This window comes from Lemur catta, chromosome 7 (assembly GCF_020740605.2).
Source record: "Lemur catta isolate mLemCat1 chromosome 7, mLemCat1.pri, whole genome shotgun sequence".
Lineage (NCBI taxonomy): Eukaryota > Metazoa > Chordata > Mammalia > Primates > Lemuridae > Lemur > Lemur catta.
Genome location: NC_059134.1, coordinates 61,873,452 through 61,935,035, shown reverse-complemented (window position 1 = coordinate 61,935,035; position 61,584 = coordinate 61,873,452). Strand labels below are relative to the sequence as shown.

At 40.7% G+C, this 61,584-nt stretch overlaps 6 protein-coding genes and 1 pseudogene across 7 annotated transcripts; 5 read left to right on the top strand and 2 right to left on the bottom strand.

Annotated features, from left to right (window-relative positions):
- Positions 1–6,217: 6,217 nt before the first annotated feature.
- On the bottom strand, positions 6,218–7,168 carry LOC123642046 (olfactory receptor 52B2-like). Its single transcript, XM_045556974.1, has one exon. The coding sequence runs from the start codon at positions 7,166–7,168 to the stop codon at positions 6,218–6,220; it is 951 nt and encodes a 316-aa protein (XP_045412930.1).
- An 8,642-nt stretch (positions 7,169–15,810) lies between these two features.
- LOC123641916 lies at positions 15,811–16,733 on the top strand (annotated as a pseudogene).
- A 4,617-nt stretch (positions 16,734–21,350) lies between these two features.
- LOC123641606 (olfactory receptor 52H1) lies at positions 21,351–22,415 on the top strand. The gene has a single exon (XM_045556489.1). The coding sequence runs from the start codon at positions 21,389–21,391 to the stop codon at positions 22,334–22,336; it is 948 nt and encodes a 315-aa protein (XP_045412445.1). The 5' UTR covers positions 21,351–21,388; the 3' UTR covers positions 22,337–22,415.
- A 4,597-nt stretch (positions 22,416–27,012) lies between these two features.
- On the top strand, positions 27,013–27,972 carry LOC123642045 (olfactory receptor 52H1-like). The gene has a single exon (XM_045556973.1). It carries the CDS (start codon positions 27,025–27,027, stop codon positions 27,970–27,972), a length of 948 nt encoding a protein of 315 aa, XP_045412929.1. The 5' UTR covers positions 27,013–27,024.
- A 10,346-nt stretch (positions 27,973–38,318) lies between these two features.
- On the top strand, positions 38,319–40,196 carry UBQLNL (ubiquilin like). The gene is given in 1 exon segment (XM_045556488.1): positions 38,319–40,196. A coding segment is annotated over 1 exon segment (1,848 nt). The 3' UTR covers positions 40,167–40,196.
- Positions 40,197–45,532: 5,336 nt separating this feature from the next.
- Positions 45,533–48,184, top strand: UBQLN3 (ubiquilin 3). 2 transcript variants are annotated; one of them, XM_045556486.1, is made up of 2 exons: positions 45,533–45,616; positions 45,897–48,184. In XM_045556486.1, exon 2 carries the CDS (start codon positions 45,933–45,935, stop codon positions 47,895–47,897), a length of 1,965 nt encoding a protein of 654 aa, XP_045412442.1. In that variant the 5' UTR covers positions 45,533–45,616; positions 45,897–45,932; the 3' UTR covers positions 47,898–48,184. The 2 variants fall into 2 exon arrangements, with proteins under 2 accessions (XP_045412442.1, XP_045412443.1); XM_045556487.1 differs by having other exon boundaries at positions 45,864–48,184.
- A 4,974-nt stretch (positions 48,185–53,158) lies between these two features.
- Positions 53,159–54,229, bottom strand: LOC123641603 (olfactory receptor 52D1). The gene has a single exon (XM_045556485.1). The coding sequence runs from the start codon at positions 54,205–54,207 to the stop codon at positions 53,251–53,253; it is 957 nt and encodes a 318-aa protein (XP_045412441.1). The 5' UTR covers positions 54,208–54,229; the 3' UTR covers positions 53,159–53,250.
- Between the last annotated feature and the right edge of the window lie 7,355 nt (positions 54,230–61,584).

Below are 61,584 nucleotides of genomic sequence, written 5' to 3'. Positions count from 1 at the left end.
CCACATGTACTCACCATCAAATTGGTATTAATTGATCAACACTTAAGTACACATATAGTAGTAACATTCATCGGCTGTCAGGCAGTTGGGAGGGAGGAGGAGAGGATGGGTATATTCACACCTAATGGGTGTGGTGTGCACTGTCTGGGGGATGGACAAGCTTGAAGCTCTGACTTGGGTGGAGCAAAGGCAATATGTGTAACATAAACATTTGTACCCCCATAATATGCTGAAATAAAAAAAGAATAACTTTTAAGTTTCTACCATAAACAGCTGTGTGTTTGACAGTACATCTCCAACCACAAAGTAAGCATTCAATAAATACACATGACCTGAGAGAGTGGTTTATGTAAAAGTTTAACTTCGTTTGCTCAGGAGCCATTGCATTTCTTGAATCCAAGGAGTATCTCAATGCATTCACAAGTAGAGACCACAAAAAAGCCTCATTCAGTGAAATAGAGGGTGATATTATCATCCAGAAATACCCTCACCTGATGGGGGAGTTGGAGTTGAGGGACTCATGCATAAGAATTTGGAGGGCATTGAAAACCTGACAGTCATATCTGTCCCATAACAATTTCATTTGGAACCCACCAGCATTCTTTACCAATCAACTATCTTTTCTCCAGATATTTATGTAAACATCTTATGGAATACAGAATTTAAAGGGTCACCATCATGCCATTCTTTTAAGTCAGAATCTGGAGCTTGACTACTTTAATTCATTTAGTTTTTCAAAAAATTTTTTTGAGTGTGTAAAGGAGACTGGTCTACACAGGCCACACTCTGAAGGATTCCAGCACTTTCTGGTCTCTCCCCTCTGCCCAGAAACCTGAATCGTATCCTATGTGGATTTAATGTAGTTTCTAGACCATGAAAATATTAACGTAAACATGTACATACTCATAGTATTAGCTGGGAAACTGGAGTGTCTGGAGTCTCCCTGGGTTTTAGAGCCCTGACCTTTTGGATCATCCCATCCTCTGAGAAAAGCAGTAAGAAGGAGAAAAAGGGGTTATACAGACCCCATGTCTGTCCTTTCTGGTTGAATTTTTTTTTCTACCCATGCTTTACCCACCTATTCAGCTGGGTACTCTTCCCTTCTTTCTTTTTATCAGTAGTTGCCAATTGTGTTGTGCTCCCTCTTGGATCATTCTGTTCTCGTCCTTGGAGCTACCTTCTTCAACCCCTCCACTGGCTTTCTAACCCAGCACCTATGTAAAGATCAGGTACCTGTGAATATTGTCTGACCATGATAATGACAGTGATGGTGAAAGGAGTCTTGAGGATGCAGAGTGAGGAAGATGCAGGCAGGGTAAAATGTCCTTGTAGTAGGCAGAATCATAATGACCCATCAAAGGTATCTGCATCCTAATCCCTGGAACTTGGGCATATGCTATTTATTTATATGTCATAGGAGAGTTATGGTTGCTAATGAACTGCTTTTAAAATAGGGAGATTATAGTGGATTGTCTAGGTGATCCCATTTAATCACCACCAACTTTAAAAGACAAAGAGAGAGGTGGAAGAGTTTAGAGACAGAGAGTGAGATTTAAGTACAGTGGGATGCTAGAAGAAGTCAACCCACCATTACTACTTTTGAAGATGGAGAAAAGGGTTATATGCCAAGAAATGCTATATATATACACACACACATACACACACACACATATATATATGGGTAGAAAATCAAATAATCATGTCACTTTAATAGAATTTCTTATGTAAGTCAGTAGCAAAAGTTCTACAATCTCCAATTTCAAGATCTCAACTTTGTTATAGAAAATCCTTATTTTCTACCATCAAAAACACAAGCACCCAAATATTTTACTCTTCCTTTAGTCTTTTTATCCTATATCAGTCTCCTTTTTTAAAAATAAAAGAAAAACAGTACTTAATTCATAGGTTTGTTGTGAGGTTCAATGTGTTTAGGACATGGCAAGCTAATAAACTCAGTAACCATCTTTATGCTGCAAATTCCCAAGTCTAAAGCTCTGTACCAAATTCCTTCTCTGTCCCATATAATCAACTCTCTATTTAATGCCTACTGTCAGATTTCTTGCTGAAACTTCAAAATTAACATGTTCAAATAAAAATTACCATCTTCTCCCTTTTATTTCCTCATGATCAACACATGAATTCTCTATGTTATTAAACGGGATACAAAATTTAACCAGTTTTCCACATTAAAGCCTGTTCTCTTTATCCCATGTATTTTCTTTAATTATTTAAAAATTCATACAGTTTTGATTTGGTATTCTAAATATCCTTTGAATTCATTCTCACATTTCACACTAAAACATGATTACAGGCTAGGCATGATGGCTCACACCTGTAATCCCAGCAGTCTGGGAGGCTGAGGCAGGAAGATCACTTGAGACCAGGAGTTAAAGACCAGCCTGGCAACAGAGCAAGACTTTGTCTCTACAAAAAAAAAATTAGCTGGGTGAGATGGAGCGTTTCTGTAGTCTCAGCTACTCAGAAGGCTGAGGTGGGAGGACTGTTTGAGTTCCAGAGTTTGAGGCGGCAGTGAGCTATGATCACTCCATCCCATCTCTAAAACAACAACCACAATGACAAAAAAAAAAAAAAAAAAAAAAAAAAAACACCAAAAACTCCCATGATGATTAGCACTGTCTGTTCTGAAGTTTTTCAATGGCTTCATTTATGAATTTTCTTCCTCTAATCTTTTTCCTCTCCCATCCATTTTCTACTCAAAAGCCATAATGGTCTTACTATATTTAGATCAATTTACTCCTCTACTTAAAATCGTCCAACAGTTACCCATTTTGCTTTGGATAAAGCCCCAAATCTCTAACATGTATATCTTCCAAGCCTTTCATGGCATGATGGTGCTAAGCAGTTATTGCTTAGTGTCCCCTGGCTCCAACCCTCTCCTTTCTTCTCCCTCTCCTTCCCATGCCCTTTACACTACAAGCATCCTGTATTCCTTTTAGTTATTCAAACAAAGTATGTTCTCTTTCCCTCTGGACCTTTGCACTTGCCATTCCCTCTGGAATCTGAAGCTTAGCTCGAACTTAGAAAAAAGGAGAGTGAGGGGAAATGATTTTTCCATCCGTTTAAATAAAATACTTTGTTTTATTTTATACCAACTAGGATGGCTATAATTTTTTAAAGTGTAGAAAATAGACAGTGCTGGAGAGAATGTGGTGAAATTAGAACCCTGGCATATTGCTGGTGGAAACGTGAAATGATGCAACAACTGTGGAAAACAGTTTGGCTGCTCCTCAAAAAGTAAAACAGAATTGCCACATGATCCAGCAATCCCACTGCTAGGTGTGTATCCAAGAGAATTGAAACAAGTATTCAAGCAAAAAATTGTAAATGGATGTTTGTAGCACCATTATTTATAATAGCAAAAAAAAAACAAGCCAAATATGTATTAACCAATGAATGTGGCATATCCATACAATATCATTCAGCTGTAAAATGAATGAAGTTCTAATACATGCCAAAACATGAATGAATCTTGAAAACATGCTAAGTGAAAGAAATCAGAAACAAATGGCTGACATCTTGTATGATTTCATTTATATTAAATGTCCAAAGTAGAGACAGAAAATAGACTAATGGGAGAAGGTGGAGAAATGAGGAGTGGTTGCTTAGTGGTTTCTTTTTGGGGTGACCAAATATTCCGGAATTAGAAAGTGGTGGTGGTTACATATTATAAATTTTTAAAAGCCACTAAATTGTACACTTAAAAATGGAGAGTTTTATGTCACATGAATCTTACCTCAGTAAAAAATTTAAATAATATGTTCAGTATCATAAAAGTAACATATGATGACATATAGCTAATAAGCCTATCTGATTACAAAATCTTTGTTCTTACCCAGTCACTATGCTACCTTGGAATGAGGCAGGATTTCTCTAGCCCAGAGATTTCATTCTCTCACATCCTTTGTGAGTTAAATCATTCTACTTCCTGTGTCAGGCATAACAAGAGCTACAACAATCACCTGCCAGAGGCTATTCCCATTGGATCACTAGGGGCAAGTGTTAAATATTCAGGAATTTTGCAAGCAGGTCGATATCATAGTGGTAGCCTGAAATCAGCCATAGTGGGAATAACTACATTTTGGGAATCAGTAACTATACAGGCAATCCCCCAAAGCTAGTTATTAAACATTCATCAATTGTTATACACCCCTGGCTATAGTCCTCTTGAAGCTCAATTCACAGGCCTGAGTATGGCTCAAATCGTGACATTAGGCCTTAGAGAGCTGCACTCAAGTTCTAACTACTCTGTTGGGCTCTATTCTTCTGAACTCAGATTTTTATGTTCCCTGGGTCATTTGTTTTCCAATGACCCTTCATATTCCACAGTTTGGCAGTATAGTTGGGGGTGGTGTGATAACATATTATTTTATTGGAATTTGTATGATTATAGGGAATACAGAAGAAAAAAAGTGGGAAGGAAAGATAGGGATAGGCACAGGGATAGCAGCCACCAAACTTACCGGGTTGAATTTCACGGAAGTAGAAAACCATTTACACTAGAAATTTGGATTGAGCTGTGTTGGGTTTAAAATATTTACTTGAACAATATTTATTTTCTCAGTTTTATCCTGAATGCACAAAGTGTCATGGACCAGAGGCTTAAAAATTATTATTCACTTAAAATCAAATAATAACTATGTAGTCCCCCTACAGCTGATTCTGATCCTAGAACAAGGCAATGAAGGCCAGGAAAAATGCCCTAGGCAAACAAGATGTGCATCATAGGCAAGAAACAAAGAAAAATATATTTTCTCTGCTTATAAAAGCCAAAGAGACTATTTCCCACCCCCCAACCCCACACATACTTCCATCCTTCTGAGAGTGTTTCCCTACAGACTAATGGGAAATGAATCTCTCCAGGAAAAAGAAAAGGCCATTGTCACTAGCTTTACAAACCTGGAATGTCTCAATACTTCTGGAGTTAGGCAAATCTCTCTGGAGTTCTCTCAATATCTATGTAGTTCTAAATTAATTTCTCAAGGCTTATCATTAGCCAGCATCAAAAAATTAAAAAAAAATTGTCCAGAAATCTTCAACTCAGGAAAAACACAAAATATTTTCTCTATACCCCATAGTATTTCAGGAATTTGAGCAGACAGTTGAGAAGAAGGAGGTTCCATGGTTGTGGAGTAAGGTAAAATTTTCTTAAAATTCTCATAGGGTTTTCTGAAGATGGGAAGTGCAAGAGGCATCAGCAGCTCACACCACCTGGTACAGGGACAGAACAGAGAGCACATAATGTCTATTTTCATCCTCCATCCAAAGTGGGCAGCACATATCTGATAGGTAAAAGCTGCAAGAGGACACTTCACTGTAGCTAAATAATTCCTGGTGGGAAAAGAAAGAAGAAGGGAGATGGAAAGACTTTGCTGTATATAAAGATGAAGGTATTACATTGTTTTGTTTTTAATCTTTGACCATAAGGAGGGTAAAAAACCTCATACCAGGAAATGTAATGACACTGATAACAATGACAGAATTCTTTTGTACAGAGTTTTATAATTCCTAAAGTGCTTTAACACCCACTTTCTCCTTGGATTTTCACATGAACAACCCTGTGAGATAAGTATTAAGCAGTCTGAAAAGAAGGGCTGCTCAATGGCAAATTAGGAGAACACACAGCATTCAGGGCAGGTCATATCTCAAAACCACTTCACCTAATTATCTTTCCTTTTCTTTTTTCCCAGATCATGTTTATTATATCATATGTATGGATAGTGCTATCTAGTATTACGAGGTGTTCCCATTTGTTGGTGAATAAAGTCGGAGGGGGACCTTCCACCTTTCCCTAATTTGTATCCAATTTGGAGGATTATTTTTTCTAATATATATTAATAATAGATGTTGGAGAGGATACACAGAGAGCTAAAATTTAAATAACACAGGAGAAGTATTTTAGATGTTAATTTTATTTTTGTTTGGTAGAAATAGAGTTATCATATTGTCATTAAACATTGAAGAACTCTATGGATATTTAAGCTCTACTGTTTATATCTGTGAACACACAGACTTTCAAGAATGTATTTACCTTTAAAATGAAAGACTTACACTATTTGAGCCATCCCAGTTTCATGAAAAATGACTTGTTTCCATAGCAAGAAGAGTGTCTCCTAAATGGTGACTTATTTGTCACCTTATCTTCTAATAGGACCCCTCCTCCTTTCCTTTGAGAATACACAGTGAGGTCAGGTCATCCTCAGCAACATTTTACTTTTGGAGAAAACACAAGGGTCACTTGTTCACAAATCCGTTTGGTTTTTACTCCATAGATAATTGGGTTCATCATGGGGGGAACAAGAACATAGAGATTGGCCAGCAGGATGTGGACATGCTTGGGGATTTTTGGGCTAAAGCGCTGAGCAATGACAGTGAAAATCCCTGGAAGGTAGAACATGAGGATGACACAGACGTGGGCACCACAGGTGCTGAGCACTTTCATCTGAGCATTGTGGGATGACAGCCTGAAGACTGCTCGAAGAATGAGCCCATAGGAGATGACTATGGTCACCATATCTAACATAACACTGAGTAGTGGCACAGAGATTCCATACCAAATATTGATGGTGATATCAGCACAAGCCAGCTTTGCCAGCCCCATGTGTTCACAGAAGGTGTGGGCAATGATGTTTGTCTGGCAGAAGGGCAGACACTTCACAAGGAAGACAATGGGGAAGATGGTTGCAAAACTCCTGAACACCACAACACCCCCTATTTTGCCAGTGACACCGTGGCTAAGAATGGTGGTGTACCTCAGTGGGTAGCAGATGGCCATATAGCGGTGAAAAGCCATGGCCAAGAGAATGCCAGGCTCCATGACAAAGGCAAAATGCATAAAGAAGAGCTGAATGACACAGCCTCCAAATGAGATGTCTACATTATCCAACCAGAAGATACTCAGGGCTTTGGGTACCATGGATGTGGATAGAACCAGATCCCAAAAAGCCAGCATGGAGAGGAAGACGTACATGGGTTCATGGAGACTGCACTCTACTGCCACCACACAGATGAGGAGATCATTTCCTAATACAGCCACCAGGTACATCAGGCAGAAGGGGATGGAGATCCACACATGCAGCTCCTTCAGGCCAGGAATGCCAATGATAACAAACACATCATAACTGACAGTGGAGTGGTTGGGAGCTGACATGCCAGAATTATGGTGTGCAACTTTCATTGCTTTTCTATTGAAGTGGAAAGAAAGTAGAGAACCAGTCAGTCAGAACCAATAAGCACATATTTGTTACTTCCAATCAGCTCAAGCATCTGGTGTGTGAAATCTTGGTTAATGAGTCCCACCTACTTTGTGGTGTTAATTGTGGACCTAAATATGTGCAGTATTCTGCTTTGAAGAGAAGGATTCCAAAAATTCAAAGTGGGATGGAAGAATTTTTAAAAGATGCTTCAAAGGAAAACCCTGAAGCCAGTACTATTTTCTTATATAATTGGCATAAATTTAAAATGATGGCCATCCAAAGTTGTAACATCTTTAATAATAAATTGTATTCTCTGACTAAACATTTTAAGACAGAAATGAAAATTATGAATTTTTATAAGGAATATAAAAATTAGTAGAAACCAAACATTTTTCTTATTGAATTAAACAATTGTGTTACTGGGCACACACATTTACCTAGTCAACTATTGAATTGATTACTTAAGCATCTATTGAACACCTACTATTTGTACATAGAAATAAACATGTGCATAAAAGGGAAAAATTAATTCAAAAGCTTAAAAACAGAAATCCTGCACATAGGGTTATAATGTATATGAACCATGGTGTCAATATAGGTGTTTTTCCACTTATCTGTAAAATAAACTCTTATCCATCTTTTACAGACAACTTTTGTTTTTAATTTGAATAGTGAAATATTTTATTAAATTGTTAAGAACTCCCACTACAGTTAGGGATCCTGCTACTTGAGAATTGGTGGATCTACAGTGAAAGCACAAGATGAGTACTTTTTCTGGAATGCAGGATAAGACTCTAAAGTCTACCCAGCTTATTAAAAATATTGTGCTTCTATCACAGTTTTCCTTATTAAAATATCAAAGCTTCATTACTTCAAAGAAACATTATCAAAAATAAGTAACAAGCAATTATCAAAAATATAAATCACTGATATAATTAGATACATATACCAACCACGTCTTATTTAAACTCTTCTTACTTAAAATAAATTTAATGATTTCTTTCTTTGTCAATTTACAATTCATTAATGTTTGTGTGTGTGTGTGTCAGAACTTAATTTGAATGAAATCAATAAACAAATTTTTTTTCTTTTAGGAAACACAATGTAGTGACTTTCCTTTAATCTCGCCTTCCAGTGATTTTTGCAACAGATACACCCATGCTAAATGGATTTCATCACCAAAAGGAGAATATACAAGGGAATATACTATATTCTCTAAGGAAGACCAAAATAAAGTGCCTGACCTGCCACCATTTTAAATAGGCTACAAATTAATGATCTTTATTGAAAAGAAAATTAATTTTTTCATTAGCACAGGAAAACTTTGTTATTCTGTACCAAGAAAGGATGATTTATACAAAAAGGTAGTATTATTTTCAGTTCAAAATTAATATCATCTAATATTTACTATTTATTGTTAAATTTAAAAAAGAAGTGAAAAAGCCACTTATGCACAGTGTCACTGTTGAACAATAGAAATAATGTATATGACTACATATACATTGATAAGATCTTTAGTAGATATAACATTACAGTGGTAATTATTATTATTTCTGAGCAAGGAACTAATGGGTGATTTTATTTTATTTCTGTCCTATCAATAGCTTCTATTTTTCTATTATGTGGAAAAATTATAGTATTATTTTGATATTGTCAAACATATAATAATTTCATGAAGTACATTTTGTTATTAAATGGAATGCTGAAAATTTTAGACTTTCATTAAAAGCAGTTTAATTCATATCCCCCAAACTTGTCAGAGCTTACCCAGTATGTTCTCCTAGGTAACTAGTTTTCTGTTGGACTATCTCCAGACTCATGAAGCCTCTGGAGTTGTCCATTGCTTTTTAAAAATATGTTGGGAAGTCTGGTATTTATTACTATCACTTGAAATATTAGTTGGTGACATTAGTTGGCATAGAAAAGAATAGGGAGTTACATTTACCAAAAAATAGGGATGTATGTGGAATAGTATATATTCCTTTTTCACTTCATACTAAAACATTTCCCTAACAGTTCTTAAAATTAAGTACCAAGGCATTTTCCCTACTTACAAATATCAACTTACTGGGCAAAATAACATCTCTGATATGGCATCTCAAGTTCTGAAAATGGAAGAAACTATGTGTGTGAGCCCAGACTTCATAGACAGGCAACCAAGAAGTCAAGGTCAAGATCTAGCCATCCACAGAAAGGGAGACTTGAGAAGCATCCACAGAACCTCTGTCTTCCCTAACCTATCACGAGCTCTGCTTACCCAGACCACCTACCTGGGAACATCTCAGAGCTGGAGTCCCACCTTGGATTGAAAGATTAGAGCACTCTCTTAAAATAGACCCTCTTAAATGCCTGCATCATTCAGGAATTCCTGTGCTGGTGTTCATGTATGCTCTTGTGAGGAGAATACTAAAATTAAATAATCACAGCTGCAAAATGTCACTGGGGAAGGCTCAGAGAGCAAGTTAAAGAGGTGGACATTATTCCTGGGAAAGTACACATGAAGGCTGAAGGTAGAGAGAAATTGTTGAAGGAAACCAGCAGGGAAATGCAGATTCAGAGAACTGAAATCTTAGAAAAGGGTAGTCCAAAAAGTACACTCTGAAATAAAGTTACTTACTTTACCTCTTGTACACTTGGCCAGCCCACAGACACAGGAATTGTTTTTTGCAATCTAGGTGGTTACAGTAACTCTTACGTGTTTGTGTTTAAGTACACCAGAAGTGTTCTACCTGCTACCTGTGCGGCCCAGCTCACACACTTCCATCCATCTCTTCAACCACAGATAGGATATTCCCTACCGCACAGAAGGCAGGATGAACCTGGGAGCACTTATTGCTCCTGGAAGGCCCCAAGGGAGTGACCTCTGGGACCTGGTGCCTCCCCCTGCCTCCAGCTAAACTGCAGAAAGGAACAAATGAGCAAAGAAAACAATAAACTCTCTCTCTGCTTAACCGGCAGTAATATCTTGATTGTGTACTGAGCAGTGAGTTCTGTAGAGGCACCTAGGGCAAAACATTAAAGGAAGCACTTGTGACCCAGAAAGTGAGTGTCTCCTTCCTTAAATACTGAACCCTAGGCACCACACTGGCCTCCCCCTGGTTCCAGCCCTAGAAGGAGCATTAGTAAATTCATTCCAGTATCTTTTGGTGGTGCTTCATCATGTCTGCCTGGACCATGGTGGAAGTTCTCAAACTAATTTTGCTGTCCCTGAAGCCTAATTCCCAATATCTCGTATTTCATTCCTGTAACAAGTCTACATGATAGCGAGAATGAACGTTTCAACATGTCAATTTAGTTCTGTCACACTCCCAAGTAAAACTTTCTGTTAGTCAAAGCACAAGGGGCATTCTCTGTTTCTGGTTGCACAGAAAACCAATTACTAAGACAAAAAGGATTGTCAAGGAAGAAAGCATATTTATTGTGGAGGATGGATCAAGCAGGGGTGGAGGGATAGGAAGAATGCACTGTCTCAAATCCGCCTCCCCATTAACAGGGTCATGGGTTTATCTGGAGGTGAAATGAATATTGCATGAGGCTAGTGAGCATCATTACATATTTGGGGCAGAGTGCATGTCATGCAAATGCAGTAAGCAATCATGATACTACATACATCCCATGATCCAAAACTGGTGGCAATTTTAGTAGTACAATGACCTAGGGGTTAATATTGGTAATTTTTTCAGCCTTATACGCAGGTGGGATATGGAGAGCAGGCTGTTCAGTGGGTTTTTGGGCACAATTTGTGGCAGGGTGTTGCTTATCTTGTCTTCCCTGGACAAACAGGTGGTGTAAGGCCTCATAGTTACCTCATGGCTGCAGGAAGGTTCTGCCATTTCCAGGAAAAAACTCAATAGGTAATGCATCAGTGCAACAGAAACTTATAAAGTTCTGGTCAGCAGATCACACTGGCCTGGGAACTTTATGCATAAGAGAACTAAAAAAAAAAAAAATACTGCTAAAAACAACCTCCTGAAGCTCAGTTAGGAAGAAATAGAACTCCTGGACAGAACAATATCAAACACTGAAATTGAAGCATCAGTAAAAAATTTTCCAACAAAAAAAGTCCCAGACCATATATTTTCAAAGCTGAATTTTACAAGACCTACAGAGAAGAACAGGTACCTATACTTCAGAAATTATTCCATAATATTGAGAAGGAAGGAATCTTCCCCAACTCATTTGAAGAAGCCAATATCACCTTGATACCAAAGCCAGGAAAGGACACAACGTAAAAAAACTACAGACCAATATCCCTTATGAATATAGATGCAAAAACTCTCTATAAAATCTTAGCAAACCAAATTTAGCTGCCTGTGAAAAAAAAAATTCACCATGACCAAGTGGGCTTCATGCCAGAGGTTCATGGATTGTTCAACATACACAAATATATCAATGTAATTCACCACATAAATAGAAGCAAAAACAATGATCATATGATCTTCTCAGTAGGTGATGGAAAAGCAATTGACAGAATTCAGCACACTTTTATGATAAGAACTCTTAACACAATAGGCATAGGTGGGACATACCCCAAAATTATTAAACCATAAATGACAAACCCACAGCCAATATCATAATGAAAAATTGAAAGTGTTCCAACTTAAAAGAGGTACCAAAGTTGCCCACTATCACCACTTCTGTTCAACATAGTTCTGGAAGTCGTAGTCTGAGCAATCAGACAAGAGAAGGAAATCAAGCATATCCAAATGGGGAATGAAGAGGTCAACCTATTGCTCTTTGCTGACAGTATGATCTTATATCTAGAAAACCCTAAAGATTCAACCAAGAGACTCCCAGCATTGATAAATAAATTCAGTGAAGTCTCAGTTTTCAAAATCAATGTACACAAATAAGTAGCTTTTGTATACACCAACAACAGTTAAGCTGAGAATCAAACCAAAGATACAATACCTTTCACAATAGCAACAAAGAAAATAAAATACCTAGGAATAGACTTAACCAAGGAGGTGAAAGACCTCTAGAGGGAGAACTGTGAAACACTGAGGAAAGAAATTGCAGAGGATGTAAACAGATGGAAAAACATATCATGTTCATGGATCTGCAGAATCAACATTGTTAAAATGTCTGTACTACCCAAAGTGATCTACAGATTTCATGCAATCCCCATTAAAATACCAAATTCATTTTTCACAGACCTAGAAAAAATAGTTCTATGCTTCATATAGAACCAGAAAAGATACCAAATAGCCAATGTAAACTTACATAATAAGAACAAATAGGGAGGCATCACTTTAACAGACTTCAAGCTATAAGGCTCTACTAACCAAAACAGCATGATAACTGGCACAAAAACAGAGACTTAGATCTATGGATCGGAACAGAGAACCCAGATATGAAACCATCCTCATATTGCCATCTGATCTTTGACAAAGCATATAAAAACATACACTGGGGAAAAGAATTCCTAGTCAATAAATGGTGCTGGGAAAAGTAGATAGCCACATGTAGAAGACTGAAACAGGATTTGCACCTCTCACCACTCAGAAAAATGAACTCATGATGGATAACAGACTTAAACTTAAGGCATGGAACCATAAGAATTCTAGAAGATAATGTTGGAAAAGCTCTTATAGACATCGGCCTAGGCAAAGAATTTATGAAGAAGACCCCAAAAGCAATCACAGCAACAACAGAAATAAATAAATGGAACCTGATCAAATCTAAAGCTTCTGCATAGCCAAGGATATAATCAATTGAGCAAATAGACAACCTAGAGAATGGGAGAATATAGTTGCATGCTGTACATCCAATAAAGTGTTTATACCCAGAATGTACAAAGAACTCAAGCAAATCAGCAAGAAAAAAAATCAAACAACCCCATTAATAAGTGTGGAGAAGACACGAACAGAAATTTTTCCAATGAAGATATTCTAATGGCCAAACACATGAAAATATGCTCAACATCTCTAATTATTATGGAAATGCAAATAAAAGCCACAATGGTATATCACCTAACTCCAGTGAGAATGGACTTCTTATCAAAAAGACCCAAAATAACAGATACTGGTGTGGATGCAGAGAGAAAGGAACACTCATACAATGTTGGTGGGACTGCAAACTAGTACAATCTCTATGGAAAGTAGTATGGAGATACTTCAAAGAACTAAAAGTAGACCTGCCATTTGATCCAGCAAACACTACATGTACTCAATACTAAATTGACACTAATCAATTAACACTTATGTGCCCAAATGGAAGTAAAATTCAACAGAAATCAAGTAGGTGGGGGGAGGGGAGGGGATGGGTAAATTTACACCTAACGGGCACAATGCATACTATCTGAGTGAAGGGCAGATAGTGCCCTTATAACTTTGACTGAAACTGTATAAATCAAATTATGTAACCAAAACGTTTGTACCCCTGTAATATTCTGAAATAAATTTAAAAAAGAACAACACATTATCAGACAGAGCATGTCTAACCTGATGGACATGACTCTTGGCAAAGAGTCTCTACTGGTGATGGAGCAAATTTTAGGATCCCAGGACCACAGAGTACACACATGACTGAATAAAAGATTCTATTGTGCAAAAAAAAAAAAAAAAAGAAAAAAAAAAGAAAAGAAAAGAGAAAAGTTTTCTTGCTTATGAAGCCGATTATACTTCCACCAGCCCCTCCCTCTCTTAGTCTGTAGGACAGGACTCAAGTTGTGAATCACAAGGCTCAGGTCCTTGTTTACTTCTCCAAACTCTTCTCCTGATCTACCCCTTCCTTGCTCTCAGCCTCAGCACATCTACAGTGCCGCCCATAGGAACAGAAAAAGAAACACCACATACAGCCTCTAATAATTGGGAGCTAACTGATGGGCACACATGGGCAAAAACAGATGTAAGGGACATTGGAAATCAAGAAGCGAGCAGGAGGAAAGAAAGGAAGAGGTAGAAACCTACCTATCGGGTACAACAATCACTATTTGGGTGATGGGCACACTAAAAGCCCCTATGTAACTATGATAAAAGGTATCTATGTAACAAAAACATTTGTACTTGATTAATATTTTGAAATAAAAAATATATCAAATAAAAAACTTCATGGATATCTGTACTTTTAAATAGGGGAACTTCAATAATCTACATTTATAATCCTAAGGGATATGATTAATTTTATGTTAATGTATTCTATACTTTATGTTTTTTTATGTTTTCTTTATATAACTTCATTTTGTGTCATCTGTTACACAAATATCACATATGTATACTATTTGCCACACAGTATATTGGCTGTATAGAGAATTTCCGCTATATACCTGGGCTTCTAGGAAAAGACTTCTTGGCTCTGACTCCCAGCTCTGCCATTTCCTCACTGAGTGGCTTTTGAAAAGTTACTTCTCTTTGCTTCAGTTTCTGCATATTTAAAATGTGGGTAACAGTATCACCTATCTCATAGGAATTTTAAGGAAATTACAAATTCATTTCATGTAAATATGTTTATATTTATGTAGTACATTAAATACGTCCCTAAAATATTAACTCTTGTTATAAAGTTTGCTTACTTGCTTTTATCATGAAGCAGGATTTAGAACATAAATTCTATCTTTCTTCCACTAGAAGGCGCCTCTGTATTTATAACAAGCACAATTGAACCGATTTTTAGGATATAAATTCTATTTTTCTTCCACTAGAGGGCGCCTCTGTATTTATAACAAGCACATTTGAACCAATTTTCTCAAATTCATAACGAAGATTTCCACGTTAATTCCTAAGGGTGGACTGGAGACGGAGCCTCATATTCTTTCTCACATCATTCTCCACGGTGAGGTATCAAACATCACAGTTTCAAAGAACTTCTGGTCTGCAAGTCCTAAGGGTCTCTATACGGTGTCTGGGATGTTAGAACGGTTGGGGTAAGGTTGGTGTGTGCTGGACAAATTGCAGTCCCAGCGATCTGCTTCTTTACATCCTTCTCTACACCTCCAGGCCTCTTCCAAATTCTTGGCCTCTAACAGTGTGGAGGCAGCACCTGGTGTGGGACGACAGCGTGAAAGAGCGGGGGCTGCTGAATCTAATGATTTGGCTCTGCCGACTACTAAAGGTGAGATCTTAGGTAACATTACTTCCCAGAGTTTCCATTTCTTTAAAAAAAAGAAAGAAAGAAAGAGGGGTAGAAAAAAACATATCTCAAAAGGTTATTCTAAATAACATAATACTATGTAACAACCTGGTGCATAGTAGGAGTCTGTAATTGTTAGTAATTTCGTTTTCCCAATTGTGACCCAGTTTTTAAAGTTTCTTTCTATTCCCGCATGTAGTTAGACTATGTTTCTCTATACTCACATATATACAGCAAAAAATTATACCGTCCCAGGGTCATTAAAATGGGAATAGCCTTTTATGAAGTTTAAAGAAGATTCCTGAATAATTGGGTGTTTAGTACCAGAAGTATTGGGTCTGGACAATCTTTCTCAAAGTGATGAGCATTGCTCTTAACAGTAATGACAGGTTATTTTTTTTCTAGATCACAGGAAAGAGGAGGGCCAGCCCTGAGGAAGGGATAGAGGAAGAATTACTATACAATCTTCCCATATTCATTATACACAACTTGTTTCTAGGACACAGAAGCTGTCCATCAGTTCTCAATGGCCACGTACAACCTGAGTAGCTAAAACACAGTCCCTTTCACCCCTTCGGGCATCCTGGACTTGAAAAGTACTACGTTGGGATCAGCATCCCTTTCTGTTTTATCTATCTTGTGGCCATTGTGGGCAATAATATCCTTCTCCGCCTCATTGTGGTGGAACATAGTCTTCATGCACCCATGTTCTTTTTCCTTTCCATGCTGGCCATCACTGACCTCATATTGTCTACCACATGTGTCCCCCAAACACTTAGCATCTGGTTTGGTCCCCAAAACTCAGTTTTCCTGGCTGTCCCACCCAGTTATTCTTTCTGCACTACAGAATTGCTCTGGACTCAGCTATACTGCTAGCTATGGCATTTGACCGCTATGTGGCCAACTGCTCACCCTTGAGATACAGCAGTGTTCTAACCCACAAACCACTGTCAGAATTGCCGTAGGAATCTGTTTGAGAAGCTTCTGTGTTTTCATTCCATGTGTTTTCCTTGTGAATTACCTACCCTTCTACAGGACACATGTCATTCTTCGGTGTTGCCCGGCTTGTCCATGCTGATATCTCTATTGATATCTGGTATGGCTTTTGTGTTCCCATCAGGATAATGATTACAGATGTGATCCTCATTACCGTCTCCTACACCCTCATCTCCTGTGCAGTGTTTCACCTCCTCTCCTGAGATGCCTGCCAGCAGGCCCTTGGCACCTGTGGTTCCCATGTCTGCCTCGTCCTCATGTTCTACATTCTATATACCATCATTCTTCATCCTTCCCCATCACTTTGGGCACAATATCCCTTGTACCTTTCACATTATGTCTTCCAACCTCTATGTAATCATCCCACCTGCTCTCAACCCTACTGTGTATGGAATAAAGAGCAAGGATAATCAGGACAAAGTCCTTCTTCTGCTCCTTCATAAAGGGTCCTAATTATAGGTGGCTGAGGTCTGGGATGTGGGAATAGTTCCCGGTGTCCCACATGTTCGTCAACACTGATAGTTTTAGCCAACTTTCCTGCTTTCCAGCTTTTCTGCTTACATTCATGTGTATACCGGTCCTCCAGTGAAAAATAGAGGCATACACATTCACTGCAGAGCTTATAAACACAGATTCTGGGCCTCCCCGCTCTTCACTGTAACAGGTGCCCTACATCTTTCATCTACACTATGTGTTTGCCACTATGTTCAGCATTTTCGCCAGGGGCCAGTCTGTGGCCCCTAGGAATACAGTTCTGGGATTTTCACTCACTCCCTCTCTCTCTCCTCATCTGAGCTCAGTCAAGCCCCTTCCAACAACCAACACTCACTGAATCTTGGGGATAAGGCAAAAGGGAAAAAAGAAAAACTGTGCTGACAGACACAGCATTTCACAAGCAGTTTCCCCTTCTTAATTTGTTAATGCATATGCAATCGTAAGAGCTAGGTACTACTGTAAGCACCTTTTTATGGAGATTAAGTAACTTGTCTAAAGTCCTTTAACCTACTTAAGTGGGGCATGAATTTGAAACCTGGATCATATTATAGGCAGGTATATATCAGCTCACATGAAAATGCAAAATAAAATCAAATAAAGCATCCCGAGGTAATGTTACCCAAAAGCATGGACGGGGTTAATAGAAACTTCTCCATGTTTTTCCTATGAGGGTGAGAAGACAGCCATCAGAGTCCCTAAGGCTCTAACTACAGAGGTTTTCCCCACAGTGAGCAGTGATCAGAGAAAATAAATGGGCAGGGAATCAAGCTCTCTACTAGTTCTTCCTTTCTGCTCTGCTCTGATCTTTGGGTCATGTGTCTGCCCCCTGGCCGATTTTCTGTGTGTCTGTCAGCACACTCTTCTTTCCCTTTGGCCTGATCCCCAGGATTTGGTGAGTGCTGATTGTTTGAAGGGGTTTGATAGGGACAAGGCTTAGAGGAAGACAGGGAGTGCGTGAAAAGCCCAGGGCTGTATTTTCTAAGGCCACGGACTGGGCACTATAATCTTTTTCCCTGAGCAACTCTCATTCATGAACTGAGGTCATGGTCCCCAGTACTTGTGTGTATGCTGCACTGAATGGGCTTAATATCTTATCCTAACTTTATTGTCCCTGTGAACCCAAGGATCAAAAAGTTCGAGTAGCTTGCCCAAATTAACAAAAGTAGTAACGTGTGGAACCAGGATTAAATTAAATTCTGGAATTTAGCTATCTGAGTTCCAGAAAGCATACTCTGTGTCACTATGTTTTCAAGATAGTGTGAACATCTTTGCATATCTGTTTGTATGTGTGTGTGTGCGTGAATGTGTGTATCTATCATAATGCCATAATCATACCTAATAAAATTAACACAAATTCCTTTATATCATCTAATACCTAGTTCATATTTAAATACCCTAATTATTCATGAATTGAGTTCTACAGCTGGGTTTTTTAAAAAAAACAAATCCAGTCAAGAACCACATTGATTTGATTGTTCATTTTCTTAAATTTATTTTGATGTAGAAATGTGTATTCCTCATTTAATACCCATCCCCTATCCTTTTTTTAAATTCATCTGCATGTTTATTTAACATTACATAAATTTACAGTATACAACATGATGTTTTGATATATGTAGATATTGAGGAATGACTAAACTAGTTAATTTATATATGCATGACTTCACATACTTATTTTTGTGGTGAGAACATTTAAAATCTACTCTTTTAGTGATTTTCAAGAATACAATGCATTGTTGTTAACTATAGTCACCGAAACATACAATAGAACTCTTGAATTTTTTCCTCCTTCTAACTAAAATTTTGTATTCTTTGACCAATATCTCCTCAATCCCCACTGACCCCGCAACCCTTGGAAACCACCGTTCTATTCTCCACTTCCATGAGTTTGACTTTTTCAGATTCCACAAATGCACTATTTTTCTTTCTGCCCCTGGATTATTTCACTTAACACAATGTCCTCCAGGTTCATCCTTGTTGTTGAAAATCCTCTGCATAATTCTGAGTTATTGTTACCCTCATTCCCCAATTCAAACACTGCCCATAGAAATGCACTGAAATGAATTCCTGAACTATTTGATGTTACAGACAGTACAAGGATATCATCTACAACAATCTTGGAATCTACGGTTGCGTTGTCCCAGATGGCACTTGGAATTGCTTGGTGGCCTGAGATAACCAGGAGAGTAGCAGAGCAAGTTCAAGTGCCAAATAATCCCATCCCCAGTGCCACCTCTCAAGTTGCACCTGCCCAAGAGCAAGACCAAGAATGCTACCCACGAGTCATGTCCTGGCTTCCTGCCCTCCTTCATTCCTTTGACTCTAAGAGCCACCTAAAGAGATTCATCACTGAGGTGTGATTTTATCATGTTGGTTCCTCCCTTTCCCCCTTCCCCTTGTCCTCCTCTTCCTCCACCTTCTTCATCACCATCATATTAACAGCTAAATTAATTGAGTGCTTACCTTGTCAGGCATTTACAATATTATCTCATTTAATGTTCACAACAACTAGGTTAGGTCAAGGGAGGCATACAGGGAGTAAATGGAGAAACTGAGCCCCTATCCCTTTTAATGGCATTGGCTTCTTCAAAGAAAAGGAAAAAAAAAAACAGATTGTGTTGTAGATTGTCCCACAGTGTGGATATATCTGATTGTAGATGAGAAGCCTGAGAGTTCACTTTCTGTGTGTGTGTCCATGTGTGTTTGTGAATGCTGTTGGATGACTGCATGCACACCTTTGTATTTGAGTGCATAGAAATATATAAACTAGAGAAGACCTTTCCCCACATATGTTTGAACAAAGGATGACTTCAAACAGGCTGGGAGAGCTATGATTCAAAGTATAGGGTTTCAGGATGCTGAAGCCATATGATGTTTGAGTATGTGAGTAGCCTAGAAGAGCGATTTTCAACATGAAGGGTCCAATAAGCTAATCAGGTCTCTAATGTTAGCAATAGATGAATTCTATGAACCAGTGACAAGGCAACCAAGTTGAAAGTGACTAAGCAAGAAAACATGAATGCTCAGCAGATGGGGGCTGGGCGGTGACCCTCTGTCTGAGGTCTGGTCTGTGTTCTCAGAACCTGGAACACCTGAATGTGGAGACACTGTAAAGGAGGGTTTGTCTGCTATAAGAAAGGTGTATTTACTTACAGATAAGGAAGCATCAGACAGAAAAAAAAAGCATACTCTGTCTCTTTTGGCAAAAGTAGAAGAACTGAGAAACTAAGTCCTGGTCTTGGGGATGGAATGTACTGTGAGCTGGGCGGAAGAATAAAAAGCAGGGGTGGGGATAAGGTTGAGTATAGTTTTTGGCCTTACCAGGCTGGGAATTTGAGGCATACGGCCATGAGAAGCCTCATCTTAGTGCTGATGCTGGAAGTCCCTGGCCTTGCTGCATGGCTGGTTACATGTAGAGTATAAACAGCTTTCTGTGTAAATACAATGAGGTGGGGGAGGGTAATACTAGGGAAGAGAGGCCTTATAAGACCTAGTAATTCCCAGAGAAAAGGATTTAGGAGTTTAAAAGTTATGTGGGAGTGACAAAATCCATTCATGAAATATTTTGTTAATATTCTCCTTGGTATGTGTGTGTAAGAGTGTGAGTGTTTGTGTGTGTGTGTTTGTGGCAGACAGAGAGACAGAGAGAGAGAAAGAGAGAGAGTGAAGTTTGTGTTGTAATTGTGCAAGAGTATGTGTGAATAAATAAATGGTGGCAAAATATATGAGAGAATTTAAGTATAGATCATGGTGTGCCTTATACAATTAGAAAGTGAGAGAGTTTGGATCTTGAGTCAATGTGTCTATCTAAAAGAATATGCATTCACAAAGAAACAATCCTTTTGGGCAGAAATCTTGACTGATTGTGGTAATACATCTAAAGTATTAGGATATTACACACTTGTGTAGAATTACAGGGTGCTGGAAGACTATTTTTTCGGAGAAGAAAGGGCCCATGAGCCTCAGCTACGGGGGACTTTTCTAATTCAAATTTGAATTACACATGTTATCCAGCATAGTGTGGGAACTCAACTAGTGTTTGCTTAACTGAATTAGGATTTTGGATGGCAATGAAGGAGGCTGACCTCACGAACTTAAGAGACAGGGTCATCAGGTAGCCATGAGAAAAGGCAGTAGTTGTCTTGGGGCAGAAATTGGCATTCCACAATGGCAGATCAAGTAGAGAAATGATATTCACAAAGTCGTATAAACTATAATCCACTAACCTGTGAAAAATATATCCTATACTTTGTTAACTTGTATCAGAAGACAGTGTACAATGAAGAGTGTGGCCAGTCTAGAAGGCTTCCTGGAGAAGTTGTGTGAACTACTGCGGGTGGCCAAGAGAAAGCAGTTTTCTTTAAGTAGACTAACTGTACATCCAGATGTGTCTGTGATAATCTTGGTTTTTGCAAGTTGCTGCCATTATTATTAATTTCAACCTTCAATTGGGGCTTCCAACGAGTCCCACTGAATGGTAAATTATATGGCCACTCTGTCTTTCGGAGTTAATAATGATGACTGGCTGGAAATGACAGTGACTCTAGTTTCTTTAACTATTCTTTACCACCTTCTGTCTCCAGGACCTGAGACTGGTGCCATCTTGGTCTGCCATGATCATTTTCAACTTGAGCAATTACAACCCAGGACCCTTCATTCTGATGGGGATCCCAGGGCTGGAGCAATTCCATGTGTGGATTGGGATTCCCTTCTGCATCATCTACATCGTAGCTGTCATGGGAAACTGCATCCTTCTCTACCTCATTGCAGTGGAGCGTAGCCTTCATGAACCCATGTTCTTCTTTCTCTCCATGCTGGCCATGACTGACCTCATCTTGTCCACAACTACTATGCCTAAAACACTCAGTATCTTTTGGCTGGGGGCTCGAGAAATCACATTTCCAGGGTGTCTTACACAAATGTTCTTCCTTCACTTTAGCACTGCCCTGGATTCAGCCATTCTGATGGCCATGGCATTTGATCGCTACGTGGCCATCTGTTCTCCCTTGAGGTACACCACCATCTTGACCCCCAAAACCATCATCAAGATTGTCATGGGCATTGCCTTTCGAAGCTTCTGCATCATTCTGCCAGCGGTATTTTTGCTGACACGCCTGCCTTTTTGCAGGATACGCATCATACCACACACATACTGTGAACACATAGGTGTTGCCCGGCTCGCCTGTGCTGATATCTCCATCAACATCTGGTTTGGCTTTTGTGTTCCCGTCATGACAGCCACCTCAGATGTGATCCTCATTGCTGTGTCCTACACCCTCATCCTCTGTGCTGTCTTTCACCTCCCCTCCCGAGAAGCCCGCCAGAAGGCCCTTGGCACCTGTGGTTCTCATGTCTGTGTCATCCTCATGTTCTATACACCTGCCTTTTTCTCCATCCTTGCCCATCGCTTTGGACACAATATCTCCCGCACTTTCCACATCATGTTTGCCAACCTGTACATTGTTATCCCCCCTGCACTCAACCCCATTGTTTATGGAGTGAAGACCAAGCAGATCAGAGATAAGGTCATACATTTGTTTTCTACTAAGGGTACGGAATGATGTTCCACTGGGCAGTGGGAAAGGCAGGATAGGTTTGTAGTGTACAGAAATGTAGCAGGAATGAACAATCAAATGCTATTTAAAGAGACAACTGCTTACAGATGATTTTGTGCACCAGGTAAGTGTCATGATCTATATGACAGAGATGTTTCTATGTATAAAAATATCCTTGATGACCTCTTTGCTTCTGGAACATGGGGATGTATAAGATATGATCATGTGATCAGGAAGGAGGTGAAACAGGCAGCTGAGTTACTCAAAACAGAAGGGGAATAAAATTTGGAAATTGTGATTTTCAGCTAAAATGAGTGATATGGTGTTATGTGCTGTAGTTCTCTATTAAAATTTTAAATAATTTATTTTTAGTTATTTTTATAATGTTTAAGTGACACATAATTTCATATATTTATGTGGAACATTGTGATGTTATTAAATGTGCATACATCATGGAATGATTAAATCAGGCTAATTAACATATGCATCTCCTCACACAAATATCATTTCTTTGTGGTGAGAAGATTTAAAATCTACTCTTAGCAATTCTGAAGCATATGGTACATTATTTTTAACTATAGTAGCCACACTGTACAATAATAGATCACTAGAACTTATTGATCTTTTCTACCTGAAATTTTGACCCCTTAGAGTAACGTCTCCTCTTTCCCCATCCACTTCCTGCCCTCTCAGTCTGATAACCACAATTCCACTGTCTACTTCTATGTGAACTCTAGTTATATAAAATTAAGACAATCCAGGAATAGGGGGATTCTGCTTTCTGTGCTACCTTGCTAAAAACACTCACAGATACCAGGAGATTTTCTGGTATTGTCTGATTCTCATCTGGTTATTTCCATTTTGCTGAGAACATGGATTGGCCCAGTCCTGATATTTTTAAAAATTTGCTGAAGAAATAATAAATAAGTAATTCTGAGCTAATTTAAAAGTACATACTCCTTAATCCTGGTAAGAATTCAAATGCAGTTTCCCTTTCTTAATTTGTCAATCCATACACAATTGTGAAAGGTAAGTACTTCTATAAGCACCTTTTTATGGAGATTAAGTAACTTATCCAAAGTCCTTTTTCCTATGTGGGGCATGACTTTGAAACCTGGATCATATGATAGGCAGGCTTACATCAGCTCACATGTAAATGCAAAATAAAATAAAATAAAGCATCCTGAGGCAGTGTTAACCCAAAAGCATAGACGGAGTTAATAGAAACTTCCCCACCTTTTCCCTATGAGGGTGAGAAGAGAGGCATCAGAGTCCCTATGGCCCTGACTACAGAGGTTTTCCCACATTGAGCAATGGTCAGAGAAAATAAATGGGCAGGGAATCAAGCTCTCTACTAGTTCTTCCTTTCTGCTCTGCTCTGATCTTTGGGTCATGTGTCTGTCCCCTGGCCGATTTTCTGTGTGTCTGTCAGCACACTCTTCTTTCCCTGAGGCCTGATCCCCAGGATTCGGTGAGTGCTGGTTGTTTGAGGGAGTTTGATAGGGACAAGGCTTAGAGAAAGACCCGGAGTGAGTGAAAAGCCCAGGGCTGTATTTCCTAGGGGATGTGGACTGGGCACTATAACCTTCTTCCCTGAGCAACTCCCATTTATGAACCAACGTCATGGTCTCCAGTACTTGTGTGTATGCTGCACTGAATGGGCTCCAAAAGATTAGAATGATGCACAACTACACGACTGGGTAAAATATGGCCACAGTTAGTATTGTTCAGGCTATTCTGTTTCAGACATATGACAAGAACTCATAACCCTGACCTAAGGGTAGAATTAAGTGTGCTAGTATATGTGTGTGCCCAGGGGTGCTCTTGTTAGCATTTATGCATCTGCCTTTTTCCGTTCTCTCCTTCATGTGTATTCTGACTGCTAATGATAATACTAACATTATAAAATATACCATAATCAAAAGAGGTAAAATTTGTTTTGTGCTTATTATGTTCCAGACTGTATTAAAGCTTATTTTGGGGTCTTTATCATTTTTGTCTTAATAATAACTGTAAGAATTAGAGATATAAATTCCTTTTAAAAGAAATTAAATATCCTATCCTAACTTTATGGGCCCTGTGAACCCAAGGATTAAAAAGTTTGAGTAGCTTGAGCAAATTCACAAAAGTAGTAAATTGTGGAACGAGTATTAAGTTAAATTCTGGAATTTAGGTTTCTGAGTTCCAGAGAGCATACTCTGTGTCACTATTTTTTCAAGGTACTGTGAACATCTGTGCATATGTGTATGTGAAAGTGTGTATGTATCATAATGCCATAATCACACCTAATACAATTAACACAAACTCTTTTATATCATCAATACCTAGTTCATACTTAAATATCTCTAATTATTCATGAATTGAGTGCAATAGCTGTTTATTTTTTAAAAAAACAAATCCAATCAATACCTACATAATGAGTATGATGCACACTGTCTGGGGAATGGACTCGCTTGAAACTATGACTCGTGGGGTTAGGGGAGCATGGGCAATATACATAACCTAAACTTTTGTACCCCCATAATATGCTGAAATAAAAAAACAACAACAAAAAAAGAACAACATTGATTTGGTTGTTCATTTTTAAAAATTTTTTTAAATGTAGAAATGCATTTTCCTCATTTAATACCTATTCCCTTATCCATTTTAATGGCATTGGCTTCTTCAAAGAAAAGAAAAAAACAGATTGTGTTGTAGATTGTCGCACAGTGTGGATATGTCTGATTGTAGATGAGAAGTCTGAGAGTTCCCTTTCTGTGTGTGTACCCAGGTGTTTGTGAATGCTGTTGGATGACTGCATGCACACCTTAGTATTTGGGTGCACGGAAATATAAAAACTAGAGAAGACCTTTCCCCAACAAAGGATGACTTCAAACAAGCTGGGAGAGCTATGATTGAAAGTATAGTGTTTCAGGATGCTGAAGCCATATGATGTTTGAGTATGTGAGTAGCCTAGAAGAGGGGTTTTCAACACAAAGGTTGCAACAACCTAATCAGGTCTCTCATGTTAGCAATAGATGAATTCTAAGTACCCAGTGGACAAGGGAACCAAGTTGAACATGACCAAGCAAGAAAACATGAATGCTCCGGAGATGGGGGCTGCAGTGTGACCTGCTGTGTGAGGTCTGGTCTGTGTTCCTAGAAACAGGAACACATGAAGTGTGGACACACTGTAAAGGAGGGTTTGGCTGCTATAAGAAAGATGTTTTTACTTATAGATAAAATAGGATCAGAAAAAAAAAAAGTGCATAATGTGTTTCTTTTGCCAAAAGCAGAACAGTGGAGAAACTAAGTCTAAATCTTCAAGATGGAAGGTATTGTGAACCAGGTAGAAGAATGATATAAAAAGTAGGGGTTGGGATAAGGTTGAATATGGTTTTTGGCCTTACCAGGCTGAGAATTTGAGGCATATGGCCATGAAAAGCCTCTTCTTAGGACTGATCATGGAAGTCCCTGGCCTTGCTGCATGGCTGGTTACCTGAAGAATATAAACAGCTCTCTGTGTAAATGCAATGGGGTGGTGGTGGGGTTATACTAGGGAAGAGAGGCCTCATAAGACCTAGTCTTTAAAAGAAAAATTCCCAGAGTAAAGGATTTAGGCGTTTAAAAGTCACGTGGCCGTGACAAAATCCACTCCTGAAATATTTTGTTAATATTCTCCTTGGCATGTGTGTGTAAGAGTGTGAGTGTTTGTGTGTGTGTGTTTGTGGCAGACAGAGAGACAGAGAGAGAGATAGGGAGAGAGAGTGAAGTTTGTGTTGTAATTGTGCAAGAGTATGTGTGAATAAATAAATGGTGGCAAAATATATGAGAGAATTTAAGTATAGATCATGGTGTGCCTTATACAATTAGAAAGTGAGAGAGTTTGGATCTTGAGTCAATGTGTCTATCTAAAAGATATGCATTCACAAAGAAACAATCCTTTTGGGCAGAAATCTTGACTGATTGTGGTAATACATCTAAAGTATTAGGATATTACACACTTGTGTAAAATTACAGAGTGCCAGAAGACTAATTTTTTGGAAAAGAAAGGGCCCATGAGTCTCAGCTACAAGCGACTTTTCTAATTCAAATTTGAATTGCACATGTTATCCAGCATAGTGTGGGAACTCAACTAGTGTTTGCTTAACTGAATTAGGATTTGGATGGCAATGAAGGAGGTTGACCTCACAAATTTAAGAGACAGGGTCATCAGGTAGCCATGAGAAAAACCAGTAGTTGTCTTGGGGCAGAAATTACCATTCCACAATGGCAGATCAATTAGAGCAATGATATTCACAAAGTCGTATAAACTATAATCCACTAACCTGTGAAAAATATACCCTATACTTTGTTAACTTGTATTAGAGGACAGTGTACAATGAAGAGTGTGGCCAGTATGGAAGGCTTCCTGGAGAAGTTGTGTGAACTACAGCGGGTGGCCAAGAGAAAGAAATTTTCTTTAGGTAGACTAACTGTACATCCAGATGTGTCTGTGATAATCTTGGTTTTTGCAAGTTGCTGCCATTATTATTAATTTCAACCTTCAATTGGGGCTTCCAACGAGTCCCACTGAATGGTAAATTATATGGCCACTCTGTCTTTCGGAGTTAATAATGATGACTGGCTGGAAATGACAGTGACTCTAGTTTCTTTAACTATTCTTTACCACCTTCTGTCTCCAGGACCTGAGACTGGTGCCATCTTGGTCTGCCATGATCATTTTCAACTTGAGCAATTACAACCCAGGACCCTTCATTCTGATGGGGATCCCAGGGCTGGAGCAATTCCATGTGTGGATTGGGATTCCCTTCTGCATCATCTACATCGTAGCTGTCATGGGAAACTGCATCCTTCTCTACCTTATTGCAGTGGAGCGTAGCCTTCATGAACCCATGTTCTTCTTTCTCTCCATGCTGGCCATGACTGACCTCATCTTGTCCACAACTACTATGCCTAAAACACTCAGTATCTTTTGGCTGGGGGCTCGAGAAATCACATTTCCAGGGTGTCTTACACAAATGTTCTTCCTTCACTTTAGCACTGCCCTGGATTCAGCCATTCTGATGGCCATGGCATTTGATCGCTATGTGGCCATCTGTTCTCCCTTGAGGTACACCACCATCTTGACCCCCAAAACCATCATCAAGATTGTCATGGGCATTGCCTTTCGAAGCTTCTGCATCATTCTGCCAGTGGTATTTTTGCTGACACGCCTGCCTTTTTGCAGGATACGCATCATACCACACACATACTGTGAACACATAGGTGTTGCCCGGCTCGCCTGTGCTGATATCTCCATCAACATCTGGTTTGGCTTTTGTGTTCCCGTCATGACAGTCACCTCAGATGTGATCCTCATTGGTGTGTCCTACACCTTCATCATCTGTGCTGTCTTTCGCCTCCCTTCCCGAGAAGCCCGCCAGAAGACCCTCGGCACCTGTGGTTCTCATGTCTGTGTCATCCTCGTGTTCTATACACCTCTCTTTTTCTCCATCCTTGCCCATCGCTTTGGACACAATATCTCCCGCACTTTCCACATCATGTTTGCCAACCTGTACATTGTTATCCCACCTGCACTCAACCCCATTGTTTATGGTGTGAAGACAAAGAAGATCAGAGTTAAAGTCGTACATTTGTTTTCTACCAACGGTATGAAATGATGTTCCACTGGGCAATGGAAAAGCCCGGATAAATTTGTAGTGCACAGAAATGTAGCAGCAATGAAGAATCAAATGCTATTTAATGAGAGAACTGCTTACAGATGATTTTTTCCACAAGGTAAAATTCATGATCTATATGACAGAGATTTTTCTATTTATAAAAAATCCTTGATGACCTCTTTGTTTCTGGAACATGGGGTTGTATATGATATGATCATGTAATCAGGAAGAAGGAGGTGAAATCAGATAGCTGAGTTACTCTACATGGAAAGGGAATAAAATTTGGAAATTGTGATTTTCAGCTATAATGAGTGATACGGTGTAATGCACTCTATTTCTCTTTAAAATTTCATATAATTTATTTTTAGTTATTTTTATAATGTTTATGTGACAATAATTATATATTATGTGGAACAATGTGATGTTATTATACATGGATACATGATGGAATGATTAAATCTGGCTAATTAGCATATCCATCACCTCACATACTTATTTCTTTGTGGTGAGAAGATATAAAATCTACTCTTAGTTATTCTGAAGTATAGAGCACACTATTATTAACTATAGTAGCCACGTTGTACAATAATACATCAATATAACTTATTTCTCTTTTCTAACTGAAACTTTGACCGCTTTGGCTAACATCTCCTCCTTCCCCATCCACTTCCTACTCCCTCTGGTAACCACAATTCCGCCCTCTACTTCTATATGAACTCTAGTTATATAAAATTAAGACACATACGAGTATAGGAGGATTCTGCTTTCTGTGCCAGCTTGCTAGAAACAGTCACAGATACCAGGAGATTTTCTGGTACTCTATTATTCTCATCTGGTTATTTTCATTTTCATGAGAACATGGGTTGGCCCCTGATATTTTTAAAAGTTTGCTGAAGGAATAATAAATAAGTAGATTCTTAGCTAATTTAAAAGTATATACTCCTTTAATCCTGGTGGGAGTTCAAATGCATGATTATGTGTTGACATGCATGAATGGCTCCCATGAAAATCTAATGGCCAAGAAAAACACAACAAAGCAAGGGGACGACTGCCTGTTCTGTCCCTTTTTTCTTGTCCTGCCATCTGTCTCTGGCCCGGCTGTCTGCTATTATTTTTCTCCCCTCTTCCCCAGGAGAGTTTGTTTATTTCTATGGCTACTTGACTATTTAACTGGTAAGTTGTATCTCAGTTATTTTATGTGATCTTTCTGATCATTTCAGTGTTTGCACTGTGAGCTCACAGGTGAAGTACTAAGATTAAAAGAATAATAGATTCATGTACTTGGCAGATTGTAAATGCTGCTCTAATATTAGCTGCTATGTTAGTATCTTTAGTAATTACTGCTGCCATTCTCACCTCAGACACATCATGCTTAAACTTGAGTTCATCATTTTGTAACTTAAAATCCTCCTTCCTCTTTACTGTTCATGGAAGGAGAAAAGAGGTTAGGCTCAGTTTTGCTTTCCTCAGGTTCAGATTTACTGTCCTGGCTGCCAATGTGTGCTTCTCGTGAGGAAGGTTGCAAATTTTCCTGTGCCATTATTAGACTATGAATAAAATTGCATGTTGTGGTTTGTTTTCAAAATTGATAATTATACAAAACTCAACAGGCAACTTTCCCCAACATAAACTGTCTTATCCTATATATTTCCCCATTGTGCAAATTTCCCAATTTATACTACAGACTCTATCAATAGGGTAATTGTGTCTTCTTTTATCTGCCCACCCTCAGAATTTAGTACAGTATTTTACAGATTGTAGGGATCAATGAATGTGTCCCTACCACCTTCTCTTCCGGACTTTCCTCATCTAACCATTCTTTAGATTTTCCTTATTCCCTTGGATTTTGTTCTGCTCACTCTCCCATCCATTTGTCTCCAGCTTAACCCAAATACTTGCAACTTGTACCTAGGCCAAATATTGCATGTATGCTTTATGTCATATGTCCATGACAATTAGGAGTAGTTTCTGTGTTCAGAAGAATCATGTAGATCTTAGTAAAAATGAGTGATGTAATAGATTTACAATATATGTCTTTGAAGAAAAGAGGCAGTTTGAGGTTTCTATGCCTTGTATTTGCCATTTTCATCCTAGATTATTAAAATAAAATTACAGATGTTTCATCTATCAAAATTTTAGTCCAGTAACATTCACAAAGCACATGCTATGTGAAAGAAAGTGCATAGAAACTAAAAGTAGAAAAATGGAGCAAGTATACACACTGTTTACAAGGAAGAAGAGTAAACCATACAAATCGATCATTTATGCAGATAATTTCAGTCTTATATATTGCAATGATTGGAGTGTGGTGCTAGAGAAGCACAAAGAAACCATGCTCAACCACTCTTTGGAGTCACAAAAAGCTTTCTGGAAGAGCCCATTTCTGTATGTGTGTTGAAGAACACAAAGAAATTGAGCCTCAAGAATAGGGAGTTGAGACCTGTCCACCGGAGGGGATTGCCTGAGCTGAGGTGGGAAACCATGTGTTTCAAATGTTTGTATGTCTAAATTGGTGGAAGAATCATCCATTTTCATGATGGCATTACTCAGAGGGATTGGCAGTGGGAAGTGCTCATAAGCCAAAGTTTAGCAGAATTAGGCAATGGACTGGAACATACCTAGAAGAGGTTTATAGAGCATCTCATAGTTTGATATTGTAGTTGGCATTTGAAGACTAATTATTAACCTTACATCTCTGTCTATTCTCTCTTGCAAACATAATTGAGAGATAAGTGTAGGAGTCAGAGAGGTGGATATAAACATATGAACTTTATTTCTGGTAGTGTTGAATTCAAGGATGTGATATGACTGTATGGTGAGATTGGCTTCCCACTACTTTATTTCCAATTTTCAACTGGGCAGGACACATCCAAGGGGGAGTTGGGGTCCACAGAACAATTGCAGTAGCTCATGCATCTGCAGAAGGAGATCACTGAACCACAAATTGGGCATTCATGTGTGTGAACATGTGGAGAAAGGACTCTACATCAGGTCTTCTCAAACTACTGATAAAGAACTTTAAAAAAATTTTTTTTTCCAGAAACTGTGGATTAATGATGTTGTACAAGGCAGTAACATAAATTACTGAAAAAATTAAAAAAAAAAAACCATAGGAGATTCAATCCTCACATTTCCTACTTTTCTCAAAAGACATAAAAATCATTCAATAAATCCTAGCACTCTGGGAGGCCAAGATGAGAGGATCACTTGAGGCCAGGAGTTCCAGACCAGCCTGAGTGAGAGTGAGACCCTGACTCTACAAGAAATAGAAAAGTTAGTGTGGTGGCCATGCCTGTAGTCCCAGGTACTCAGGAGGCTGAGGCAGGAGGATCATTTGAGCCCAGGAGTTTGAGGTTGCAGTAAGCCATGATGACAACACAACACTCTAGCCAGGGTGACAGAGTGAGACATTGTCTCAAAAAAAAAAAAAAATCATTCAATAAATATAACCAGAATAAACATAACATAAGAAATAAATAAAAGACTTACAAAAATTGCACACGTTGTTTGAAAGTGTGCAGGCATATAGATGACTAATGTAGAGGACTTCATGAGATTTTGTCATTGCGTAATTATAGTTAAGCAAAAAATTATGGATAAAATCCTGCAAGCCCAATATTAAAAATCTAGACACACCTTTTGAAGGAATACCATTTATATCAGTCTTCAAAGTTTTAATGTGTCAAATGAGCTTACATCTTGCTTGTAAATTTATCTAATGCAGATTGGATTGATGACAACACTTCTTGTAGGCAATAAGATATGATTAAATAATTTTTGTGTGTGCTTTTTGTGGTTAGATTTTATTTTTCTAATGTTCATAGTAGAAACATTTGTCTTACAAAGGTCTATTAACAGAAATGGAAGAAATGATTTTAAGGAAATTTCATCATTTTCAAAATATTTGTTTTTATATTTTATTCAAAATTAGCCAAACAATGCTATATTTTCTATAAATTTAATTCATTTTTCAATGACAGCAAATATAAATAATTTTTGTGTGTGCTTTTTGTGGTTAGATTTTATTTTTCTAATGTTCATAGTAGAAACATTTGTCTTACAAAGGTCTATTAACAGAAATGGAAGAAATGATTTTAAGGAAATTTCATCATTTTCAAAATATTTGTTTTTATATTTTATTCAAAATTAGCCAAACAATGCTATATTTTCTATAAATTTAATTCATTTTTCAATGACAGCAAATAGATTCTGAATACTTGCATATCCTATGTCTGGATTATTTTTTAATGGAAAATAAAATTCAAACTTTTTATTAAATTAATAAGTTGTTTAGTGATAAGTTTTTGTAGATATGCGATTTATAGTTCATCACTTATTTTATTAAAATAATTATTATATGGAGTATGTCATAATATTCTTGGAAATCCTGATCTTCCAAACTTCTAACTTCTATATTTCCCTCTAAAGTATATCTACTATGGAAAAACATGTTGCATGATGTATTGAGAATATTGAAAATACAAGATAGCTAAATAAGAATAACTGGGTATACAATTTAAATCCTTAAAAAGTTGGGACCAAAATGTTTCTTATTTTGGAGAAACCCAAAAGTTCCTTCCACAGTTCACACATAGCAATAGAAATTTTTCCCTAAATAACTATTGTTTCTCATCAGGGAAAAGCTCCTTGTTTTTGATCAACTTTCATGTTATAACATAAGAAAGAGAATAATCTTGTTCTAGCACATTAAGCTGTGTATAATTTCCCGTTCTTATTTCAGGACTAAATACATTTTTCATTTTAGCTGACTTTTTTTTTTCATAGTAAGTCTTTTGACTTACATTCTGGCATAAGCTCTTTAATTTTGCTAACTACTCCAGAAAATTTGCCTGTACTTATTAGTATTTCACCAGAACATGCTTTTATACCAAACTGAACTCACCCACAGATCCCTGCTCTCCTGAGCTCCTCCACACCCTCCTGATGGGCACAGCCTCTCACTTGTCTCCTGACTCTGGAACTGGGATCTCACCCACACTGCCCCACCCCACCCTGTTAGTGCCAAATGCTTGTGGGCAGGAGGATCACAGACTGAGGCTACTCTGCTGGCTGGGGATGGAGACATGTTCCTGGCAGTAAAACCAGGTTACTTGTCACAGAGAACTCTACCAGTTGCTATGGTTAGGGGGAGGGGCTACGGACTTCCTGCACCACTATAAAGTTTGGGGAGTGGGCACCTGTCTGCCTTCCTCTCCAAGCCCCAGTCCCTGCAGAGCAAGTGCCCTCCATAACGTGCTGCTGCAGAGACTATGCTGACTGAGGCAATCTCGGCTGGGAGTGCATTCTCTGTGGGGGAGCCAAGTCCCTCAGTGCAAGGAGCTTTGGTGGTTATGGTGGGGGGGGGCATGCAGCTACCAAAGCTTGAGTCACAATTACTTCCTGTAATGCCAGGAGTAGAGGAGGTACAGAGGAGGCGACATCCAGATGCAGGGATGCCAACTGTTTGGTCACTCGTGGCAATTCCCTGTGGAATGAGAGCCCTGTGTCCCATTGTTGGTCTGAGGATCCCTAGGTGAGGGGAGGAGGAAAAAACCCCTTACAATTTCCTTGGGCTCTGGAACTCCCTGGAGTCAGTTGGCACAGGTTGCTCCCTTCTATCCTCCTCATTCTTCATTGCTCAGTTCCTCGTGGTGGTGTTCCTAGACTCCACTGGTGTCTGTCCCTATGGGCCACTTCTGAGCAGTAGTAATAAAGTACAGTGGCTTACGTAGGGGGAGCCTCCTATATTCATGGGTGAATTAATAGCTATGAGTCCACTGGAAGACGAGAAGAGGACAATTTAGGCACAGGTACAGAATAATCAGAGGTTTAGAAGGGGCATGCCCAATACAAAGGAGGTAGGGATGAGTTAGTGTTGAAGAGTTAAAATAGGGACACTGTGTGGAGGGACTTGTGGGCCAAGCTGGCAAGCTGGAATTGATCCTGTAGGTAAAGATGAGTAAACAGAAGTGTCGCATCAGCAGTGTGATGAGGTCATTCACTTATTGTAATCTTCACCTGTGGAGCTCCTGGGAAAGGTTGAAGGGATGTGACCAGACTGGAAGCTGGGTCTGTCCCTTGTTCACTCACTTACCAAGCCACTCCTGAGGAGCGGCTCTGTCCAGGGGAGGGAAGAGAGAATCTGCATGGTGTGAGGGTAAGAATTATTTTCCTGCAGTGAAAGAAAGACATGAATGTCTTCAGCTTTGAAATAGGGATAATAATAATGCCCACCTCAAGGACTAGTAATGGAAGCAAATAAGGTGACAGCTATGAGAGTGCTGTGTAGGCCGTATGGCCTGGAGAATGCAAGTGGATGGGAAGAGCCCAATGCCAGAATTTGGAGATCTCTGAGGTGTTGACATTTGGGAGAACTACCTGCTCATCCCTGCATGCTCAGGTCATTGAAGATGAAGATAACAAGGCCCTGGAAATGAACCACAAGCTGGAGTCCAGAAATCCTGGTGCCTTCTCTTCTCCCTGTGAGACCCCAGGCTTCAACCTTCTGCTCCTGGAGCTGGAGGGACCTTGGGAGTTGGCGACCCAGCTTAAGGCCATGGCAGGAGATAGTGGGGCTGGAGAGCTCCTCCACCAACTCCAGAACCAGGTACATGGATGGATTATAGAACAGCACTCCCCCAACAGCCTCCTGTCTTGTCTAACCTCACATATTGGACAACTTTCCAAATTACTTCTTTCAGGGGGGAAAAAATAACCCTGAGCTGAGAAATATGACAGCCTGAGTTCAGTTCTTAAGGACACTCCATAATCCATGAAATCATCACATAGAAGATGAGGGGGGGAAAAAAGAAAAACACTCCATGACCCACATCCCTGGCATCTCATGTCCACAGGTGACTAACGCCAGTCTCACGCTCAAGCTCCTGGTTGACTCTGACCAGCACAGCTTCGGTGCTCTGTGCCAGGAGGTGGATGTCCTCAAAGGCCGACTGAGCAAGTGTGAGAGGGAGAGAGAGCCAGAATGGGCCTTCAGACACCCTGGCCTGCCCCTGCCCCATGGTGAGTTCACAGACTGAATTTCTCAAGATCTTGTCTCTCCAGAGACCAGGTTGGAAGTGCAGCATTAGCTCTGGTGTGCTGAGGGGAGGACAGTACAAATCTTGATGGAGAATAAATCTTTCATTTCCTTGTTTTGTGTGTCACTGAGGGATGTAGACTAAGACTGGTGTATGCTCATACATGGGGCTACTCATATGCACAGACATGCATACTAACCTCCATTCATGCAAAATCAACCTGCTTGTGTACCTGTATACACACTCAGGTACAGGGCCATACACTTCCATGCACACATGGTCATTATGCTTTCATACTGCTTTCTGCAGGCTGTGTGCTTTACACCTAGCTCAGACCTTGCCTCCTCTCCCCTCTAGGTTCTTGTGCCCATGGAGGCCTCTGGAAAGTCAGCAGACCTCTTGTGGTGCAGCTCAATTGGAGAGGCTTCTCATACAAGGCAGGTGCCTGGGGCTGAGACTCAGCACCTCATCCAGCCTCTTCCCTTTACTGGGTGGCCCCTCTGAGTGTAGATGCCAGGTGAGTCCTGGAAGACTGATCTTTTGCAACCAGGTTAATTCTGTGTGGCCCCTAACCTTACCCTAATGGTTTTTTTTAATAATCCTAGCCCAGCTTCGTCTCTGTATATTAGGTGGGCCCCTGAGCAAACCTAGACTAGGCCTGATGGGTCACTTGCCAACTTTTCTCTCCTGTGATAAGTATCACCAAGACTGCCCTGAGTTTCCTTCATAAACCCACTGTCTGAAATGTTTAATTTCATAGAAACACAAAGATGGTTCTTCTTGTAATCTGATCCTATCTCCAGGACAAACTCTTCTACAGCTGGGCTTTAGAATCTTAACTTCCTGCATGGAAGTTTAAAGCATGACCCTGGCCAAGCTTGAGACTTGGAGTCAAGCCAGTCAGTTTGAATCTTAGTATTGCCACTTAAGCTAAGTGACCTTGGAGAAAGGAATTAACATCTCAGACTCATTCTTAGCCATATGCAAGATGAGGATAATTAAATATATAATAAGATCACATGGGATGACATAGGAAAGTATAGACAACATAGTAGGTACTGATAAATATATATTAAATGAAATAATGGCTAAATGAATCAATAAATAGATGAATGAGCCCTTCAATAAATCATCAGCTTTTCTAGGGAGGTAGGTCCAGACCACCAGCCGCAAGGCTCCCTTGGGCTCATGCTCTACCAAAACCTATCAAACACACTAGCTCTCCAGGCCCTGACACCCCAGGGCTGGGCAGGACATTGGTGGAAGTGGTCCTCTTCCTCTTCTCCAAGAGGACCACTTCTCAAAGTGGCCATTGTCCCTAATGATTGGGAGACACTGATTATCTCTAGTTAGTTCTTTATGTAATTAATATCTCAATTAGCACATTAAGGATTCCTTTAATAATAGTCTAGGTATATTTGATTGTCAAAAATAAACAAATTATTAGCTAAGAAAATGGTATCCCCTCTTTCTGATGTTTTGGCATCTCATATTCCTTTCTGAAAACTATGAATCCAGTGCCTAAAATTCTAGGGATCTGTGACCTAGGATGGTTAGTCTGAGGTTGACAAAAATCTGATTCCAGTGCAGAAGATACAGGAGAGCTGGTCATTAGAGTGAAATATGGAGGTTGTCTCTCTTATCCCCATCCTCTTGTGGGGTCCTCAGGGCAGAGTCTTGGTTTGATAATCCATTTTTCACTGTCCTGGATCAATCTCACTTTGGAGTACAGTTGAAGAGGTGCTTAGGCCTGAGACCTGCTCTAAGAAATTAGCAACTGGAAACTGGGCATGAGGAAGATCAAGAATTTTTGGTGTGATAGCAGGAAGTCTCCTGGCTGACTGTCGTTTCTTTGCTTCCCTTTAACGCACTGAAAACATATGGGCCTTAACTCCCTCCTTGTCTCTTATTTGTCTGCATGATGTTCCTCCTCCCCCAGGCAGGTGGTGGATGAAATACATACAATCCAGACCCCGAAGTCTTCCCTGTAACATAGAAGATTCCTACATTTTCACAATACATTCACAAATATATCATATATTCAATAAGACATATACAGTCTCACTCTTATATAAACACTATTTCCATCTACACCCAAACATCAACATAGATATAAATATGCATTTTAACATATCCACTAACAGAAAATTCATCAGCTTTCCAAATAAAAATCAAGCACCATCCTCCAAATTTGCATGGGACTGAGAATCTGGCTTATTAGTTGCCTGTACCTGTCCCCTTAGGGATTCTACTACTAACCACCTCCACCTTCACATCAGACTCCTCTCCCTCTTAATGCTTTGATGCAAAGGTAGGTACTTAGGATTGGGTTAGAACACTGAAACACATCATTCTAAAAATTCTGTTATGATGACATATAGAAAATATCTAACAATATGTGGTACAAAGTTAGGTTGCAAGAAAAGGCTTGCTCACTTTTAGTTTGGAATGTCCCCACAGGGAGCCTCCCTGGCTAGCCCCACTCCTGCTTCCTGGGGCAGAGGAAATATTTTCCCCACCACATAGGAGCACACTTATTTCTAGAATCCCAAAATCTAGACCATAGAGAAAACATGACATCCTCTTCCATGTAACACCTTTATTATTGCTCCATTTTCCTAAAGCCCACCTTTTTCAGATCACTAACAAAATTAATGAGCTCCTTCCTAGGGGAGAGACTGTATTCTTACAAGAATGGGGTTTTACATATGGCTTCAGTAGAAGCAACTTTTCACACAAGTCTGACATCCCTATAAAGGACCTATACACAGTACTACACAGAAATCTCACACCTACCACATTTTAAAAATCTGGTTTTTATTTAATTTTTTTAACTAGTTCCATCCTGAGAGCTTTGTCCCCAATTTTTATGGAAAATTGTCTTATTTTATTTTATTATAGAGACTTAGACTTTCCCAAATATGTCCTGCTACCTCAGCTAGTCCAGGCAGACTGTGAGGCTAGGTTTGACATCATAATATCACTTTTCTGAAGATGTCATGCCCTTGGTGGGACAGGAAGAGGGGCAGCACTGGGAGGAGTCATCACCATTTAGTTTACCTGGGCCAAGTATGAATCAGTAGCCACACCAAGCCTCCGCTGGGCCACATCTGGAGAGCTGGGGTGAGGGCACAACATCGCAAAATACCTGGCCCCAGAGCAATCATTCACCCCTTTTTGGGCAACAAGGAAACTATCCTGTGGCCTGAGAATACAACACCTGAGACAAAGGCCAGCAGAAACATTGCCTGCCCTCATCCCTTCTGCCTCTGCTTCCACCTGCTTCCTGCCTGCCATCCACTGAGGCCCATGCCTCATGTCGTCTCTCAAACACCTAGGATGCCCCAGAGTGGGCATCCTTCAGGTCTGCCTACAGACAGGAATATCTCTTTGAGTGTCAATCGAGTGATAGTGAAGACACCAGGCAGCCAGAAAGACTTTATGATAGCTGATGACACCTCAGTGAGGCAGTTCAAGGAGAAGCTATCGGCTCACTTCCAGTGTCAAACGGACCAACTAGTGCTGGTCTTCATGGGCCGCCTTCTCAAAGACCATGACACGCTGAGCCAGAGGGGCATCATGGATGGCCACACCATCCACCTGGTCATCAAGTCCAAACATGGCTCCAGATCCCTAGCCCATTCCTCCTCAAACCTGCCAACCAATGAGCCCTTCCACGACCGGGACAGAAACACCAAAGGAAACAGCAGTGGGGTGCACCAACCTGCTGGCGTGAATCAAGCTCCAGTGGAATCAGCTCACTTTGTGGGGTCTGATGCACCCAAGGTGCATACCCAGAACCTGGAAGTGAGCAGTCCAGAGCACATAGCACAGATGCTGGAGAATCCTAGCATCCGGAGGCTTCTGTCCAACACAGAGTTGTTGCAGCAGTTCATCTCAGAATACCCAGACATACAACAATTGATGCAGCAGAACCCAGAAGTCTCCCACCTCCTTAACAATTCAGAGATCCTGTTGCAGACCATGGAGCTGGCCAGGAACCTTGCCATGATCCAAGAGATAATGTAGATCCAGCAACCTGCACAGAACCATGAGCATCCACCGAACTCACAGCCATACCTGGGCTTAGAGACAATGCCAGGTGGGAACAATACCCTGAATCGGAGCTGTGCTGATTTCAATGATCAGCTGCTCAACAGAATGCAAGATCCTTTTGAAAGAAACCCTTTCGTAGCTCTTCTGGCAGGACAAGTGCTGGATCAATTCAAGTCCTCAACCCCATCTCCATCACCGTCCCAGGAACGGTGGGACCAGCTCCCACAGCTCCCTACAGCCCGAGTCATCTATACGAGTTTGTGCAGTTTTTCTTCAATCACCTCAGCCAATGGAACCTCCGACAGGGTCAACCATAATTCCAGGGCCAATACTGCCACTATTTCCACCAAGGGACAGAATCACATCTGTGCCTTTCATCAGCCATCTGGGATACCAGCCTTACCTAGCGTAGAGCTCAGCCAGCAGCCCCAGGATGAAGACAAGGATGCCACTATCTCTTTAAGTAGCTCTGAACAGAGATTCAAGGATGATATCCAGCTGTTGGATGAGCAGACCAACTCCCAGATCACAGGAGGCATGATGCAGTTGCTTATGAACAACCCCTACCTGGCAGCTCAGATGATGTTGTTCGTGAGTATGCCCCAGCTGAGTGAACAGTGGCAGCAGGAGTTGCCCACAAGCCTGCAGCAGATACAGCTTTCTGATCTGCTTATAGCCTTAGCAAACCCTAAAGCATCACAAGCAATATTGCAGATTGAGCAGGGTCACTAGCTGTTGGCCACAGAAGCTCCTATTCTTCTGCCCTGGGTTACACCCTACCTAGGGGGCCTGGGTTGGCTTCCTGCTCCCAGCTGCAGCTCCCCTGACCCAGTGCCCTTGCCCTGGAATGCTCCAGTTATAACTGAATCCAAAGGGCCTGAGCGCTGCTGTAAGTCGGGGGCAGTCCTACAGAGACTACAGTCTCTGGATGGGGATCCTTCCCACATTCTACAAGCCCCTGAGATTCATTTCAGCAAGCAGATGGAATCCCTTCAGGCCATGGGATTCCAGAACCACCATGCTAATCTACAGGCACTTATTGCTACTGAGGGGGACACCAGTGCTGCTATCCATAAGCTGAAGAGGTCCCAGGGATTCTAACTACCATGCCTAACTGTTTGCTTGCTACCTGCCGGCTAACCCACTCGACTATCTCATCTGCCATTTCCACTTCTTCTGATGCTTCCAGCCAGGAGAATTCCCGGAATAGGAGTTACCAACCAATGCTTTCTATACTGAATAACAGATCATTGGCCACGGCTGGAAGAGCTGTCAATAAAATGGCTACACCTACTTGCCCCCACCCGAGGTTTGGCTTTGTTTCTTTTGCAAAAAAGCAACTGTGTGTGATATCTCTATCTTACCAACTGCACATACAGGAACACACAAATACACGTACTTCATGCTCATATTAATATAGAGATAAAAAGAATCAGTTTCATGTACCGTGCTCAAATATCCAAGAACATGCATATGTTTCCTCAGACAGGTGTACACAGATACACAAGCTCACACAGTGGAAGATTCACATATGTAGGCACATAGAATCAACATATAGGTACACACAGCCATATGTATACACAGATACACACAAACACCTAGAGACACAAAAACAGACCCACATGTAGGGAAAGACAATAATAACATACCCATACATAAAGGGAAACATATTACATAGATAGACCCAGCTATTTAGTCATAAAGGCTGTCTTGATTTCTCAAACCCAAACTATTCAAGTCTGAAAGCGGAAAAGGAATAACCTGGTGGGCCAGAGTAGGAAGAATCCACACATCAGCCAGGTGCTGATGAGCACTGACCATCACCAGAACCTCGCACTAATTGCCATCACCACAGTTAAAGGACTTTGGTGGGCTGTCACTACTCTCTGTTTAGCACACAGAGATCTGGCCGCTGCCACTCTCACTGCATATTCCAGTCACCACAAACCCAGCCCTCCATGGGGCACAGCACCTTCCAAGAATACCACATCCTTCAGCATATCTTATGTTTGTAGCTTATGTTCTGCATAGTTGCCAAGGCCTCATCTTCTCCTCTTCCTGCCTCACCTAGAGTATCCCAGCCTGGCAGGATATGCAACCAATTGTGTAATAGTTCAGTTATTCAATTATTAAATAATTCACTACGTTCTAGCCATAGGCTATTAAGTCAATATTGATTTAGGCATGGAAGAAATGAAAAAACAAAGATCCTTTATTTACAAAGTTTACTTTCTTTTTTGAATATAGATACAAGATACTATTCAAATTAACTTATGGACATGTTAGGTGGTGGTAAGTGCTGTGAAGAAAAAGGAATCAGGATAAACTATTCTAAATAGGGTGAACGGACAGGGCCTCTCTGAAAAGGTGACATTTGAGCAGAAATCAGAATGAAATGGGACAACTGAACATGCAATTCCCTGGGAGAAGGATGGTCCAGGCAGAGAAGGCCCTCTGAGAGTAAAAGCCCTGAGGTAGGGGTATTCTTGTTGTCTTTGAAGAATGGCAAGGAGATATTGTAGCTGAAGGGAACCAAAACAGTAGGGGTGGGGCTCCTAAAGGGTTTGTAGGTCTGGTGAGGACTTTGGATTTTTTTTGTGAATGTAATTAGTCACTGGTGAGTTTTGAGCAAAGGACTGGAGCAATTCAATTTATCAGTCTGCCTCCAGAGTGAGGAATCCACTGTGGTGGTGGGAAACCAGGGAAATAGGGAAAACAGTTACGAGGCTTTTGCAATGGAGCAGGTGAGAGACAGTAGTGCCTGGGACTGGGGTGGCAGCCCTGGAGGAAGTGGGAAGTCGTCAGATTCTGAACTCTACAGGGGACCCACAGACATCTGTGTGCTCAGCAGACCACCCCTCCCCAGCCTTGACATTGCCATTGCAGGAGTGAAGGACAAGCCCACAAAGTTCAAGCACTTCTAGCAAGCTCACTGCCAAACACCCCCGCTTTATTACTACAACCTACCTAAAAGATAAGTCTCAAGAAAGAAATTATAGCCAAGATGGATTTTTCACATTTAACCCAATTAAGCTTTATACCCTGTTTGCCACAGTTTACATAAAAGCCCAAGCTCTCTAGGTCATCTTTCCGATTTTTATCCCAATATGCTCTGGAAATTCCTCATCTGACTCATTTTTTCTCTTATCACCAATTCCCCAAACCTTTCCTCCCTACCATTTATAACTCATAACTTAGCAACAGCAAGATTCACATATCTATAACCTCTTTTCTAAAGGTTCCCTTATCTTTTTGCTGTAAGAGAAATCTGGCTGTCCGCTGAGGATACTGCTTTTCCAGCGGCGGTGGCTGCTTCTTTCATTTCCCATGGACTCATAAGTGGATAGGTGTCATTCTTGCACCTTCTTGCTGCTTCTTGATCCTAGTTCTCTAGCTTCAAGACAACTTCATGATCAGTTAATATAATAATTCTGGCATACTACTCGCCTGGTAAACTCATCATGATTATACCTAACTCTGCCTAATTTCACTGTAGGCTGAGAAAAGCATACAACTGTGCTGACAAGTTTCATTTAAATTTATTACCAAAAGTCTTAAATGTTCTCTTAGTAATCCTAACTGCCTTTTCCCAGTTTGATGGTTCTGTTAACAAACCCACAAGGGGGTTCAATGTTACTCGATACACAGTAAGCCAATTGCTAAGAAGAGGATTGTCAAAGAAGAAAAGTTTTCAGGAGATGTGTCTACTGGAAGGAGGGATTTGAGGTATGAACTGCCTCAAATCCACCTCCCCGATTGACAGGGTCAGGGGTTTTTCTGGAGGTAAAATAAATATTGTATGAGGGTAGTGATCACTGCATGTTTGGGCTGGAGTGCAGGGCATGCAAGCGCAGTGAAAAATCATGCTACTGCATACATCCCATGATCAAAAAATGGTGGATAAGTCCCTCCCAGGGCAGGAATTTTGTACTATAATGAGTTAGGGATTAATATTGGTCATTCTTTCAGCCTTGTGTGCCTGCTCAATGGGTCCTTGGGCACAATCTGCAGTGGAGAATGGCTCAGCATACCTTCTCCAGACAAATAGGCAGTGTGAAGCTTTGTAGTTATCTTGTGCCTGCAAGGCGGCTCCGCCATTTCTGGGAAAGAAATTTAAAAGGGAATGCATTGGTGCAACACAAAGTTTCAAAGCCCTGGTCAGCAAATCTTATTGGCCTGGGAACTTGAAACATAAGAGAACTACCAAAAAAAAAAAAAAAAAAAAAAAACTGTTCAAAAATGTTTTCTTGCTTATGGAGCTGCTTACAGTTCTCACCCAGAATCTGCAAAAGAATCACCGGGAGGCTGTACTAAAACACATATTTCTTAGCTATAGTCTAAGGGTTTCTGACTCAGGAGGTCTAGAGTAGGGCCCAAATTTCTTATTTGTAGCAAGTTTCCAGGAGTGCTGATGCTGCAGATCTGCGGACCACACTTGGAAATTTACTGTCCAAGTCAATTCACTATCTTATTCTTTGAGATGATAATTTCATACCTGTTTTGCTGCTCTTCTAAAATCTTCAATATTTCCTTTTCTATCTGATTCAAGAAGACAACAGTGATCAGAAAGGCCTTCTACCTGTGTCCACTGAATTGACCAACTAACCTACATCTGTACCTCTACACTCCGTCCTCCGCTGTGTTACAATGAATAAACTGTCCGTGTTTCTAAACCAAGCTCTCCACATGGGCCCTTGTTCCCAATCTCTCTAACCCCGCTAATCAAGAACTTACTCTTAAATTATTTTCCTTTTCTTATGCATCATTTTTTTTCTATTCATTGGATTGTTCCCATCAGAATAAAAATGTCATGCACTATTCTCATCTTAAGGAAAAGAAAATCCTAAAAAGCATTTAACTCCACATTCCCACAGAGCCATCATCCCCTTTCTCTCATTTATCACACTCATACTGGATCCACTTCCTTTCCAACCCATTTGCTCTTAACACATTGACTGCCATGTGAGTTGTATTTAACTTAGGCTAGTTTTGAGCCCAGGTCTGCATGAAGAAAACCCTGAAGTTGGTTCGTGAAAATTGTACTTGTTGATGTTCTTATTGTTACAATTAATATTGACAAATTAATTCTAAAAACGTGGATTGTGTTGCATATAACATCCACAGAAATCAATAAAAAATAACAAATTAGAAAGGATCGTTTTGTTTTAATAAAACACCATGGCCCCACGGAATTTTTTTTTTCTAGTATGGCAGTCAGTGTGTTAAACACACTCCAATCAGGCTTTCTGTCTCTAACATTCTGTTAACACTGGTCTCATTATGGTTTCCAGTTCTCCCTTGTCAAATCCAGTAACAAATTTTCAGTCCTCATCCTACTGACTTAGCAGCATCTTTTGATACAGTTGGTTACTCTCTCTCTCTCTCTCTCTCTCTTTTCTTTTTTTAGAGTGCAGTGGTGTCATTGTAGTTCACTGCAGCTTCCAATTCCTGGGCTCATGTGATCCTCCTGCTCCAGACTCCCAAGTAACTGGGACTACAGGTGCATGCCACCACCCCCAGAAAATTTTTCTATTTTTGGTAGACGGGGTCTCATTCTTGCTCAGGCTGGTACTCTCTCCTTTTTGAAACTCTTCTTCCTTTGTATACTCTCTCTCTCTACCTTACTGTTTTATTTCTTCTCAGTTTCCTTTGCTGAATTCTTCTGATCTTGCAGATTTCTAATACAGACACAAGACTGAGATTTTTAATCTCTTCTGTTTCCTGTATTCACTAACCAATTAATCTTAACCAGTCAATGATTTTAAATATTATTTAAATGCTGATGAACTTGAGACTTATAATATTCAATCACCTCTCTACATCTCACTTTTGATATAAAATAGACATCTCAAATATGTGTGGAACTGTTTAACAACTTGCTGATTTTCTATTTAACAACCTGTTTATTCCATGGCCTTTTATTTATCTCAGTAAATAACTTTCTTTGAGGTCCTCTGGGAGATAATAATAATTAAAAACAAAAAAGTAAAAAAAAAACTCATGTCATTCTTGACCCCTCACTTTATACTCAAAATCCCATCTATCAGCAAATCAATACTTTGAAAATACATAAAGAATTCATGGTTAATGTTGAATTAGACAGAAAGCAAGGTCATAGGATGCCAGGAAAGAAGACCCTAGACTAGGAAGTAGCTGAAGTTGGGTCTAAATGGGGACACAAAGGACTGAGGTGCTTTCTACAATGATCCAATCCCTGTGTGGGTCTCCACATACCATACATGAGGTTGTGTGGGAGCAGGGCTCTTGGCCTGAGAAGGAGTGGTCAGCCCAGGACCCTCACTGTGAGGAAGGCAATTGAGATAAAGGAAGTAGAAGAGGTCAAGGGTGGGGGAGCAGGAGTTCCCAGGATCCAGAGCACCTTGGAGAAGTCTCCAGAATCCATTGTGTGAGGCTGTGATGTCAGTACTGAGGTCACAGAAGCGACCTGAGAGAGTGGGTTCCGGCCCAGAAGGCCTCAGGGGTGGCTGTGCAGCAAGATGAGGGCGGTTTGGAACCCTGCCTAAGAGGAAGGACGGGGCCACAGCTGACTGGTATGTATACCCCAGACTGGGCCCTTCCTCCTACCTTTGTCCTCATACTCATCACCTACAGACTTCTTTCCCAGGGCCCCAGCTTTCTTTCTACTGACCACAACATCTCTCAATCCCACAATCCCCCCAAAGCACCCTGTCTCAGGAATCTCATGGCCTCTTCTGTGTGGCCCCTATAGTTTTCCTGACCCTGAGCCCTGAGACCCTCTTCATGCTCACCTTTCTTACCTTTGCCACTGACTGAAAGGATGAACTTGGTCTCCCATCCCCATCCCCTCAGCTGTGTCCCCACAGACCTGGGCCCCCTGCTGCCACCATGGCCAAAAGTGGAGAGGCCCTGCCACAGAGCAGCCCAGCACCAGTCCGGGATCCCCACCTCATCAAGGTGACAGTGAAGACACCCAAGGACAAGGAGGATTTCTCAGTAACGGACACATGCACCATCCAGCAACTGAAAGAAGAGATATCCCAGCGCTTTAAGGCCCACCCTGATCAGCTGGTTCTAATCTTTGCTGGCAAAATCCTCAAAGACCCTGACTCACTGGCACAGTGTGGAGTGCGAGACGGCCTCACTCTCCACCTGGTCATCAAGATGCAGCACCGCACCACGGGCACCAAGTGCCCAGCTGCTTCAGTCCCTGCCCCGGGCCCAAGTCCTAGATCGTTCCCTCAGCCAAGCTCCATTTTCCCAGTAGATGGGTCTCCTTCCTTCAGCCTGGGTGTCCTTACAGGGCTCAATGGGCTGGGCCTAACCCCCGGCAGCTTCCCGGATCAGCCAGGCTCGCTAACGTGGCAGCACATATCTGTGCCTGAGTTTGTGGCCCAGCTCATTGATGAACCCTTCATCCAGGGTCTGCTGTCCAACACGGGCCTTGTGCGCCAGCTGGTTCTTGATAACCCCCATATGCAGCAGCTGATCCAGCACAACCCTGAGATTGGGCATATTCTCAACAACCCTGAAATCATGCGGCAGACACTGGAGTTTCTACGTAACCCTGCCATGATGCAAGAGATGATGCGTAGCCAGGACCGGGCGCTCAGTAACCTAGAGAGCATCCCTGGTGGCTACAATGTGCTTCGCTCCATGTACACAGATATCATGGACCCAATGCTTAATGCAGTACAGGAGCAGTTTGGTGGCAACCCCTTTGCCACTGCCACTACTGCTAATGGCACCATCGGCAACAGCCAACCTTCAAGGACAGAGAATTGTGACCCTCTCCCTAACCCCTGGACTTCCACCTATGGAGGCTCAGGTAGCAGGCGAGGAAGGCGGCTTGGGGACCAGGATGCGTCTGAAATTAGGAATAGGGTTCCAAGCTTTCTGGGTAATATAGGGCTCTATGACTACCTTCAGCAATTATATGAGACCCCCCAATCCCTGGGGACCTTTCTGCAGGGGACCACATCCACCCTCAGTCCAAGCCAGGAAGTACCACCACCAGGAAACAGAGTTCTCCCAACTTCACCCTCATCCCAGGGACCTGGGTCAGGCCAGCCTCTCCCCAAGGAGTCAGTAGCAATCAAGGAAAAGTCCTCCTGCCCAGCTTTCCTGAGATACCCCACAGAGAACAGTACTGGACAAGGTGAAGGCCTAGATGGTGCAGGCAAAAGCTCTACTGGCCACGGCACAAGCTTGCCTGATCTTGTCTCAGGGCTGGGGGATTCTTCCAACAGAGTTCCATTTGTTCCTTCACCACCTTCCTTCATGGCAGCCACTCCTGGAGGCTCTGAGCCTCCCTGGCTGCCACCACCAACTTATCCGAGATCTCTGAGGCCAGCCGGCACAAATCAGGTCCCACAGTTGCAGGAGATACACCGACAGCTGCCATTGTTGATGCACCTTCAGGCGTCCATTGCAAACCCCCGTGCCACGCAAGCCCTGCTGCAGATTGAGCAGGGTCTGCAGACCCTGGCTACTGAAGCACCTCGCCTCCTACTCTGGTTCATGCCTTGCCTAGCAGGGCTGGGGAGTTCGGCAGGAGGTACAGAGTCTAGGGAAGGTGCCCTTATATCTGAGGACCCACCCCCAACCCCAGCTCCTGAGGTATCTCAAGCACAGGGCGCTACAGAGCTGGGCTTCCATTCTACTCCCTTCCTCCAGATGCTGCAAGCTTTAGCTAGTGCCAATCCCCAGCAGCTGCAGCCTGAGGCTCACTTCCGGGTGCAACTGGAGCAACTGCAGGCCATGGGCTTTCTGAATCCCGAAGCCAATCTTCAGGCCCTGATTGCCACAGGGGGTGATGTGGATGCTGCTGTGGAGAAGCTGAGGCAGTTGTAGGAGCCTTAGCCATTCAGACCATATCTTCTCCTCTGCCTTTTCCCCATATCCTATTCCCCTAGGTTCCCCATTCTTGAGTACAGCTGCACTATAAACCAAATTTACTATGATGCCCTTTACTGCGGAGACAATGTTGTTCCAGAGTTAATGAGAAAGACTAAGAGCCAGAAACAGGGTGGGGGTTCTGTGTGTGACTCAACCACCCCCACCACAGTACCACTGGGGGGCCCCAGTCTGAGCTCTGTGTCTGCCTACCTTGAGATGCAATTACATCCGCTCTCCAGTGTCAGCTGCTGCCTGAGTCTGATTTCTGTGGGCTGTGAGAAAGGGGGAGGGTATGGGAGAAGAGGCGGTGATAAAGGTTATCTCTACGTGGACAGAGGGGCTTGGAGGGGAAACTAAAAGGTTTGAAGTTAAAAGACTCAGAGGTATAGAGAATAGAGGAGGAAATGTTGCTGCAACATTGTGACGGCTGAGGCTTGCAGCTTTCTTGGTGGCCTTCCAGACTTCCTCCAGATTTTGTGCTCTGTAGGAGCTACCACCATGTACTCTGTGCTTTGGCTCCCTACCACCAGCCTGGCAGAAGAGTGGGCACAGTTTCTTACTTTCATTTACCTGAATATCCCACAGGGCTATCACTTTAAGGATTTGATGCTCATCTCTGACTGGATACAGATACAGCAGCAAGGATTCAGGCTGAGGTTCTCAGATTCCTGAATCTCACCAGGTTTATAAAGTCTCTTGTAGCCAGATTCAGAGAGTTGATTTCTTGCAACTTATAGCTCAAAAAATTGAGTGTCTACCCTGTGCACAGCATTCTGCTTGCTATTAGGAATTCAATGTGAGTAAAAGAGACATGATCCTGCCCTCATGAGTTTATGATCTGGTAGCAGAAATTGTTCAGACCGTGAGTGTATGAAGAATACTCATTATATATAATTACAAACTATGGTACGTGCTATAAAGGAAAAGATGGGTAGCTCTGAAATAGCATGAACAAGAGCTTAATCTAGTCTGGGGAGACAGAAAAGGCTTCTGTAAGTGTTTACTGCAAGCTAAAACCTGAAAAGTGGTAAGAATGAAACAGATAAAGCTTCGAAGGGGGACAGAAGAGTATTCCTGCAAAAGAGCCATTACCTACAAAGGCATGAGGTAGGAGGTGCCCTCGGCATCTCAGACTAAATTCTTGTTTACATTCAGGGATGCTTTCCAGTACCCATGTATGTTTAGGGTAAAAGTGTTACAATTCGAAAGTCAATCAAGTGAACCCTGATTTCCAGTTCATAAGCACATAAATGTGCCCATGGGATCACACTGGTAAACACACTGTGGAGAAATGGACAAACATACAATGCTTATCCACTTAAATACACCTTCACATGGGCACACCCTATGTATACATGAACAAGCACACATACAAAACACAGTCTGTTAAAGCAGAGTTTCATCACAGAATGGGGGAATATAAATATAAGAAATATTCATGCCCTATTCCTATCAAGGAAGGAAAAGAATTCTTGGTGGAGGATACCACTATGGTAAAAGTGGCTGTGGTATGTGCTTAGATGTCGGAGACTGAGTGTGGGGGTTCTCTCAGGAACTGTGAGAAACAGATCCTCCACCTGGGGCCCAGGATACCGTGACCAGCCTATCTACCTTTGAGATACCAGCATGTGGTTTAAAGGAGATGAAACCAGCTTTTGGGAACAACTTTATTCCGGTCATTTAGGTTTCAATCTCTAGGTGGAGCACAGGGCTTCCAGGCCCCTCCATCCCTCACTCCACTCCCCATCAGTGGGGAGTTCACGTCCAGATCAAAAGAACTGTTTATGGTGTTGCTAGGGGAAAGGAAGAAAAAAGACTTAACTTCCCTATTTCCTGCAACTCACAAGGCGAGTGCTCTGGGGCTGCCTCTGACTGCAGAAGATGTACAACCTAACCTCTGATTTCCAACCTTGGAAGGTCAGGTTAATCTAAGAAAAAAAAAAAAACACCATGGAATGAAATGTCACTGCTTTTACCTGCCTTCCACCTGTGCCAAAGGAAACCTGGAGGCTCATATTAGTTAAGCCCAGCTCACCAGGCCAGACCGCAGGTGGGATGGGTCTATAAGTCCTGGCCTTGGAGGAGTGTTCATTTAGTGGATTGTTCTCTGGCCATAACCTGAGAGCCCTGCATAGTTGACCAGATGCTTGGAATCCCTGCTCTAGCTTCATCAGAGACTGACTTCGTCAGCCTCATGCTCAGCTCCTTGGTGAATCCAGGAGAGGGAGGTGTCTGGGGTAGGGAGGGTCACTGTCTTCTACCTAGCAGCTAAGGTAGGGCCTGGCGCATAAAAAACTATCAACAATTGAATGAGTGTTGATGATGAGTGAGTAAATGAGCAACTGAAGGAGAAAGTGGTTGGGATGACTGGACAGACACAAATCAAATAGAAGATGTCACAGGACCAGAGCTTTTGTTTGGGAGAATAAAGGCTGTTGGGAATTTGGGGAGAGGCGATCCCTGCATGCTGATGTTACTGCAAGTACAGGCCTGTTGGAATTCCCCATCTGTTGTCCCTGCTCTGACCACCCAGTCAGCTGTGGTCCAAGATCAAATATCTGAGCCAGGAAGGACAGGGCAAGGGGGTTGTGTAGGCGGAGAAGAGAAGATAGAGTTGCAAAGCTTTGATTATATGGGCTTAGAGCCTGGCTGCCTCCATAGAAATTGCACTTTTTCTCTAGAATAAGAGATTTGCTAGAAAGCCAGACACAAAAAGAGAAAAACCTAAAACAAACCTGGTACATTCTGCAGTGACAATTTATATCATAAATATTCAGGGAGGTGGACAACAATTTAAGAGAAATGTTTTATCCAAAGACTAGAAAGTGCTTTTATGCTTCTGTGTTCTTTATTTATTTGGGACATTCTCCTATTATCTCCATCATAAACATAAGCTTGTATTTTATAAGATATTTTAGGGTTTTGCTACTTACATTTAATTTTAATAATTGCTAAGACTTACTGAAGCTTTACTATATGTCAGATCTTCTTTCAGGCTCTTTACTCTGATTCCATACAATAGTCCTTTCCTGCAGGTAGTGATAGTATCCCTGTTTCACAGATGAGGATAGCTAAAGCATGTGGAGAGGGAAGCACATTGCTTAAAGTGATAAAGCTTCTTCATATTAGGGCCAGGGTTTGAAATTAGGCAGTCTAATTTCTAAGCCCATACTCTTAACAAGTGTAATAAATCAAGTTGACCTAATTTATGCTTTAATCCTTATCCCCAAAAGAATGGAGTAGGGCAGGATTTGTGGTATCGGAATTTTTGCACCCCTGAGTCCAACAGCTATCTACATTGTATCTAAGTATCTTCTTTACTACATCCTACATGTGTTTATGTGTATTTCTGCTTCTTTGCTTTTTATTTCATCTACTAAGACTATGCTTCTTCAATTATTTTAACTTTGAAATATTTAATGGCAAAAAGTACAATGATTGGCTTGCAAAATACCATGGGCTAATTGTGTCTCTTTTTTTTTCCAAATACACTTTATAGCAGATGTCAAATTTTAGAAAAGACCAAATGAGATTTTGATTAGCTTTCCACTATATTTTTACATTAGAGAAGAATTGAGAAATTTACAATTGACAGACTTTCCTATTAGAATAGGGAATGTTTTCGGTCATTTAGTTGCACTTATTTCCCTGTAAAAAAAAATCCTATACATTTGGGCTTATTTAAACATTACATTTTTCTGGTTGTTATTTTGAGTGGAATTTTTTTCATTATGTTTTCTGAATGGATACTACTGTGGTGAAACTGTGCTGTCACCAGTGACAGTACAAATTCTTATTTCAGGTAGATTTTTTTATTGATTGTTATACAATCAAGTGTATACATCTTTGATACATAGTTGTAAACTATGTTCTAATAATAATTTATATATATGTAAATTATAGATAATATAGATAGGTAAAATTAAAATTTTTTGTTTGTTTGTTTGTTTTTGAGACAGAGTCTCACTCTGTCTGGGCTAGAGTGAGTGCCGTGGCGTCAGCATAGCTCACAGCAACCTCAAACTCCTGGGCTCAAGCAATCCTCCTGCCTCAGCCTCCCGAGTAGCTGGGACTACAGGCATGTGCCAACATGCCCGGATAATTTTTTCTATATATATTTTTAGTTGGCCAGATCATTTCTTTCTATTTTTAGTAGAGACAGGGTCTCGCTCTTGCTCAGGCTGGTCTCGAACTCCTGACCTCGAGCGATCCACCCCCCTCGGCCTCCCAGAGTACTAGGATTACATTCAATGAAGAACTATGCAGAAGGGCACTTAGACTCTAAATCAGCATTGCTAAATATTAAATAGGGAATGTATTTATGGCTAAGAGGAAAAAAAATTCCAAAGTGGAGTAGTAGAGGGGTAATGGGAAAATATAATTTTATTAACCACTAATCACATCCCAAACAATGTCTAGATTTTACAGAATAGTTATATAATATAGTCACAATAATTGTGTAATGGAACATTATGTAAAAAAAAGTCTTAGGTAAGTCATAAAACTGAACTAATATTTTTAGAAGTTATATGAATTTTTCATTTTATATTTATGCATTGAGAATTTTACATTTCAAGCACTCTTCTAAATTTTTCCATATGCTCAATAATTTATTTATGCCTCATCACAACCTCAAAAGTCAGGTATTATCATTACCCTCTTTTACAATTGACCACACCAGACACAGAAAATTTAGCAACAGGCTAAACAGAAAACTAATTGAAGGAGTCAAAGTTCAAATCCAGGCACTCTGATTTTAGCCTTTACATGCTTAACCCCTACCCAGAATTTTGGAGTTCAGATTCCAATTCACTGCAAATTGTTCTTTTATAAAATTTTGATGCTCCAGAAGAACATTCCCACCATCAGGTGCAATGTCCTCTCCACAACAGGACTGCCTTCTTGTTTGGCATATTACAGCCCCGTCGGAGACTACAGAAAAAAATGCAGTTCCTTTCTGGGCAACTCAATGAACATGTTTAATGTGTTAATCACCAAATCCAATTTTTTTATTTTTTATTTTCTTTTTATAGAGATGAGGTCTCACTCTTGCTCAGGCTCTTCTTGAAATCTTGAACTCAAGTCATCCTCCCACCTGGGCCTCCCAGAGTGGTAGGATAACAGGCGTGAGCCCCCAACACCTGGCCCCACTGAATTCAATTTATACAACCATTCCTCTTTCTTGGAGGGCTTCCTCCCATGCCATACAATCCCTCTCACATCACGGGTCTCCATCTATTCAAATTTATCTGGACAACTAACTACCCTTCCCACTTATTTTTTCTTAACTCCAAGTTCTGCTCAGAACTTAGATTGAGATCTTTCCCAAGTGAAGCAGTCTTAGAAGTCGACTCCGAATCTCCTTGGTTCTAACTCCATAGATAATAGGATTGAGTACAGGAGGCACCAGAACATAGAGATTAGCCAGAAAGATGTGCACATGCTTGGGGACTCGGTGGTGACCAAAGCGATGGGTGAGGAATGAGAAGAAGGCTGGGATGTAGAACACCAGAATGACACTGAGGTGGGAGCCACAGGTACTCAGAGCCTTGTGCTGGGCGTCCCGAGTTGGGAGACAAAAGACTGCATGGAGGATAAAGCCATAGGAGATGGCAATGAGGATGGAATCCAGACCCATGGCCAGCAGAGCCACAGTCAGCCCGTAGACAATGTTGACAGTGATGTCAGCACAGGCCAAGCGAGCAATGCCCATGTGCTCACAGTATGTGTGTGCCATGACATGGTGACCACAGTAGGGCAGTCGCCTCAGCAAGAAGATGAAGGGAGAGACGATAGCCACACTACGGAATATGCCAACAAGGCCAATTTTGCCTATGACAGTATGGTTGAGAATGATTGAGTATCTCAGTGGGTTGCAGATAGCCACGTATCGATCAAAGGCCATGACAAGAAGAACTGAGGACTCCAGAGCATAGATAGAATGGACACAAAACATCTGGGTGAGGCATCCAGCAAAGGAAATCTCCCCAGCGTGGAACCACAAAATGGCCAGCATCTTGGGCACAGTGGTCGAACTGAGAGCCAGGTCGGTGAATGAGAGAAAACAAAGGAAGAGGTACATGGGGGAATGAAGTGCATTGTTCATGGAAATCACCAGGATGAGGGCCGCATTACCAGCCAGTGCTACCAGATACATGGCACAGAAAGGGATGGCAATCCAGAAGTGGGCAGACTCCAGCCCTGGGATCCCAGTAAGGAAGAGATTGGCTGAAACACTGTTGTCACTGGCATTGGAAACTGACATCCTTGTAGGCAAATGAAGAGCTCTATTCAAGTGGTGATGGTACGGCAGCCCTGTAGCATCAGATATTTGGTTGATTCACATCCGTTGATGAGTTTTCTGTGAAATAATCATTTTTAAGACTGAGGAAAATGTTCACTTGTTCAAGAATTTGAACTCTTCCCTATTTTATCACATTAAAAAAAATTCTATTAACTCCTATATTCAACAATGATGTTCTGAGTTCTTTATTCAAAGCACCAAGCTAAGTCTTTATTCATCTGCCCAAACTGAGCTTTCCAGACTTATTTCTCACCACTTCCTGCACATCATTTATTGACCTTACATTCACTCACATTGGTAAATTCCTTGTCTCTTTTTCATTCATTACTTTCTCCATACCCAAGAAGTCTCATTTCTTTATTTTCCCCTACTCTATTTTTTTTTTTTAATTTCAGAGCAAGTTTTTCTGCCTCTCAGAAGCTTTTTCTTCTTAACTGGTTCTTAGAGATCTTTACTTTTTTTTTTTTCATTCTTCCACTATCTTACAAAATCCTATTTTGCTAGGCCTATGTCTTCAGGCAATTTTAATCTATGTACTGCCTATGACTGTGTCTGTACCTAGACATTTGCAAAAATGTTCACTAAAGACTCAATTCTGATAATTTTTAATAACCTACCATTGACTTTTGACCTAATGATATTATGATGTATTAACTTATTCTTCTGTGTTTTGGTAATGTATCTTTCCAAACATACACCAAATAACTTCTCTATACATGCCACCTGAAGTGCCTAGAAAGAGGCTAGGCAACATGAATATGCTTACATCCCTTATGATTGAATATCTGCAGTGATTTGGGCATTTTTATGTGTATAGTATGAGAAACCATGAGATAAGTCTAACATGCTTGTTGGGGAACAACATTCTCAACTATGTTGAAGCCAGCTCATAGTCCTTCAAGTCAACCACTGCAATGGATGTGAGGTCAGATCTGAATGCCAAATGCTGACTGAGGCAGACAAAGGCAGAAAGCAGCATATCCTGGAGTTGCCACCCATGAAGACATCCTGGGAAGGGAGTCTCCTTTTTGTTGGACAGGGATAGCTACTATTATACACATTCTCTCAGTAGTATATCTTCTTAAAATCATCCTGAGCAGCAATGCCAGGAAACCTGAATTTTAGTCCTGATTCTGTAACAAGATTGATATGTAACCTTGAACAAATCTCCCACTTCTCTGGGCAGTCTCAATGTAGAAAGGACAAGGACTGCAGTCATTCTCTGCTTCTCTGATCTGATCACTACGTGGGATTGGAAAAAGTCCCAAAACTTTTTTGTGCCTCAGTTTTTAATCTCTAAATTGGGAATGACACCCTTTGATCTAGCTTCACCAGATTTTATGGTTAAGCAAAGATTATTATTCCCGGGATTAAAAGTTTGATACCCCAAATTATTCTCCCTCCTTTTTTTTTAAAAAAAAAAAAACCAAGATCTTCATCTCCTAACAAATATACTGCAAAGAAAACAGAGTAAAAGTCTCATTCACACCCCTAACAAATGGGAAGACCAAGTCCACAGACAAGCATTGATGTAATTTAGTTGAAAAGGCATGTTACTTGCAGAACTGAAATTAGTTATCATGTCTTCTGATTCGCAGTTTTATTTCACCTCATTCTTTTGTCTATTAATATGTCTAATACTTGAATTTCTCTCTTAAAAACAAGGTATTTTGTCTAATATCAATTCCCAGTGCTGTCATAACTTCACTCAGTATCTGAGCTCCAAAGAGGTAATGAGAATTGAGGACTCTCCTTTCTATTTGCATGGAGATTTTCTGTGATGACACTAGATGGTTTGGGGCTCAGCCTTGACACTGGCCTGTGATTCTAGGGGAAAACATCTTGGGCGGTGGGGTTTGGACAGCTGGAGTCACTGCCACCTTCTCTTCCCCTCTCTTTCTGGCCCATCCTTACCCCCTAAAGAAGATTTTAAGTGATTGTAGTCAGATAAAGTGTTACTTTGTAAGTATCTATGGATGTGAGTGCCAGAAAGTTGAGGTAAGATCAGGTTTTATTTATTTTTATTTTTGTGAAAGGGTGAGAAAGGGATATTAAGCTGAAGTCCCACCTGGGTTCACAATGGGGACACCCTCCCAAACTTGTCTCAGGGTTTTGTCTCTGGTTCACTAAGATGGCTGAGTTTTTCAGGTCCCCTTCTCAGATATAGACATCAATACCTTACTTCTAAATTCATTCACTGAACATAGTTATTGAGGAATCTGATTTCAAGAACTTACCTGTGTGACCAAGATGCATTTGCAGTCGGAACACACTGAAGTTGGAGCTCGGTGTGCAGGTGTATTGTATGAGCGTGCAGCTGTCTGGGAGAGAGTGTGAGGGTGCAATGGCTTGGTCAGGAGCTGTGTATGTGAATGCAAGCTTTGTTTAGGGATGTGAAAGCTGTGTTTCTCTGCAGGTTCAGGAGGGTGTGATATGCAAGAGTGTTGTGTTTAAATGTGCAATTCCTATGGCAATGTCTGATCCTTTGTCAGTTTTCTGGGCTCACTGAAGGTTTTGTATTCAGCTCTGTATTCCAGCCTCCTCTGGTCCAGGGGCTTGGAAAGTGAAGGTTATTTATTGACTCTCTCTGATGCTGTAGTGTGAAAACCCAGATGGCCTCCTCTAGGGATTTGGTCTGCAGTGAATCGGTTGAGGGAACAGAAGGGAAGGGGTAGTGATAAATTAGATTGAAATCAGCAGGGCAAATTTTCCAGTGACTTTTTAAAGGAAAATGAAAATTAATCATCTAGTTTATATGTTTAAACCTCCATTCTGGTCTCTTAGTTTGTATCTTCATTCCTTATCTCCTTTTCGCCTCCTCTTTTCTTTACTTCTCTGAGTCTTCTTGAATTCCCATTGATTGTGGGTCTAGCAGAATTCTGTTCTCATGTGGTTATGAAAAAATTTTGTGAATGGTATTGGACATACACATATACCACTGTACCATCAGAGTTTACTTACAAAACACACACTCAAAGATAAAAGTATTAAGGATTTCATGACAATGATAGCAGAACATTAAGCAAGATATAGGACCCTTCTGAGCGTGGCCCACTGCAACTGCCCAGGTTTTATCCCATGCAGCCAGTCCTATTAGGGAATGTTATCAGTGTTTTAGACAGATCCATTCATGTCCTGTGACATTAGCCATTCATCAAGTCCTTGCACCAAGGGTCACTTCCAAATGAGCACTTTCCCAGGATTAATTAATTTCTTCTTATTGACTTCAGCTTACTGAACTCTCTTCCCTTGTAAACACCATTCTTCTCTCAAATTAATTTAAAACACTGTGCTTTAAAATTTTTATATGGGTATTTCCCAAAAGGATTTTTAAAAACTTTAAATCCCATAGATGACAAGGTTGAGCTCAGGAGGCACCAGCACACAGAGATTAGCAAGAAAACTATGCACATTCTTGGGGACTTGGTGGTGACCAAAATGGTGAATGAGGATGGAGAAGAAGGTAGAGATGTAGAAAACCAGGATAACCCTGTGGTGGGAGTCACAGGTACTGAGTGTCTTGTACTTGGCATCTTGATGTGGAAGGCAGAAGGCAGCATGAAGTCTAAAATCATAGGAGACAGCAATGAGAGTGGAATCCAGACCTGCAGCCAGAATAACCACAGTAAGCCCATAGACAATATTGACAGTGACGTTGCCACAGGCCAGTTGATCAATGCTATATTCTCACAGTGTGTATGTATCATGCCATGGTGACCACAGTAGGGAAGTCACCTCAGCAAGAAAATGAAGGGGGAGTTGACAGCTGTATTACAGACTATCTCAACAAGTTGAATTCTGCCTATTATGGTATGGCTAAAAAAGACAGTGTATCTCAAAGGGTTGCATACACTAAATGTCGATCAAAGATCATGGCAAATAGGACCAAAGACTCCAGAATATAGATAGAATGGACATAAAACATCTGAATGAGGCATTCACCAAAGGGAATCTCACTAGCATGGAGTCACAGAATGGCCAGTGTCTTGGGCACGGTGGTAGAGAGGAAAACCAGGTTGGTGAGTGAGAGAAGGCAAAAGAAGAGGTACATGGACACACTGTCTGTTTCAATGACAAGGATGAGGGCAGATACCCACCAGGGATACAAGATACATGGCACAAAATGGGAAAGCAATCCAAATGTGAGAGGAGTCTAGCCTTGGGATCCCTGTCAAGAAGAAAGTGGTTAGGAGACTGTTATCACTGATGTTGGAAGCTGACATCCTTCTTGGCAAATGGACTCTATCCAGGGGGTGCTGGAATACCTTCCCTGCAACACTGGGTATGTAGTTGATTCATATCAAATGAAGACCTTTCTGTGAAATAATCTTTTCTGGACTGAGAACAATATTTATTGCTGTTAACTTGTTCAAGCATCTGGAAAGTATCACATATAATCCACATGTTTTTAACCTTTTTCTAATTCTTATATTCAACAATAATGTTTTGAGTTGTATATTCAAACATCAAACTAAGTATTTATTCATCTGTCCAAACTGACCCTTCCAGATTTATCTCCCACTACTTCCTATACATCATTCACTTGCCTTTTGTCCACATACATCTGAGGAAATTTTTTGCTTTTTTTTTCTTTTAACAGTATATGCCTCTCAACATGTCCAGGGTGACTTCTTATTTCTACATTCTCACTTTCTAGTTTCTGAACTTCAAGGGAAGTTGCTCTGCCTCCCAGAAATTTTCCCTTTCTAATGTAGTGCTTAGTTATCTCTTTACATTTGATTCATTCACTACTTTACAAAATCCTGGGCTGGTACTATGTCTTTATGCAGTTACAATTTCCACCCTGCCCACAATTTTGCTTGTACCCAGACATTTTGGTCAATATTCACTAAAATAATCAATTCCAATAGGTTTTATTAACATGCCATTGACTTCTTGCTTTAATGCTGTAATTTAAAAAAAATTTAATTTCAGCATATTACAGAGATACAAACATTTAGGTTACATATATTGCCTTTGCCCCACCCGAGTCAGAACTTCAAGCATGTCCATCCCCCAGATGGTGCACACCACACCCATTAGGTGTGTATATACCCATCCTCTCCTCCCCTCCCCTCTCCCATCTGCCTGACACCTTATGAATGTTATTACTATAGGTACACTTAAGTGTTGATCAGTTAATACCAATTTGATGGTGAGTACATGTATGTGGTGCTTGTTTTTCCATTCTTGTGATACTTCACTTAGTAGAATGGGCTCCAGTTCTATCCAGGATAATACAAGAGGTGCTAAATTACCATTGTTTGTTTTTTGTTTGCTGTGATTTTTTTTTACTTAATTTCTATGTCTGTAATGTATCTACCCAGTTATATACAAAATAACTTATTTTCTTATCTCACCTGAAGTGCCTTGAAGAGACTAGGCAACCCAAATATATTCACATGCCTCATGATTTAAAATCTACAGTTATTTGAGCACACATGTTGGGACTTTGGAATAAAGCAGTAGATATATCAGACGTGCTGGTTGAGGAGATAGCACTCCCAACTATGGCAAAGCTAGATCATAATGCTGCAAGCTCACCAGTGTAACGACTGGCATGAGGCCAGATCAGAAGGGCAAGTACTGATAGAGGTAGATGAAGAAAGAAGGTGGAGTGTCCTGAAGTTGCCAACAGTGAGAACTTTTCAGAAGAGTGAATTCTATTTATTGTGGAGGAATAGCTAGTATTGTATACATTCTCCCTCTTTAACATATTACGTACCTAAAAGAGTCTGTGCAGGATGCCAGGAAACCTAGACTTTAGTTCTGTTTCTGTCACAAGATGTTGTATGACCATGAAAAAATTTCTCACTTCTCAGAGTAGTTTCCCTTTATAAAGAACAATGACTCTGGAATCCCAGTCTCAGTTTTTCTACCTCTTCACTATTTGACATTGAATAAATTCCACAACCTTTTTGAAACTCAGTTTCTCATTTCTAAATTGGAAATTATAACACCTGGCCTACTTACCTCACATGATTTTTGTGGTTGAGAAAAGTATAAAGTATATGGGATTAAAAGTTAAAATACCAAAAACAATGTGCTCCCTATTTTTACAAGCTCTTTGTCCTGTAACAGTATATTGGAGTGGTACAGAGCGTAAGAATCATTCTCACCGCTTAACAACGGGAAGTCCAAGTTCTGAGAAGTGAATTCATATAAACCAAATCACTAAGCATGTTACTGTCAGAACTGAAATTACCTCCCAGGTCTCCTGATTTAAAGTTTGGTGTTTTCACTTCACTTAACTATCCGTTTATATGGTCAATACTTGAATTCTTATTTTTCTTGCAAGGCACAGTAGTATCTAAGTCTGCAATTACTTTACTCATTATCTGGGCTCCAAAGAGACAGGTAAAAGCACAGAACCCCTCTTATTTTCATGGAGACTTTCACTGATGACCCCAGCTCCTAGAGGAAAGAATCTTGGGTGGTAGAGGGTGGGGAGCTGGAGTCATTAGCATGTTCTCGTCCCCTTTCGTCCCAGTGTGTTCTTGTCCCCAAACAAATATTTCATGAGGTTCTTGCAAAAAGGCTGCTACTCTGTGAGCATCTGTGGATGTGAGTACTGTAAAGATGAGGTAGAAACAAGGTTGTATTTCAAGAAAAAGACTGGAGAAATCCTCTATAAACTGTGCCTCTCACCCTTGTCTCTGGGTCACTATGATGGCTGAGTTTTTGAGATTTCCCTTTTGGACTCCTGTGAACACAGTTTTCTGGACTCCAATTTCAAGAACATACCTATGTGAGTTTTGTGCATTCACAGGTTGAGCATGCTTAGGTTGGAGCTCTGTGATGGGGAGACAGGATGAGTGTGAGGTTTGTGGTAGGGAGTGTGGTGGAGCAATGGCTCGTGCAGGTGATGTGTACCTAAATGCAATCATTTGTTTAGGGATGTGAAAGCTGTGTTTTTGTGCATATTGGATGGGTGTGATTTGGGGGATAGATGGGTTCTGGGTACATAATCTGAGTGGAAATGTCTGATACTTCCTCAGTTTTGTAGCTTAGCTCTGAGTTCCAGCCTCCTTTGTTCAAGGGGCATGGTAAGTGTGGCTACTAATTGATTGTGATACTTAGGTATGAAAACCCAGGGGCCTGCTCTAGGGATTTGATATGTGGGGCTCATTTTTTAGGGAGAAGTTGGGGAAAAAAAGGAAGAAGTGAGTAAGGACAATTTTTTATAGGAAATTTTCAAGGAAAATGGAAATAAACACCTAGCAATTTTTATTTTTCTTTCTCTTACTTTCCGTCCTCTTTTCCTTTCTTCTTTTTCTCTTTAATACTCTGTTTTACTGAATTCCCATATATTATGAGTCATAATATTCTGTGTGCATA

Excerpts from the sequence above, each read along its gene's own strand:
- LOC123641603 (XM_045556485.1), bottom strand. The coding sequence starts at position 54,207 with ATGTCAGTTTCCAATGCCAGTGACAACAGTGTTTCAGCCAATCTCTTC.
- LOC123642046 (XM_045556974.1), bottom strand. The coding sequence starts at position 7,168 with ATGTCAGCTCCCAACCACTCCACTGTCAGTTATGATGTGTTTGTTATC.
- LOC123642045 (XM_045556973.1), top strand. The coding sequence starts at position 27,025 with ATGATCATTTTCAACTTGAGCAATTACAACCCAGGACCCTTCATTCTG.
- LOC123641606 (XM_045556489.1), top strand. The coding sequence starts at position 21,389 with ATGATCATTTTCAACTTGAGCAATTACAACCCAGGACCCTTCATTCTG.
- UBQLN3 (XM_045556486.1), top strand. The coding sequence starts at position 45,933 with ATGGCCAAAAGTGGAGAGGCCCTGCCACAGAGCAGCCCAGCACCAGTC.